The 72,089-nt window shown below is 44.6% G+C and overlaps 1 protein-coding gene across 3 annotated transcripts; it reads right to left on the bottom strand.

The window, feature by feature from the left end:
* Nucleotides 1-28,358: 28,358 nt before the first annotated feature.
* Nucleotides 28,359-64,182, bottom strand: znf281b (zinc finger protein 281b). Of its 3 annotated transcripts, none has more exons than XM_038778425.1 (7): nucleotides 64,050-64,182; nucleotides 55,028-55,426; nucleotides 41,416-41,541; nucleotides 39,761-39,881; nucleotides 39,469-39,552; nucleotides 39,183-39,301; nucleotides 28,359-37,798 (listed from the first exon to the last, which is right to left on the bottom strand). In XM_038778425.1, the coding sequence occupies exons 2-7, from the start codon at nucleotides 55,379-55,381 to the stop codon at nucleotides 36,254-36,256; spliced, it is 2,349 nt and encodes a 782-aa protein (XP_038634353.1). In that variant the 5' UTR covers nucleotides 55,382-55,426; nucleotides 64,050-64,182; the 3' UTR covers nucleotides 28,359-36,253. The 3 variants fall into 3 exon arrangements, with proteins under 3 accessions (XP_038634353.1, XP_038634352.1, XP_038634354.1); XM_038778424.1 differs by lacking the exon at nucleotides 64,050-64,182 and adding an exon at nucleotides 56,065-56,199; XM_038778426.1 differs by lacking the exon at nucleotides 64,050-64,182 and adding an exon at nucleotides 55,639-55,726.
* Between the last annotated feature and the right edge of the window lie 7,907 nt (nucleotides 64,183-72,089).

Genomic DNA, 72,089 nt, shown 5'->3' with positions numbered 1-72,089 from the left:
CCATTGGGGCCCAGATAATTGCCGGGGAGGGCGCTGCCAACGGCCTCCGACCAGCGTGGCGGGGCGGGATTCACGCCACCCCCCCCGGGGATTCTCCGACCCGGTGGGGTGGGGTGGGGGGCGGGGGGCCGGGGGGGGGGGGGGGGGGGGGGGGCTGTTCGGAGAATCCAGCCCATTGAAGTTTTTTGGAAATCAGAAAAATATTTTTTTTACTGTGAAACATGATCATGAACCTAACTCTGGACCACAAAATGCTGCACAAAATCTCTGGGAAATGCTTGACTAAAGCAGAACAAACAAAATACTAATAGATTTACTATTTTTAATAGGACAAATGATATGCAAGCCATGTGCCAATTCCCTGACAGAAACCAACATAATTTAGAGAACATGGTCAGCACTGTGGCGCAGTTTGTTCGCCCTGTTGCCTCACGGCGCTGAGGTCCCAGGTTCGATCCCGGCTCTGGGTCACTGTCCGTGTGGAGTTTGCATGTTCTCCCCGTGTTTGTGTGGGTTTCGCCCCCACAACCCAAAGATGTGCAGATAGGTGGGTTGGCCATGCTAAATTGCCCCTTAATTGGAAAAAATGCATTGGGCACTCTAAATTTATAAAAAAAAATTTAGAAAACACCCTCAGTTAACAGAAAACAACACATTTGTTGCAAGCTTAGAAACAGTTACGGGAAACTGATACATTACTGGATTTAGTTTCCTTGGTGTAACTTTAAAAGGAAATAAATCCAATGCATAAAGCCTATTCTGGCTCCAACCACAAATCAGTTTGCAGTTTTCACCTTTGCTGGACAATGTTTAATGATGGAGTGCTTTGTAGATTAGTATAAAACAAAGAGTCACAGGTGTTCTTTATACCAGCAATTTACTTCAAACTGATAAGGGATCTCTATTTTATTTTGACCCGTTACCAGAGGCCCATGAAGGTCAAATTCACTTTATTGTCAATGTCTCATTTTCAATGTATTGAAGTCAAGGTTCAGCTGTATCAAAATGTAACATCTTCAGTTGAGAACTACATCAATTTACAACATTTTTTGCTTAAAGGTTTATGAACGATCGGCACGATAGCACAGTGGTTAGCACTGTTACTTCACAGCACCAGGGTCCCAGTTTCGATTCCTGGCTAGGGTCACTGTCTGTGCGGAGTCTGCACGTTCTCCCCATGTCTGCGTGGGTTTCTTCCGGCTGCTCCGGTTTCCTCCCACAGTCCCGGAAAATGTGCTTGTTAGGTAATTTGGACGTTCTGAACTCTCCCTCCGTGTACCCGAACAAGCGCCAGAGTGTGGCGACTAGGGACTTTTCACAGTAACTTCATTGCAGTGTTAATGTAAGCCTACTTGTGACACTAATAAAGATTATTAAAAAGAAAATGACATTTAATCAAATCTAGTCTTACCCAAAAGTGTTTACCAATGGTAGTTGATATTCTCTAGACTGATCCCAATCAGGCAGTAATAAGACACATTGAACACCAAGATATGATTCTTCAAATATTACATTACTTATAGTCTAATTCAGATACAAAGTCATTCAAAATGGATCGAGCACATTTCAAGAAGTTCTTGTGTCTAAATACAGTTTAATTCACACCAAATGCAGCTTAATTGCAACAAATGCAAAGCAAACCCTGCCTAAGTGGTTCTTAGATATTTGTAAAATCTTGTTTCTAATCTTCTGAATCTTAGCAAAAATGTCATTCTCATTATTTTTTTAAAAAATAATTTTTATTCAAATTTTCACAAAATATCAATACCAAAATACAAAAAGAAGAGAAAACAAACCCCCCCCCCCCCTCCCATATATACAAAAAGAAATAAATTAACACCCGTCATCAACATTGAACAAATATACACACCCCTTCAAAATAAAACAAAGAGACGAACCTCCCCCCTCCCCCCCCCCCCCCCCCCCCCCCCCCCCCCCCCGGGTTGCTGCTGCTGTTGGCCTTTTCCTACCGTTTTGCCAGGAAATCTAGGAATGGTTGCCACCTCCTGAAGAACCCCTGCACTGATCCCCTTAGAGCAAATTTCACCCTCTCCAATTTTATAAACCCCGCCATGTCATTGATCCAGGCCTCCACACTTGGGGGCCTCGCATCCTTCCACTGAAGAAGAATCCTACGCCGGCTACCAGGGACGCAAAGGCCAGAATACCGGCCTCTTCCGCCTCCTGCTCTCCCGGCTCCTCTGCAACCCCAAATATTGCGAGCTCCCAGCCCGGCCTGACCCTGGATCCCACCACCCTCGACACCGTCCTGACTACGCCCTTCCTAAAGTCCTCCAATGCTGGGCATGCCCAGAATATATGGGTGTGATTTGCTGGGCTCCCTGAGCATCTAACACACCTGTCCTCACTCCCAAAAAACCGGCTCATCCTTGTCCCAGTCATGTGAGCCCTATGCACATTAAATTGTATGAGGCTGAGCCTCGCACAAGAAGAGGAGTTCACCCTTCCTAGGGCGTCCACCCACGTCCCCTCCTCGATCTCCTCACCCAGCTCCTCCTCCCACTTACCCTTCAGCTCCTCCACCGAGGCCTCGTCCTCCTCCTGCATCACCTGGTACGTTGCCGAGATCCTTCCCTCTCCAACCCACATCCCCGAGAGCACCCTGTCCTGGACCTCGCGTGTCGGCAACAGTGGGACCTCCGCCACTTGCCTCCTGACAAACGCCCTTACCTGCATATACCTGAAGGTGTTCCCCGGGGGGGGGAGCCCGAACATCTCCTCCAGCTCACCCAGGCTCGTGAACTTCCCATCCACAAACTGATCCCCCATCCTCCTGATACCTGCCCTGTGCCAACTCAGGAATCCGCCGTCAATTCTCCCCGGGACAAACCGGTGGTTCCCCCGTATCGGGGACCCCACCGAGGCCCCCACCTTCCCCCCTGTGCCGTCTCCATTGCCCACAAATTTTGAGGGTAGCCGCCACCACCGGGCTCGTGGTATACCTCGTTGGAGGGAGCGGCAGCGGCGCCGTCACCAGTGCCTCCAGGCTCGTGCCCACACAGGACGCCATCTCCATCCTCTTCCATGCTGCCCCTCCCCCTCCATCACCCACTTGCGCACCATTGCAGCGTTGGCAGTCCAGTAATACCCACAGAGGTTGGGAAGCGCCAGCCCCCCCCCCCCCCCCCATCCCTACTTCGCTCCAGGAACACCCTTCTCAGCCTTGGGGTCCCCTGCGCCCACACAAACCCCGTAATGCTCCTATTAACCCACCTGAAGAAGGCCTTTGGGATAAGGATGGGGAGGCACTGGAACAGGAACAGAAATCTTGGGAGCACTGCCATCTTGACTGACTGCACCCTACTCGCCAAAGACAGCGGCAGCATGTCCCATCTCTTAAACACTTCCTCCATTTGCTCCACCAACCTCATGAGGTTAAGCTTGTGCAAAGCCCCCACAGCTCCTGGCCACCTGGACCCCCAAGTACCTGAAGCTCCTCTCCGCCCTTTTTAGTGGGAGCTCACCAATCCCTCCCTCCTGGTCCCCTGGGTGAACAATGAACAGCTCGCTCTTCCTCATGTTGAGCTTGTACCCTGAGAAATCCCCAAACTCCCTGAGAATCCTCATCACCTCCGGCATCCCCCCCACCGGGTCCGCCACATACAACAAGTCATCCGCATAGAGCAACACTCGGTGTTCCTCCCCACCTCGCACCAGCCCCCTGGAGTTCCTCGACTCCCTCAACGCCATGGCCAGGGTTTCAATCGCCAGTGTAAAGAGCAGGGGGGACAGGGGACACCCCTGCCTCGTCCCTCGGTATAGCCGAAAATACTCCGACCTCCTCTTATTCATGGCCACACTCGCCATCGGGGCCTCATATAGCAGCCTCACCCACCTGACAAACCCCTCCCCGAACCCGAACCTTTTCAGCACCTCCCACAAGTACCCCCACTCTACCCTATCGAAGGCCTTCTCCGCGTCTAATGCTACCACTATCTCCGCCTCCCCTTCTACCGCCGGCATCATTATAACATTCAAGAGCCTCTGTATATTAGTATTCAACTGCCTCCCTTTAACGAACCCAGTCTGATCCTCGTGAATAACCTGCGGCACACAGTCCTCTATCCTCGTGACTAAAATCTTCGCCAACAACTTGGCGTCTACATTTAAGAGTGAGATCGGCCTGTATGACCCACACTGCAGGGGATCCTTGTCCCACTTAAGGATCAAAGAAATCAGCGCCCAAGACATCGTCGGAGGCAAAGCCCCTCGTTCCCTTGCCTCGTTGAAGGTCCTAACCAACAGGGGACCCAGTAGGTCTGCATACGTCTTATAGAATTCAACCGGGAACCTATCCGGCCCGGGTGCCTTCCCCGGCTGCATGCTCCCTATCCCTTTGACCAACTTCTCCAACCCAACCGGTGCCCCCAATCCCACCACCTGCCCCTCCTCCACCCTCGGGAATCTCAGTCGGTCAGAAAATGCCCCATCCCTCCCTCCTCCAGTGGGGGTTCGGACCGATGCAGTTCCTCGTAGAAGTCCCTGAAGACCCCATTGATGCCTACCCCACTTCGCACCACGTTCCCTCCCCTATCCTTAACTCCACCGATCTCCCTGGCTGCATCTCGCTTCCGAAGCTGGTGCGCCAGCATCCGGCTCGGCTTTTCCATATTCATTCACCGCCCCCTGTGCCTTCCTCCACTGCACCTCCGCCTTCCTGGTGGTCAACAGGTCAAATTCGGACTGGAGGCTACGCCGCTCCCTAAGCAATCCCTCCTCCGGAACCTCCGTGTACCTCCTGTCCACCCTCACCATCTCCCCCACCAACCTCTCCCTCTCTCTCAGTTCTCTCCTCTCCCTGTGGGCCCGAATGGAGATCAACTCTCCCCTAACCACCGCCTTCAGCACCTCCCAGACCATCCCCACTCGGACCTCCCCATTGTCATTGGCCTCCAGGTACCTCTCAATACATCCTCGGACCCGCCCGCTCACCTCCTCGTCCGCCAGCAACCGGGATCCGGCACAACATGCGCCGCATGAAACCTGCATCGTCTCAATTCGGGTCATATACATTGACCAGCACCACTCGCTCCCCCTACAGCTTGCCACTTACCATCACATACCTACCGCCACTGTCTGTCACAATGTTCGATGCCTCGAACGACACGCTCCTTCCCACCAAGATCACCACCCCCCCCCCCCCCCCCCCGATTTTTTTGCATCCAGCCCCGAATGAAACACCTGGCCTACCCATCCCTTCCTCAATCTTACCTGATCCGCCACCTTCAGGTGCATCTCCTGAAGCATGACCACATCCGCCTTCAGCCCCTTCAGGTGCGCAAACACGCAGGCCCGTTTGACCGGCCCATTCAGTCCCCTTACATTCCAGGTTATCAGCCGGATCAGGGGGCTACCCGCCCCCCCTCCCCCGCCGACTAGCCATAACCCTTCCTCAGCCAGCCACGTGCCCGTGCCCCACGCTCGGCCCGTTCCCCACGGTGGCAGACCCCCATCCCGACCCTATTCCACCTGCTCCAGCTCCCTCTTGGCCATTACAGCAGCAACCCGGTACCCCCCGCCCCCACCCCCACTCCCCCAGCTAGGACCCCACTAGCTGCTTTGTTCCCCGGATTGCACTCCCGTAAGTCAACCGACTCCTGCTGACCCCGGCCACTCCCGCCACTCCTTCGACCCCTCCCAGTGTGGGGCTTCCCCTCCTCCACATTGCCCACCACCAGGCTCTCCTCCTCCCCCTACCGCTCTCAGCGTGGGAAAAAGCCCATACTTCCCGGCTCCGGCCCCGCCCCCTTCAGCCCTCAGCGCGGGAAGAAGCCGCGCTTTTCACCCGCCCGACCCCGCCTCCACTGACGCAGCTCCCTTTACAGGCCCGGTCCCCTCACCCACAATGCAGGCCTCTCCCCTCCCGCTGCGGGGCCCCATCCCCCCTCCACGCCATCAGCCCCCCACACCGCAGGCCTGCCCCACTCCCCAAGCCCATCCGACAGACCCAAGCAAAAACAGTGCCCAACCCGCCCTCAAAGCAACAAAGAACCAAAAATAAACAGAGAACCCCCCCCATCAAAATGTGACACAGCTATCCCTGACCACCCCAACACGCAAACCCCCGTACCCAACCCTCAGTTTGAGTCCAATTTTTCGGCACGCCTCCTCCGGGGACTCAAAGTAGTAGTGTCGGTCCTTGTAGGTGACCCACAGACGCGCCGGCTGCAGCATGCTGAACTTCACTCCCCTCCTGTGTAGCACCGCCTTCGTCCGGTTGTACCCGGCCCTCTTCTTCGCCACCTCCGCGCTCCAGTCCTGGTAGATCCAAACCTCCGCGTTCTCCCACCTGCTGCTCCGCTCCTTCTTGGCCCACCTGAGCACACACTCCCAGTCAGCAAACCGGTGGAACCGCACCAGCACCGCCCGTGGTGTCTCATTAGGCTTGGGCATCCTCGCCAATACTCTGTGGGCCCCCTCCAGCTCCAGGGGCCCCTGAAAGGACCCAGCTCCCATCAGCGAATTTAACATGGTGACCACGTAGGCCCCCACGTCCGACTCCTCCAGCCCCTCTGGGAGGCCCAGGATTCGCAGATTTTTCCGCAACGAGCGGTTCTCCATCTCCTCGAACCTCTCCTGCCATTTTTTATGGAGCGCCTCGTGCGCCTCCACCTTCACCGCGAGGCCCAAGATCTCGTCCTCGTTTTCGTAGACCTTTTGACAGACCTCTCGGATCGCCACCCCCTGGGCCGTCTGTGTCTCCAGCAGCTTATCAATTGAAGCCTTCATCGGCTCCAGCAGGTCCACTTTAAGCTCCCTGAAGCAGCGCTAAAGAGCCTCCTGCTGCTCCTGTGCCCATTGCATCCATGCTGCCTGGTCTCCGCCCGCCGCCATCTTGTGCTTCTTCCCTCGCACCTTCTTTGGCTTCGCTACCACTTTTTTACTCGCCCCACTCCTGGTCCAAGCCATACACTGCTGAGGAAATGTTGCTGACTCCTTCCCACACCGGGAAACGTCGAAAAAGTACCGTTGGGGGCCCTAAAAAGAGCCCAAAAGTCCATTCCTAGCGGGGGCTGCCGAACGTGCGACTTAGCTCCGCATAGCCGCAACCGGAAGTCCTGTCATTCTCATTATTTTTGGTAATGATTAAAACTTTTAAAAATACTTTCCAATTAAGGAGCAACTTAACGTTCCCAATCCACTTAACCGGCACATCTTTGGGTTGTGGGGGTGAAACCCACGCAAACACGGGGAGAATGTGCAAACTCCACACGGACAGTGACCCAGGGCCGGGATCGAGCCCAGGTCCTCGGTGCCGTGAGGCAGAAGGGCTAACCACTGCAACACCATGTGGTGATTCTGCATCAGTGTAGATGCAATACAAGCACTAGAGGGAGCATGGGAGAGCTATAAAGACAGAGGGACAGGAAGTGAGGACACTCTTCACAGAACGGAGCAAGACACACAGGCAGGCAGCATTTGAGGTAGCTATAAGTTAAGCTCTGAAGACAGAACGAATTCACAATAAAGCATCTTCTCCACCTTTGAGACTACGAGCTTTATTAAGATACAAGGAACAACACACACCATGCCGCCTGTAGTCATGATTAAAATTAAATGGCTTTCAGACTCCTGCGAGTGACATCACATCCAGTCTTAATACAATGACAGGGGACCTTTGCAATCTTAATGAACAATTCTTAAACTAGTATAACGATCAACTCAAAACACATCCAGGGTGTGGTTCCACCCATTTTTAAAATAAATTATTTTTTTCAATTAAGGGGCAATTTAGTGTGGCCAATCCACTTAACCTGCACATCTTTGGGTTGTGGGGGCGAAACCCACGCAGACACGGGGAAAACGTGCAAACTCCACACGGGCAGTGGCCCAGAGTCTGGATCGAACTAGGACCTCCACGCCGTGAGGCCACAGTGCTAACCACTGCGCCACCGTGCGGCCCCTGATTTAGCAGCTTTTAATCGAGTTTAATTTCATGTATATCCACTGTGTTAGAATTTTAACAGATGATGCTGGATCTGCCAAGTTTATCCAGCAACCTCTGTGTTCTTGGCTTCGGAGTCCAGTATTTTGCGTATTTTAATATAATTTTGCTAGCCGCAATCACAAAATCCTGGAACCTGAAATTATAAACCTGTAACAAAGCTGGAAATACTGGTACGCTGGCACCTGAGAAATATTCTGATGATAGGCTTAACCATGCTTCTTTCTCTCTCCAGCAATTTCTGAATTGATTTTCTCTGGTCAGTAATGAAGGTGCACTCTCCATGTGAAAAACAAAATTACAGTTTAGTAAGTACTGACGTAACAATCAAAGTAAATGTTCATCAGCCACAAAATGGAAAACTCGGTTTGGTTGGGGCATATACTTCTACTGTTGGGAAGAGTTGGTGGTGTAATGATATTATTATTGGATTAGTAATCCAGAGGCCCTGCCGAATGCTCTGGGTTTAAATTCCACCATGTCAGCTGGTGGAATTATACAGTAAATCTCAATAATTTTAGGTCCATCCCAATTCATATTATCCAATTAAGGGGCAATTTAGCATGGCCAATCCACCTACGCAGCACATCTTTGGGTCGTGGGGGCGAAACCCACGCAAACACGGGGGGAATGTGCAAACTCCACATGGACAGCTAACCACTGTGCCACTGTGCTGCCCTAGTAAATCTCAATAATGGCGACTATTAAACTATCTTCGATTGTCATGAAACCCGTGAGGGAAGGAAATCTGCCATCTTTACCTGGCCTGGCCTACGTGTGATCCCAGACCCACAGCAAGGTGCTAGACTCGTAACAGCCACTCTGAAATAGCCTGGCAAGCTGCTCAGTTCAAGGGCAATCAGGAATGGGCAACAAATACTGGCCTTGGCAGCGACGTCCAAAATCCATGAAAAAAAAATCACACCTCGGGAGTGGCATGATGATATCCATGGAAAACATCTCCCAAAGGTAATTCAGAGGAAAAAGGAGAAAGAAAACCTAAACAACTAAACCTAACACACAAAAGAGAGAAGGTCAGCAGGATTCTCTGTTCCTGAGACTTAGGGCAGGATTTTACGTTCACGTTTGCGCCCGGTGACCGGAGAACCCACCCGAGGTCATGGGATTTTTTTCCATTCTATGTGTCTCGCCTGTGGCGATCTGGTGGCGGGCGGGAGAATCCAGCTCTAAGTGTTGATGCCGGGGCAGGATTTGTGGACTTCCACTACAGCAAAACTGGCACCAATTCAGTGACCGTTAAGGGGCTAACACTGGCGCCAATTAGAAATGGTGCGGGATTCGCCAGGTCTGTGATTGACACATGGGAGGCTGACAAGTTGCAGCCGCATATACACACTTCACACCCCACACACAGCAACCCAGTCAACAAGGTGACACTGGTTGTGCTGGAGCGCGCCCATCCAGCTGATGGGTTGACTGGAGCCAAAGGGCACCTAGTGTGGTGGCCTGGAGGGACACCCATAAGACCTGTGGCACTAAGTCCACAGTGGGCTGTCAGTGGCATGCACAGCTGCATGGCTGCCTTGTGCAAATGGTGTTCTGTGCCCGTCCACGCCGACTCCACAGCCCTCCTCCTAGCCACTTCCCGCTACTCCCCCCGGCCCTGGCAGAAGTCCCCCAGCCAGCGGCACTACTAGCAGCAAACTATGGCGATGTTGGACACATTCTGTACCCTCTCTCTCTCCTTCAGCAGCAATGGCGCCTATTTCACGACTTTTAAAAGCACAAGTGAACCTCGCTGTTGGGAATTTGCCCCAGTGGAGGTGGAGAATCACGGAGGCTCCGGAGAATATCGCGTCAGGCCTGCTAATGATATGCCAAGAGTGCTTACTCTGCGTGCAGAGTGGAATGCATTGACGCCACTGTCGAGGCACCGGAGAATTGTGATTTTGCGTGAAGCTGGTGCTCGCCACGATTTCGGCGTCAAAACCCATTCTCCGGCCAATCGCGTTTCCCGATTCCGGCATCAGTCGACGGAGTATCCTGCGCACTGTGTTTGGGTGTCATGCTACGATATGACCATAAATTAATATAAAGTGCACAATGCCATAGCATTGTACACATATTAGGCCAAAGGTCCCTGAATAATGATAAATTAACGTGACTTGTGAAATAAAGGAAGCGCTTACGAAATTATTATTTCAACCAGCGAGGAGAGGGGATCGCCAAGTGGATCAGTCAGTTTGGCAACTGCAACTCATGAGGCAGACTTGCTGGGCTTCTCTTTTCTGGTCTTCGTAAGAATGTTTTAAATTTAAATTTAGAAAGGCACAGAAAGATTATCACAAGATGCTTGGCGACTTTGCTAAATAACTGAGACACAGTCAATAGGGAAATATTCTGCCAGCCCACACATAGTAAATGGAATGTTTCCTGCATTGGATCACCCATGACTATTGAAACAGATGTGAACGATGTGGTGTCCTAGCATTCTACAGCACTCCCATCCCATAGGTTTTTAGATTCATGACTGCAAGTCCTCCCATAATAAATTACTGTACTCGGCCGTTTAGCAACACCTCATTGAAAGAGAGGAGGAAATGGGGGCAGGCATTCAGAACATGGGACTTAGTCAAATCTTCCATTCCTTGCAGTGGGACTGGAATATCCCACTGCTTGAACAGGAAGAGAATCCAGCCCCAAATCATCTCATATCCTTCTAAGCTCCACTGGCTCAACCTTCCTTCATAAGTTCCTTATCTTAGCAATGAGACCTTCTCTTGACTGCTTCCAATATAATTATATCCTTTTTTCAAATAAGGTGACCAAATCTGTACACAGTATTCCAGATGTGATCTCACCAAGGCCCTGTACAGCTGTAATAAAACCTCCCTATCTTTACATTCCATTCCCCTTACAATAAATGCCAACAATCCATTTACCTGCCTAATCCTTTGCTTTTTGTGATTGATGCCACCCGGACAGCGGGTCCCTCGTACCACCGAGTCTTGCAATCTCTCTCCATTTAAATGCTGTGCTGCTTTGCTATTCTCCCTGACAAAGTGGACAAGTTTATATTTACCCCCATGTTATACTCCCTCTGCCAAATTTTTGCCCACTTATTGACCTGTCTACATCATAGATTATCATAGAATTTACAATGCAGAAGGAGGCCATTCAGCCCATCGAGTCTGCACCGGCTCTTGGATAGAGCACCCTACCCAAGGTCAACACCTCCACCCTATCCCCATATCCCAGTAACCCCATCCAACACTACGGGCAATTTTGGACACTAAGGGCAATTTATCATGGCCAATCCACCTAACCTGCACATTTTTGGACTGTGGGAGGAAACCGGAGCACCCGGAGGAAACCCACGAACACACGGGGAGGATGTGCAGACTCCGCACAGACAGTGACCCAAGCCGGAATCGAACCTGGGACCCTGGAGCTGTGAAGCGATTGTGCTATCCACAATGCTACCGTGCTGCCCTACATCACTTTGTGGATTCTGTACCTCTTCTTGACAACTTGCTTTCTTATCTATCGTGGGGTCATGGGCAAGTTTATCTACCATACATTTGGTTCCTTCATCCAACCCATTGATGTAGATTTTATATAGTTGGGGTCCCAGCACAGATCTCTGTGGTACGCCACGAGTTAGAGCCTGCCAATTTGAAAAAGGCCCATTTATCCCTACTCTCTGGTTCCTGTTCGCGATCTAATCCTTTATTTGTGCTAATGTGTTACCCCCTACACGATGTAATATTACGTTGTGTGGTAACGTTTAATGAGGCATCTTGTCAAATGCCTTTTGGAAATCCAAATACACCACGGGCACCATCTAACGGCTGTGTTGCGCCATGCGTGAATCAGAGCGAGCTGGTTAAATCGCGGGAGTGTGGGAAATCAGGAACTGTGCCAGGCGCCAATTGTGTCAGATCTAATCATCCACTCCCGTTGGCGAGATCCGGATCATGCCTCGATGTGGCGAGAAACCAAAAATAACCAATTAAAGCCACTTTCCATCCATTAATGGGGAGGACCCCCTTTCTAACAGCCTGCCATGATCTAACCGGCTCCCCAGTGAGCGGTCGTGCACACACCCTTTAGCACACTTATTTAAAAACATGAAGTTAGCGCAATAGCTGCTGTGGGGATCAGAGGAGGCATGTAGCCATCTTGGAAACTGTGCAATCAACCCGGGGACACTGGGGCTGCTGCCCCACTGCTTGGGGAGATGGGGAAACCCGGGGAGGGTGGTCGGCCATCATCGATGAAGGGTTGCCCCTGGGCTGGGGTGTGAGGGGCTCAGTACCCCCATGTCAGATATGCCACCCCCGGATCGTATATACCCATAACAGTGGCACTCCAGCTGCTGCCTGTCCCCACCACCAAACACTTCCAGGACAGATCCCCGTCCGAGAGAATATGGTGAAGGTCACTTTCACCCCAACTGACTTTGGCGGCCTCTGGCCGCACGGTTGAAGGCCTTTGCTAATAGGGAATTAGCAATGTTGGTAATGTGAGCACTTCACAGCCCCCAAGTGAATTTCTCTGGGTAGACATGCCATTTCATAAGAGGGTGTTACTGCCTAGCACCCCAATCAGACTGTGAAGCCTCGACACTTTGCCTTAACAGTGGAGGCTTTAGCACCACAGAGGCAACAACCAACAATCAAACACACAAAAGATGGACTTCAGCACTGGGGTTATCCCCGTGACCAGGGGGTGGGTGTGTGGATAAGAGAGGGAGCCTGCACCCGGTCCAAGTAATGTTCCTGACAGGGGTCCAGGGTCTGGTGCCCAGGGGCCCTTGCTGTGGATGGGTGTGTGTGTGTGTGTGTGTGCAGGGCGTGGTCCCCCAGCACAACTGGCTTGTTGGATGGCACCTGAGAGATGGCGGAGACATAAGGATGGGGAGGCTTGGGGGACCCGATGGTACCAGGGTATCAGCCATAACTGATTGTCTGTTTCTCACCCACTCCAATTCCTTACAGATACCACATTGTGGATGTGTATTGTTAACTCCACAGCCGCTGCCCTCACAGTGGCACTGGCAGTCCAGACAGCCAGATGCTGGAGAAGCGGCAGTAGCGTTGACAGAGGCTCAAAGCAGCAGCCCACATGCAGGGACCCGCCCACACCCTGAGGACCATCAGTCCAGGGAAGGACCCAGAGGGGGAATGCAGTGATGTCCCAAGGTGTACAGTTGTCACTGGTTGTTTTGTTAATAATCTTTCTAATCACAAGTAGGCTTACATTAACACTGCAATGTTACTGTGAAAATCTCCTAGTCGCCAAATTCCGAAGCCTGTTCGGGGACACTGAGGGAGAATTCAGAATGTCCAATTCACCTAACAAGCCCATCTTTCGGGACTTGTGGGTGGAAACCGGAGCACCCGGAGGAAACACACGCAGACACGGAGAGAACGTGCAGAAGAACGTGCAGACTCCGCACAGACAGTGACCCAAGCTGGGAATTGAACATGGGATCCTGGCGCTCCAAAACAACGGTGCTAACCACTGTGCTGCTCTGCAAATCAAAGGGATGTCGGACAGCATGTGCCGCAGGAGGCTCTGCCTCAACAAAGAGATGGTGTGGCATAGACTTGTGATTACGCGTAGGAGGATGATACCGCTACCAGTGGCTGTCAAGGTCACTGCAGCCCTGACTATTTTACGCCTTGGGTTCATTCCAGGGCTCGAGCGGGGACATGTGTGGCATTTCCCAACCAACAGCCCACAAGTGCATCTGTGACTTCACAGATGCCCTGTTTGCCCGGTCCGCTGACGAGAGAACTTTGATCTGGACCAAGCCCATCAAATGCCTGGGCAGCAGGATTCTCCGCCATCGCCGGGATGTCTTAGGTCCAGAAGGTAATGGATGGCACGCAGATCTAGGATTACCATGCCCGAGGGATTGGGGCCGGGGAAGGGCAGAGAGCAACCGGGAAGAGTGGTGGATGCAGGCTGGCCCGCAGTGTGGAATAATGTGACAGAGGCTTCCCATGTCTCTGGTGTAATGTGTTTTAATGGTGAACAATCGTGACTCGAACTGTCCCTAGCTACTGATGGTACCGCCCCCTAACCCCATGCTCTCTCAGTGATCCTGTCTCTGCTTAGCTCTCCTTACTCTGCCACTACGTCTAGGTGTGTTCCCAGGATACTCATCTGACGTGGAGCAGCCTGCTGCTTTCCGCCCCCTAAGACCTTTGAAGCCCCTGACGGGCGTCCTCTGGAAGTCTTGGGGCAGGAGGGCCTTGGCCGACTTTCTGATGTCACATGCTTTGCTGTGCCATTCTGTTCCGCCTGCTGACACCAAGATGCGGCGTTGTCAGGAGGAGGGACTTGGGGAGCTAGTGGCCACCATCGTCTCCCTGTAGGGAAGTTCCGGGTTGGCCTCCGCTGCTCCTCCTCGCGGTCAGTGCCCGTAGGGTTCTGGGGGTCAGCTTGGAATGAAGGGGGCAGCTTGATTGAGCTCCAGAGGCCCCTGCGTCATCTGGCTCTGCCAGCCCTGGCAGCTCCCTATTGTCTGCATCATGGTGCCAATGCCCTCTGCGATGCCCCTGGGTCCAGTGCCTCACTAATGTCCCCCTGCATCCAGGACATGGTCCTCAATGACTGGGACATTTTCTGGAGCGCCTCAGCATGGCCCACCTGAGACTGGGATATGCTTCACAGCGCCCGGCATAGTCCACCTGAGACGGGGACTTTTCCGTTAGATCGCGCCCCAGATCTGCAGTTTAACCTTTATCCACATTGTTTGTTACTTCTTCATCAAACTCTAATACATGACTAGTGTCTCCCTTGTGGGCAATTATCAGGAAGCACTGACCGAGCCTGACAGCAGGTCACTTGATCTTTTGCCCTCTCTACTGGGTATGGCAAAGAGGGATCGAGGGGAGTATATGACTTTAAGATTTTGTTTTTGCCACAACACATCATGGCATTAATATCAAGTGACTGGTAAAAATCCAGCAATAGTGTTTTGGCTCCTCAAGAGTTTTTTAACAAAGAATTTTCTTTGTTCAAGTGCAGGTAAGAATGCATGTATAAGTTTCAATTCTTCTCACGCTCGATTACATTCTTTCAAGGAAAGAAAATTAAAAATGTCAAATCAATTTACCGACACTGTTATATTACAAACCATGAAGCTGTTTCTATTAGCAAGTTGTAACAGGTTACCTGGACATCATCTCATTGCTATTTGTGTGCCGATTGGCATCCATATTTACAATGTAATAGTTCCACTTCAAAAGTGCCTAATTAGCTAGAAAGTATTTTGAGACATCGTTAAGTTCTCAAAGTGCTTTGTAAGTCCAAGTTCTTTCATTTCATGTTTTATAGCTGGGTGCAATATTCAGTCCAGTCAAGTCAAATCCTCAGCTTCATTACAGTAGCAAACTAGACCTCGTCAAAATAAAAAGCCCACTTTCTGGCAGATTCTGGACACTAAACAACATTTGCTTCAAGTCTTACGGTAATTATGTTTTTACGTAAATAATCATCTTTATTGATTTTCGCTTACAGTAGGTCTTCCATTATTCGAGAAACTCAAAACCTTGAAATCCCATGCAAAGCGACTGAGATTGTCAAAGGTTAGCTTTCAATTAAACTGAAATGAAAGACTTGGCCAGAAATTATTAATTAAACTGGGATGAATTGTTTTGACATTCCCATTTGACACTGATCACGTTATGCTTGCTTAATCCCACAAAATATTTGAAGGTATCTGTTACAATTGTAAAATGCCTTCAATTTACCAATGGATCTGCTATTTGATAAAAAGGTAACCTTTTCTCTATCGACTTTTTCAAAGAGATTGTATTAGGTGGGATTGGGGTTGGGGTGGGGGGGGGGGGGGAGTCAAGGGCAGGGGGAATGATGGTTTAAGGAAGAACCAGGGCCTGGATTCTCTGTTTTTGGGACTATGTCCTCATGCCATCGTAATAACTGTGGCCTTTCACTGCCAGCTTTTGCTGCAGCTACAGGCCCCCGCACTTCTGTGTTGGAGGCTGCGCATGCGCACGGCAGCGGCCACGCCATGCTCCACGGTGGACTCAGGAGCTGGACCCTCCAAATAGTGCCCCCGATCGGCCACACGCCTGACCCGGTCCGCCCGACCAAAATTAGCGCGCTGCTGTATAAGGCCCCCCCTGCCCTCCGATCTGCTCGCCCCGACCATGGTTGCCGTGGACTAAGCCCGCAGCTGCCACGCGAGTATCCCGACTGGCAGGACCATGTTACTCCCCGAGTGCACCGCTTTTCGGGGCCCGGAGAATCAGGGAACCTGTGCCGGTCCCGATTCCATGCGGGAAACTGGATTCTCTGCCCTGGCACCGGCCACAATTTCGGCGTCGGGGTGCGGTCAATCCAACCCCAGTTTTTGTTCAGTTCCCCCATTCTCTGTCAAACCTCTGCTGTTAACACCTCACATTAACATTGATATCCCTTCTCAGTCCAAGTGATCTGGGCTGTGACAGTGTCTCCAGAACTATTACCAAAGATGCTCTTTACGGGTAATAATTGCACAACCAATTTCCTTTCCAGACCATAGTTTGATCGACCCAATGCACACTATGTGAAACTCCCCCACAACAAAAACATCTGCATGAGTCATGAGAGGCTCAGCTTTCCAAATTCATTCCAATCCTCAAACATTTTAATTACCCTTGGTTTTGTTTCAAAACTGTCGTGTTGCGTGATGGGCTAGTCCAGCAAGTAGCTGACTCAGGCAAGGATGGGTAATAAATACTGGCCTAGCCAGCGACGTCAACATCCTGTGGAAGAAGAAAATGAATTCTGGTGCTGAGTCAGCCAAGACTGAAGTAGAGATGACACAGTTGGCCTCAGTATCCTTGTATTAGGATATGGAAAACTAGCCATAGTTTATGTTCCTGGTCACTATCCATTAACCCCCCCCCCCCCCCCCCCACCACCACCACCCCGGCCACCTCAATTCCGTAGAGAACGAGAATTTAATTCCACTGTAATAGCATTACTGGTGACCTGATGGAAAGTCATCAACTCAAAACGTTAACTCTGATTCTCTTCCTACAGGTGTGTGCCTCCAGCATTTTCTGCTTTTATTTCAATTTCCAAAGTCTGCAATATTTTTGTTTTGCTTGGCATAACCATGATCCTCTGTGTCAAATAGTAAACCAACATGTGGAGATGCCAGCGTTGGACTGGGGTGAGCACAGTGAGAAGTCTTACAACACCAGGTTAAAGTCCAACATGTTTGTTTCAAACACTAGCTTTCGGAGCACTGCTCCTTCCTCAGGTGAATTCACCCGAGGAAGGAGCAGTGCTCCGAAAGCTAGTATTTGAAAAAAAACATGTTGGACTTTAACCTGGTGTTGTAAGACTTCTTACAGTAAACCAACAGGTACTGTTGGGGTCCCACATGAATAGTGAAATATCATTGGGCCTCTAGAATCGGTGGAACATGGAGACTTTGGACAAAGAAAAGATGTAAAAATTAAGATGGGGGGAGGGGGGGGGGGAAAATCTAAAACGGTTGAGACTCATGATGCGGCTACAGCTAACAGAAACAAATTCTACCTTGACGACATTTTAATGTTTCAAAACAAGCAGGTGGAAGGGACACAATGTGCCTGAACTGAGCCACACTGTACATACAGTATACTGTGGGCTTTGTTCAACTTTTAATGTCACTTCCAATTCAAACAGCTGAGTGAATTTCCAAATAGACCAGAAAAGTGAACATCAATACATTTTTGAAATGTTTTCAAGAAACAAATGACAATAGTGTACCAATAGCGTACATTTAGATATTCATGGAAGCCCAGTATTAATGGTATCATTGTAGTAGTTCCTGGTAGTCAGGGAGCAACCAATTAAGTTTGCGCTGCCTGTATTGGAAAGGTTGCATGTTTTTTCTGATGATGGAAAAGACAATACTAAACCATAGTTTACAAGATGCTATAATGCTTCTGTGTTATTGAGCCAAATACTGTTTATGGTTTGAATACACTTGTGTTTACAAAGTATATTTTCATGTTGAAGTGCTGGTCAGTGACATCTGGAAATGTGGTAGCATGCGTACCAATAATCTACCATCTACCACACACACACACACGCACACAGCCGAGTGGTGGAATAAACTTGATTTCTGGGATTATCTTGGACAAGGCAAGGAACCACCTGCTCCTTTACAGGCAATTGCAGTGAGGTCTCTGATTGAATGCTCAACAGAACAGGCTGACATGACCTCAGTTTCAAAGCAAGCATTTCCATCAAACTGGGCTGGACAGTATGCCTCCATGCTTTAATGTGGGACGGAAAAAGAAGTTGCACTCTGTCGCGCCTTGCATGATCTCGGGGCTGTCACGTTCTGTCGACTGGCCGAAGTGAATGATGAATGACAGAACATTTAGTTTAAATGATTTATTGTGGAACAACAGCATGGTAAGATAATTAGGATAAATGAAAAAAATAAACTAACACTAATTAACTATTATGGAACTACTGCAAAATGCGTCCATCCTCCAGCACGACCTACTCCGAACTCCCTGACCACAGGGTCATATGATGGGTTTACACTGTCACCTAGTGGTCAGAGGACATGCATATCATTATGTACAAACTTGCCGAATGCATATCATCACAGGGGTCTTTAGTGAAAAGCAATTTACAACCAATGAAGTACTTTTGAAGATACTGCCCAATGTTCTAATGTAGACAACGCTGCAGTCAACTAGCACACAGCAAATTCCCACACAACAGTGTGAAAGCGACCAGGTAATCTACTTTAGTAATATAGATTGAGGGATCAATACGCACTGGGGCTAAATCCCCTGCTCTTCTTTGATAAAATGCATGGGATCTTTTAACTCCACTGAGAGGGTAGATGGGGCCTCAGTTAAATGTCTCATCTGAAAGACTCAGTTTAAATTACTATAGACTTGAACCAACGACCTTCTGATTCAGAGGCATGAGTGTACTCCTCTGAGCCACAGATGACACCTAACAGAATAACCACGATTTGACTCAGTGGTAAAAATGCAACCCAAACTTACATCCTGTGACAATTGTTCAAGTAAACTAATTTTATTGGGTGTGAGGGAACAATGCTGACTATTCCCTCCCACTCCTTTAAAAAAAGAGATGAGCTATTTACTTAGTCTACTGCCAACATTTCTAGCTCCATAGCAGCACCCAGTGGTTGGTATTGAACAAAGCAAGGAAATAACCGATCAACAAACCCTTCTGACAGATCATCAGCGTGCTACCATTTTAATCCCATTAGGAAATTAATCTTTCGAACTTCAATCTGTATCAAAAAAGCAAATGTTTACAAGTCAGGGTTGAAGGTGTTAGTTATAGATTGTGCAGATTCAGTTAAATGCACATTTCACAAGGGCCAGAGTAAGTCGACATAAACCTCTCTTGCCCCACTGATGTACATTACCTGTCTACATCGCAGCCCCAGCTGAGAGATGGCAAGGATGTGTCTCCAATTTAACTCAATTGGGGTTGGGGGATGGTGGGGGTGTCTGGGAGGGTAAGGTCCCAAACATTTCAGAATTGCCATGGCTCATTGTCCGGTGCAATGAATGGATGGCACGACTGGGGAGAAAGATTTGCGCATACTCAACAGCAAAATGATTTTATCTTTTGAAACATTAAAAATGTCATTGAGGAAGGACAGCACGTGGCGCAGTGGTTAGCACTGTGACTACGGCGCTGAGGACCCGGGTTCAAATCCCGACCCTGAGTCACCGTGTGGAGTTTGCACATTCTCCCCGTGTCTGTGTGGGTTTTAACGCCACAACCCAAAGATGTGCAGGTTAGGCGGATTGGCCATGCTACATTGCTCCTTAGTTGGAAAAAATAAATTGGGTACTCTAAATTTTTTTTGAAATGTCATAGAGGAAAAAAACTAACCTGCGCCTCTTTCAGTGGTGGTATTGAAGACTAGCATAATGGGCAGTTATAATCTGATTAATTATTTTTGTTAGCTTGGGGCTGTTATGGATTTCTAAGCAGACCCTATTGTGAATCACAGTGTCTGTCTACATGTGCGTCATAGAGGAAGAGGCCAACGCAGCTCTGAACCTAAAGCAAGATTGAAGCAGAATTTGCTGGACTGACATCAAGAAGAAGACAGATTGTTTATGAGACAAGACCGGGTTCTTTGCCATGTCAGCAATGGAGGCAGCAGCTTCAATTTGGGTGAAAAACAAATTATATATGATAACCCCATTCATTGATTAAGGTCTCCATCATCTGTTGCATCAGGTGATTGACGTTCCAGCAGATCTTTGAACTTGATTGAAAATTGATAAATACTTGAATCCTCATGGCTGCATCTTAACTTGGATCGAGAGAGATTGACCTATGAAACGTGCTGCCCATGTCATTGGTACAAATGACTGTGAGGGCCACAGCTGATCCCCAATCAACATTTTCTGAAGAGCCTATCTAATCGCGAGTGTATTATTTTGTTGTTTCAAGTATTTGTACAATCAGTATCAGACTACAGAGAGTCATGAATACAGCCAGTCCATCACGCGAACCCGCCTCCCATCCATTGATTCTACATCACCCCCTGCCTTGTGAAAGGGGGCAGCATAATCAAAGACTCCTCCCACCCGGATTATTCTCTCTTCAATCAGGCAGGAACTACTAAAAAATTTGAGAACTCGCACTAACAGATTAAAAAACAGCTTCTTCCCTGCTGTTACCAGACTCCTGAAAGTCCCTCTTATGGACTGAACTGATCTCTCCACGCATCTTCTCTACTGAGTAGCAGGACACTCCATAAGCTACACTCAATATCTATGAATTTACATTGTGTACTAATCGTTTGTTATATCTTTCTCAGGTATGGAACGATCTGCCTGGTCTGTATGCAGAACAATAATTTTCACTATACCTTGATACTTGACAATAAATCAAAATTTACTACCTCAAACAAATCTGACCTGGAGGGCGATGCAGAAGTATGCAGGGAGAAGCCCTTTTTTTTGCCCTTTACTTCCCTTTTCCCTCATAGCTGCCAACTCCCCCCCCCTCCTCGCCCAAAAAAAGGCAATGCCACAATTGACTAATCTCAGTTGTGTGCACATAATGGGGCTCAACCGTGGCTTCAGACTTGACTTTAAATGGGTGACACTATATGGTAGTTGGACATTTGCATCTGAAGAAAGGTTAAAGGACTGGCAAACATGTGAAAGCAAATCGAAGTGAAGGCCATGTTTCTCACTGAAAGATTCTTAATGGGGTGATCCATACAAAGAAAAGATCCCCAAGACAAGAGAGATGTCATTATCTTTTTCCCTCCTTGGAAAGTTGTTTAATTTTTCCAAGTCTTTGAGGAATTTTTGTTGTTGTTGCAAAGATAGCTACAACCGAATCTCATCCCAGTTTGGGCGTGTATGTGGTCATGAGTCCATTAAGATGCTGTAGGCCAATGTTGAAGCTCAGGGTGTTTACCTCTGTTCATATGTTAGCTACAGAATGAATGGACCAGAAGAAGCACCTGGAGTAGTTAAGGAAGCTAAGCCATTAAAACAACAGGCAAGCTTTGTACGTACAAGCTCCACAGGGACACAGTACAAACACTGATTTTCTTCCCCTCTCTCAACTGTTATGGCCTGACATCCTGTCAAGACAAAGGAAGACAAATCTAAATATAATACTCAATGATAAGCCATGGAGCACAGAAAGATAATTTATCCCACTTGTTAGTAGAACACATACAAAGTGGTATTTTGAAGAGCTATGCAATTAAAATACTAAATGGCTCATCAGTTTACAGATGTTGACTTATTTGCTGGAAATGTTCCGCACAAATCATGTCTCTGTCTTATTTGATACCCCTCACTTAAGTCACAGATTTGATGGCTTAAAGAGGCTATTCTTAATTTGTAATTCTGCAAAAAAGTGCACATTCCTTATATCAAATCAGCACACATTGTCTTTACTATGCAGAAAATGTGCAATATATAAGATCTGGAGTGACGCAACAACTACTAATAACATTGCTCTATTAAAACTGAATTTATAATAGTTGATTGACAGTACAGAACTTGAGAATTGCTGAAAAATGAGGCATGTTAAAGCTTTTCCCCTTGCACTCATCAGGACACTTCTCAAGAATATCAGTATAAGAGGAAAACAACAAACATACTGTTTGAAAAGATAATGCTGATTGGTATGGAGAATGCACCAGTTGGTGGTGAATGACAGATAACTGCCAATAATTGTTTGAAATTTAAACCAGGCAGCTGATGGTCAAGGCATTGCCATGGGAAGTGAATCACTAAATGGCTGTTAGCTATTTTGTTTAGCTGAAACAGGCACAATGTGTGTACATTATTTGTGTCTGCCAAGAACAGGGCCTTATGTATGAATGCACATAGCTTCCAGTACATGCAAATGTGCTACACGGTGGGCCCTACTGACAATCTCAAATTGGTGGTCAGCATAATTCTTGATGTGGAGATGCCGGCGTTGGACTGGGGTGAGCACAGTAAGAAGTCTTACAACACCAGGTTAAAGTCCAACAGGTTTGTTTCAAACACGAGCTTTCGGAGCACGGCTCCTTCTTCAGGTGAATGGAAAGGCTTGTTCCAGAAATGTTTATATAGACACAGTCAGAGATGCCCCGGAATGCGAGCACCTGCAGGCAATCAAATCATCAAAGATGCAGAGAGAGAGGTAACTCCAGGTTAAAGAGGTGTGAATTGTCCCAAGCCAGTTCAGTCGGTAGGCCTCTGCAGGTCCAGGCTTGTTGGTGGGGGCCGCATTACATTCGGCCCCCACCAACAAGCCTGGACCTGCAGAGGCCTACCGACTGAACTGGCTTGGGACAATTCACACCTCTTTAACCTGGAGTTACCTCTCTCTCTGCATCTTTGATGATTTGATTGCCTGCAGGTGCTCGCATTCCGGGGCATCTCTGACTGTGTCTATATAAACATTTCTGGAACAAGCCTTTCCATTCACCTGAAGAAGGAGCCGTGCTCCGAAAGCTCGTGTTTGAAACAAACCTGTTGGACTTTAACCTGGTGTTGTAAGACTTCTTACTGAGCATAATTCTTAGCGCACACAGAGGATTATTTAGCAAATGTTGTCCAATGGCGGAATCACATCTAATGTGTGTGTTTTTAGTTTTGCAACCACGATGAGTATGATCTGTACCTTGCCCCTTGCGAATAGTGACATGGTGTTTGATATACATACCTAGCATCACACTTGCACTGAAATTCATGTGCCACATTACTCGTGTGCGATAGGCAGAACATCTTTTTGGCTCGAAGACAGCATCCTGTTAGTTGTAATTACCACTTTTATTGCTACAGTATTGCACAGTGGTAAAATGAGACAGCTAGCTTGAAAAATGAAAATGAAAATCGCTTGTCACGAGTAGGCTTCAATGAAGTTACTGTGAAAAGCCCCTAGTCGCCACATTCCGGCGCCTGTCCGGGGAGGCTGGTACGGGAATCGAACCGTGCTGCTGGCCTGCTTTAAAAGCCAGCGATTTAGCCCAGTGAGCTAAACCAGCCCCTTCAACTGTTCAAGCTGTTTTTGAGACACTTGCCCTCCAGGGTACTCTTATCTATAACTGGATATGCAGTATGAAGGGGACAAATGGTTGGGTGAATTGTTGCAACCAGTTTTGAGCAAGTTTCCCCACATACGCTGAAGGATTCGTTCACATTTGCAAAGACCATAAAGGACTTGCACATCGACGGCAATGCTGTGTCCGTGTGCTCATTTGACATCGCTAACCTATTCACCAAAGTTGCACTGAAGGAAGCCATAGATATTTGCACTGCAGCAAGCCATAGATATTTGCACTGCAGCACTATATCATGGCCATCCAGAACTGCCACCATTGCATGCTTCAGTATTCATATGAACTCGGCAACTTGCGCAGTTGAGCTCAGTTTTAAGAGCACGTACATCCAAATTGATGGTGTTGCTATTGAAGTCCCTCCAGGTCCCAATCGTGCAAACAACTACCACTTGCATATTTCTGATATGGGGATATGTTTGCTATATTTAAATTCGCAGCTGCGTATTTTAATTCCCTTACCTGTCTTAATGGGCTACAGTCTGTGCTCAAATTTGAAATGGAGCAATCAAATAAAAGCTCCTTTTCCTCGACGTACCAGTTGAGAAATTTACCAGAGGGATCTCTACCATGGTTAACCTCAAGCCTACTGTCATTGGCCAATATATGTATTGGGATTCCAGTTCCATCTGCTAGAGGTTTGACCTCATTGACAACCTTTTAAGTAGATCCTGAGTTATTTATTTACCATGCAAAATAGATGCTGAAATAGGGCACATAATAATAATCTTTATTGCCACAAGTAGGCTTACATTAACACTGCAATAAAGTTACTATGAAATACCCCTAGTTGCCACATTCCAGCACCTATTTGGGTACACAGAGGGAGAATTCAGAATGTCCAAATTCCTAACAGCACATCCTTGGGGACTTGTGGGAGGAAACTGGAGAACCCAGAGGAAACCAACACAGGCATAGATAGAATTTACAGTTCAGAAGGGGGCCATTCGGCCTATCGAGTCTGCACCAGCTCTTGGAAAGAGCACCCTATCCCCATAACCCAGTAACCCCATCCAACACTAAGGGCAATTTTGGACACTAAGGGCAATTTATCATGGCCAATCCACCTAACCTGCACATCTTTGGACTGTGGGAGGAAACCGGAGCACCCGGAGGAAACCCACGCACACACACGGAGAGGTTATGCAGACTCCACACAGACAGTGACCCAAGCCGGGAATCGAACTTGGGACCCATAAAAGGAATCCTGTGGGTTAATGACTATCCTGATCAGGTCATCTTGTGCAAACTGATGAGCTGGCTTAAGGCCATCACTTTTGGCCCCAAAAAGTGTCCAAATTAATAAGGTATCTCAAAAGCCTTTGAGCAACAGGTGAAGCTAGCTGTTTCATGTTGCTACTATGCAGTAGCAGTACAAGTGGTATTCACCACTAACAGAATGCTGCTGTCAAGCCAAAAGAGGTTTTGCCGATCACAGAAATGAGCAATGGGATATTTGAATTGCAGTACCAGTGTGATTCTATTTCGGCTGTACATCCCAAAGAATGGCAGATCATATCAAATAGTACGTCCCTGCCGCTGTCTGCAATGGGCAAGGTACAGACTGTATCCAACTAGCCCATGCTTGCACAACTCAAAACACAGTATCCAGCATTCAATGTGATTCTGCAATTGATCATTAGTTAAATAGTCCTCAGTGGGCTAAGAATGATGCTGACAACCAATTTAAGATTGCTAGTTGGGCTCGCAGTGACACATTTGCATGTACTGGACTTTTACATTAGCTTTGTACATTAGTACTCAAGGCCCTGTTCTTTGCAGACACAAGAACATCTACACACATTATGCCTGTTCCAGTTAAAACGGACAGCCATTCGATGATTCATCCCCAGGACAATACCGGGATCTATCACGGTCAAGCTCTCTGGTTTAAATTTCAAATGATGCATGGCAGCTATTGGTCAGTCACCATCAATTGGGGAAATCTTCATGGAAATGTCCCAGCAGAGACCACTTGCCAACCAATCAGCATTCTCTTATCACACAGGATAAATTGTTGCTTTCCCCTTCTACTGGTATTCTCGTGTCCTGATGAGTGCAAGACAAAAAGCTTTTTATATGTCTCTTTCTTTCAAGCAATACTGAATTTATAAGTGTATAAAAAGTTTTAAAATGTTTTATTTGTTTTAAATTTAGAGTGCCCAATTTTTTTTCCAATTAAGGGGAAATTTAATGTGGCCAATCCACCTACCTCGCACATCTTTGGGTTGTGGGGATGAAACCCACACAGACACGGGGAGACCTTAAAAAAAAAAGTTGACAATAAAATGATGCTCATTCACTCACAGGCCACTATTGTAAGACGTATGTGGTGCCTTTATTCGCCAAACACAATTTACACATTAGGTTCAGTTTGCATTGAATCTGTGATGTACCATACATTGGCCTCTCAAAGATGACCAATGGGTCCATTGCCAGTTCTGCCCTTTTTCGGATACAACTATGCAATGTAAAGTTAAAACTTATGGAGCTATGAAGGTTAGATAGAAAAGTAGGATTTGCAGTTGTTTACTTTAAAAAGTGTAGACACGTGGCCTAGTGGTTAGCACAACCGCCTCACGGCACTGAGGTCCCAGGTTCGATCCCGGCTCTGGGTCACTGTCCGTGTGGAGTTTGCACATTCTCCCCGTGTCTGCGTGGGTTTAGCCCCCACAACCCAAAAGAATGTGCAGGGTAGGTGGATTGGCCACACTAAATTGCCCCTTAATTGGAAAAAATAATTGGGTAATCTAAATTTATAAAAAAAAGTGTAGACACAGCAAACTATATTATTTAAAAAAAGTAAATGTTCTGTTTATGAGAAATATGAGAATGACTAGAGCGAGGGTGGGTCCGATCAAGGACAGTAGCGGGAGATTGTGTATTGAGTCTGAAGAGATAGGAGAGGTCTTGAACGAGTACTTTTCTTCAGTATTTACAAACGAGAGGGGCCATATTGTTGGAGAGGACAGTGTGAAACAGACTGGTAAGCTCAAGGAGATACTTGTTAGGAAGGAAGATGTGTTGGGCATTTTGAAAAACTTGAGGATAGACAAGTCTCCTGGGCCTGACGGGGTATATCCAAGGATTCTATGGGAAGCAATAAATGAAATTGCAGAGCCGTTGGCAATGATCTTTTCGTCCTCACTGTCAACAGGGGTGGTACCAGGGGATTGGAGAGTGGCGAATGTTGTGCCCCAGTTCGAAAAATGGAGTAGGGATAACCCTGGGAATCACAGGCCAGTTAGTCTGACTTCGGTGGTAGGCAAAGTAATGGAAAGGGTACTGAAGGATAGGATTTCTGAGCATTTGGAAAGACACTGCTTGATTAGGGATAGTCAGCACGGATTTGTGAGGGGTAGGTCTTGCCTTACAAGTCTTATTGACTTCTTTGAGGAGGTGACCAAGCATGTGGATGAAGGTAAAACAGTGGATGTAGTGTACATGGATTTTAGTAAGGCATTTGATAAGGTTCCCCATGGTAGGCTGATGCAGAAAGTAAAGAGGCATGGGATAATGGGAAATTTGGCCAGTTGGATAACGAACTGGCTAACCGATAGAAGTCAGAGTGGTGGTGGATGGCAAATATTCAGCCTGGAGCCCAGTTACCAGTGGCGTACCGCAGGGATCAGTTCTGGGTCATCTGCTGTTTGTGATTTTCATTAATGACTTGGATGAGGGAGTTGAAGGGTGGGTCAGTAAATTTGCTGATGATACAAAGATTGGTGGAGTTGTGGATAGTGAGGAGGGCTGTTGTCGGCTGCAAAGAGACATAGATAGGATGCAGAACTGGGCTGAGAAGTGGCAGATGGAGTTTAACCCTGACAAGTGTGAGGTTGTCCATTTTGGAAGGACAAATATGAATGCGGAATACAGGGTTAACGGTAGGGTTCTTGGCAATGTAGAGGAGCAGAGAGATCTTGGGGTCTATGTTCATAGATCTTTGAAAGTTGCCACTCAAGTGGATAGAGCTGTGAAGAAGGCCTATGGTGTGCTAGTGTTCATTAGCAGAGGGATTGAATTTAAGAGCCGTGAGGTGATGATGCAGCTGTACAAAACCTTGGTAAGGCCACATTTGGAGTACTGTGTGCAGTTCTGGTCGCCTCATTTTAGGAAGGATGTGGAAGCTTTGGAAAAGGTGCAAAGGAGATTTACCAGGATGTTGCCTGGAATGGAGAGTAGGTCTTATGAGGAAAGGTTGAGGCCTTTTTTCATTAGAACGGAGAAGGATGAGGGGCGACTTGATAGAGGTTTATAAGATGATCAGGGAAATAGATAGACAGTCACAGACTTTTTCCCTGGGTGGAACAAACCATTACAAGGGGACATAAATTTAAGGTAAATGGTGGAAGATATAGGGGGGGATGTCAGAGGTAGGTTCTTTACCCAGAGAGTAGTGGGGGCATGGAATGCACTGCCTGTGGAAGTACTTGAGTCGGAAACGTTAGGGAACTTCAAACGGCTTTTGGGTAGGTACATGGATTATGGTAGAATAATAAGTGTAGATTAATTTGTTCTTAAGGGCAGCATTGTTGATAGCACAATCCACAGCTCCAGGGTCACAGGTTCGATTTCGGCTTGGGTCACTGTCTGTGTGGAGTCTGCACATCCTCCCAGTGTGTACGTGGGTTTCCTCCCACAGTCCAAAGATGTGCAGGTTGGGTGGATTAGCCATAATAAATTGCCCTTAGTGTCCAAAATTCTACTATCAATGATTAACCTAGGACAAAAGTTCGGCACATCGTGGGCCGAAGGGCCTGTTCTGTGCTGTATTTCTCTATGTTCTGTGTAATGAACTTCAAAATAGAATAAAACCAAGTGTTAGGTTGGCAGGAACATTTTATTGATGTCAGAAATGGTGCACCACACACACTAAGTTGACCATTAATAAAGTTCACATGAAATATTTCATGATCTATACAAAAGAAAAAAAATTAAGGTAAAAATCATAATCCATTACATAATTTGGATCAAGTGTGAAGCAAATAAGGATACACTGCTCAATTATAACAGAAGGGTCCTTACATAATACAAATATATTTCACATAATGAATGGAAGTAAACAGTTTCCTTAAAAACTTGTAAAAAAAACGCACAATTAAACACTTTTCTACAAAAACTGCTATTGTGAGGTAAATGTGGTATGTTAATATATAAGGCTAACGGTTTAAATAGAGTGATAACAGACTTTCCTAGTTCACAGAATATTGCATTTGTTTTTGGTGCTTTAATAGTAGCTGCAAGTGTTGTTTTAAGTCTCCACTGCATGACATACATGCTTTCTAACTACAGCATTATCGCAGAACCCTATTTCTGCCCCCTTCACTCATGTTCATTATGCAATCCCAAATTTAATTTCTACACAGGTTCAGAACTAGTCATGTGCAAAAAACCAAAGAAAAACAGTAGACTCCCTTTAACTGCATTACATAGGAAAGATCATGAGTTCTTCTGAAAATCTAAATTTTACACATACACATTTATCGTGCCTTTTTTGTAATTAACAGATTTGATGTAGCATATTTAAATATCCTTGCGTTGGTGTATCAAATGAACAGACGTCAGCCTGTTCACACTTCATGAGAATAGCAGGATAAGTAGTCAATAAATTTGATAATTGAGGTTTATAAAGACATGAAAAATGACCTCTGAACGTTCACATATTTGAATTCTGGTGAAAATATTATTTAAATATTATAGATGTATAATATTTACAAGGCATACACTGTAATGGCTTTTCATGATAATGGAACATCTGCAGCTCTACAAGAGAGCAGAATAGTTCAAGGTTTTTCAATATATTCAAGTTGCTTAAAGATCGACCAAGGTCCTGTTAATGCAGAATTAAGAGTTGCAAGTTGAGAAACTATGTTCAGCAGGAAGGAAGCTCTATTATATTCATAAAGTAACATTTGCATAGATCAGCACCTGGATTAATTATCTCAATATCCTGTACTGCTGTTTTCATATTGCCAAGGGTGAGGAGCACTACTGAATTAGCCTTCAGAGCATCAAGATTGAGATGTGGGTTAGGATTGCCAACCCTCCAGGTTTTTCCTGGAGCCTCCAGGAATTATAAAGATTAATCTCTTGCTAGAGAAACCTGGAAGAAAAATCATAGGAATATCTTTCATTTTACTTATTAGTTATGAAACTATTGAAGATGGGCAAAATAGCTGTTGGACTGGGTGGAATGGCTGGAGGCAAGAGATAACATGATGAAACCTCCAGGAATAAGCTCAGAATTGGCAACCTTGGATTTGATGCAAATAAAATTTTTCTGACTCCAGTCTGTAATTGGTACTAATGTGGACATGCGACCAAAAGTAATCCAGGGTTTTTCTTACAAGTAGGGTTCTAACACTTTTACTTTTATTGTTCATATCTCTTTTGCTTGTGATTATGAGTGTACACATATGGAGGAGGGAAAAAAGTGGATGACGACCTTTCTCTCTTCCCATCTGCCAAAACGAAATGGTACGACTCCATACAATTGCAGCATGTTTCTTTATTGTAATATTAAAATCTACTAAACTTTCTAGACATAAACGCAAATAGATAAGGAAGTGATTACGGACTACAGTTACTTTTTGAAAATTTAAGAGGTGGAAATCCTGTTAAACTATTCAGTACTACAAACATAACCCATAATTGACGACTTCCACTGTGACGCTTTGGTACAAAGTTACACAGGAAGCGATACACCTGGATTTCTTACTAGAATGTAAACTTGAAATTGTAGGGCTTTTTTTCCTTAGGATAAAAAGATGAAAAAAATACTTTATTCAAAGTTCTGAAAAGATTTACTTGTTCCATATAATGGTTGCAAAAGACTAGAAAGGTGTTAATCAACATAAAAGGCAGGTAACAGAACAGATTACAGCTCAGGTCAAATGACTTTCACTTACATTCAGGGTCCGTTGATCAGCAACAAGCCCCAACTTACTGGGACAGATCATGTAAAATTATTTTTAAAACTTTGAGTCAGTCTTTAATAGCCCCTCCAAAAGGTTTATTCGTCTGTAACCCGTTTTAAGAATTAAAGCGGCCATGTAACCCAGGAGCCTAATCCTGATCAGTGCTTCGTGCAGCACATTCAACTTTCCCTTTTAATTGGCACATAGGGAAAGACATTTAGAAAAGACACCATACCCTGACACTCCATTACACCTTCAATGAAAGGTGCACAGCCTGATTTTGCAATAGTGTATTAATCACTGGTGTTTTGAGATCTCAGACAAGCACACAGTTCACTTTCCTTATAACTCAATTACTTAGAAATCTATTCATGCAGCGTATGTTCTGTGACCTTGGAGTATGTACAATGATGTTATTTGAAGCTACATTGTACCACAGTTCTTCATAATCAGAAATAACCTTCTTGGGAAGAAATCAAAAATGGCAAAAGCATTCTTAACTGAAAAGGTAGTTCACATTGTATTCAACATATTGAGCAAGGTTAGTTAATTAATTGTGCTCAATTGTGATCATTTCTAGGCAACCAGACCAGTATTTCACAAAGAAGCTGAAAATTGAATATTGCGGAAGAAACATATCTATTTGATTGCTTTCTATAAACCCTGCCTTCCAAACTTGGGAGCAGCTTGTGAAAGAGATCAGCACTGAACCAGTGTCATTGGGCTTTATTTTAAAAGTAGCTGTCAGATTTGGCTAGATTGCAAAGTCACAAATGCATTCATATTATTTCTAAAATTTGTTCATAAAGATGCTCAAAATATTACTGAACCACCAAGTAGTATCAAGCTATAAACTTCACGGCAGAAACAAAAAATTTCAATTCTGAAGTCAGTTCCAAGAATCTACGTTTTGATTGCTATTTTCAGATAAATTCAGACAAATTGGTCAAAAGAGGGATAAGTTCTTAGCTAGCAGGATTGGAACATACATTTGAACTTCATTTTAGATTTGGATTAATTTGTTCTTTCTGTTGTACATATTGTTAGGCTCAGCAATACAGTTGTATCTAGAAATATGCCAACACTTGGCAGCTGGCAATCAATAACCAGTTGTAGGAAATGTGATCTCGTAATTCCTCAAGATAGATCTACAGGCTGATCTAAGTTACTAGCAGCAAATAACTTTGTTCTATGTATTTCGATTGAACAAAATTCATAAGGTCTCACCATTAAAAATGCATCAGGGAAGAGTTATCAGGGCAATAGAATTGAAAATAAAACACTGACTAAAATTTTACATCTTTAGCTGAATAAATCCGATTATTCCCACCACTATTATATATAACTAATTTTATTCTACGCTGATCTATGAAAGCAGGAAACAGTAATCCAGTATATAACATTCATTATTGCTCTGAAATCGTAGGAGGCCTTTACTCAGGTTGTTAATCAAACAATGTTAGAACAGCTCCATTTTCTCTTGAAGGTGTAATGATGACCTAACACAATAAAACCAATTCACAGCAAGTGTGCGATGACAATTTGAATGTTCCTGAAATCCAAACTCAATTTTTCTTTTTATCAGTTGAACATTTCACAAAATTTTCAATGGGAAATATTACAGTGACTACAGATCACTATTACCAACACTGTAACACACATACATACACGCAAGAAGTTGTTTTATGGTGTTTAATAACTTGATTGACTGAGGACCAGTTATAGCTGTAAAAATATAATCTATCAAGGTGCATGTGGAAAATTGTATTTCATTGAGCGTGACCTCTGCCAGGAGCATTAAATTGCCAGCAAATTATTACCTCATCTAGTCTACTGAAAGTACGCAATTAGTATAAGAAATATCTCTGAACACAATCCAGACATACTTGACAAGTATTTTACAGCAAATAAGCTGATAAAAAAGGTAGTTATATACAATACCTGATTTTAAAGTCTATAATGTTCTGATAAAAGTAGGTGGATATAGTTGGAGTGTATTAGATTTGAATATTCTAGTCACCTTGTTTTCAGAGATTCATCAGAAGGTACTTCATAGTTGGCCATTCACTATGGCATTGCGGTGAAGCCTACATGTTTGTGAAAACTGGATTCAATACGGACCAGGTCACTAAAATACTTGAAACAAAATTGCTAATTGTTTCCAACCAGACAACAATCAAGAGTGGGGTAAAGTGAAAAAGTACTTGCAACTGGTCTTTATAATTTCAAGGAGAAAATGGAAATCTGATATAACTGCAGACTGAAAATGGAAACTGATGAAGTGTGCAATAATAAAGGCAATAGCTGAAGTCAAAGTAAAATGACTCCTCCATTAAACAATTGTATCAGTATGCAAGATGCAACATACTTTAAACTAGTGCAAAACCCTCTGTCCCCTTGTGGGTAAAAGTTACCAAAAAAACTGTAAAATAAAAAATGGCTTGTAAGCAATTTCCATTTGGTATAAAATTCGAATTGCAACTTATCAATAACCTTAAATGATGATCAACAGTCTAGATTCACAATGGAAACATGAATTGTTCGGCATCTAAAAGTCTTAACCAATTTAATGCATTGTGGCATTGTTGTATTGTGTTTTTTAAAAAAAAGATCAGTAGCCTTCAAACTGGTTGTGAAAAATTGGATGGAACTGGGAGTCACTTGGCGTTTCCCCTTGTGACAAAAAACTATTTAGTACTGAATAATTTATTTTCAATATTATGCCATTGTACCAAGGTGGGAAAGAATAAATTGTAACTAACTGATTTTGTCTTACTAGGTTGTGGCTAAACATCCATGTCTTTTAAATGGCATGATATTACTGCTAAAATGTGAATATATCCTCCAAAAAAATTCTTCTGTCAAGACATCCTCACATGTATAGGCATGCACAACTAGAAAACTAAATTGACGTTTCCTCATTAGGATCACTCACTGTACAACTCCTCCGATAGTATGGCCCTTTCACTACTGCCATTGTGACGCAAGGGCTTCAGTCTCTCCCAGTTTCCTTCACACATAAACCCCACCTCCCCCCCGCTTCCATCATCAATTGACATAACTGCTGCTTCACTCATCAATGACTCCAACCTAGCATGTGAAAAAAAAAACCACATCCATAGGATGGAATTCTGACCAGGCATATAATCCAAGTTTACAACTTGAAGTGAGGTAAAGTCAATCAACGATGAAGCTATATTTTTTGCTCAATTTGGAATTTTTGCTTTCAATGTTTAAAAACTGGAAAAAGCACAAGTATCCCATTAACACAGGAAATATCTTCATTGCAGTCCTTTAATCAAACAGGAGTTTTTGCCAAAAAAAAGGTCAACTGAAAAGCATGGCGAGCATCTAAAGTAATTTGCAGAACATTTTACAGTTATGCAAGTCACAATTTCTACATTTAAGACAGGACAACTTTGTTCATTTGAACAGGGCATTATTTTCCAAAAGCAGGAAAACGATGTTCAATTTCTGCCAATCTTAATAGGCATTAAACATACTTGGATTTTTGCAGAGTTATGGGTTAAATTCAGAATCTAACGGCAATACCATCCGTATTGGGCTCTTTCAATAATTGGGCCTGTTCCCTGTTAGAATTATTTAGTTTTATATAATATAATATTGGCAGTTTTGTTTTCTTATTTTTGTGGACACTAAAATGAAATGACCCAAAGGACAATTAATTTTGTTGGTTTAAAAAAGTATCAAAAGATTGCAAACGACTACAACTCCATGCTGCAACTGTATCTCTCCTCCGTCCCACCCCCTCCTCTCACACACACACGTAAATTGTTCATTTACTTCACTTCAATCACAACCTATGAAGGTCAATTGGGAAGAGGGCCTCCTTCATCTGAACCTATCGGATCACCATGTAAATTACAAGTCCTAAACTTTATCAGTTAAATAAGAATCTCATTTCACTGCACTGGGTTAAAAAAAAAAAGAGTACAGCTCTTTTCCCTCCACTGACCTGTTCCACCGGAGACTGAATCAAAAATGCTAAACTGGCAGCCAATAAAATAGGCAGCGTATTGACTAGCTGGTTATGTAGCCTCAATTAATATCTACTGGTTTTAAAGGCTTGGTTATTTTAATGATTTATTGATGTACAGTTAAGTCCAGGCAGCAATGTGAACACTGCTAGTATCACTTGAAAGCAGCCAACATCAATCTTAATCAAGAAACTCAAAATACAAGGAAGCTTCGGATCATGATTGCTGCTGTTTAGACAATTTCTGATCACTACACTACTAGATGCATTATGGGTTGAAAAACTGTAAGAGACATCCTTGACTCTAGACTTGTAAACTCTCAGCCAGAGTTTACCTAGTATTCCACTTGCTTTTCCCAGATGAGGGAGATTTTCTAACTGATCCTTGAGATAATTCAAGTCAAATACAACTTTTTCCAAACATACAATATAATTGTTAGCAATCTTACAGACATCCTTCTGAAACTACACAAACTATTTATGAATTATAAATAACAAAGCTTATGTACTGTCATCACTTGAGTCCTTGGGCATTCAGGATGGAATACAGAATCAAAGTAAAATTACTTTGAATATATACAACTAGGCCAACCAGGTATGTGTTGGTTTAACTAAATTTGTTACTTTTGACCAATTTGCGTCTTGTTCAACTTTTTAAAACTCAAAAACAAAGCAGCAAATTACCACGCACCTTTAATGGCTATTATGTTAGCAGGTCGTCACCATCAAAATGATGGGTAAATCCGAATTGTAACACTATGCTTTTGCATTTCCTACTATGAAATGTATAATTTTTTTTATCATGTAGCATACTGAACCTTTCAATATACTTCACCGCACCCATCATTTTCACTGTACAGAACTGCGATTTCATCCTTTCACCCTGTACTATGCAGTTTTCCGAAACAAAGATCTTTTTTCTCTCCTGTAAACATTGCTAATGTTAACAATGGAAATTATTACATTTACGCAATGTTGGTTCATGCTACTTGTACTACTGATACTTGCATTGGTACCCGCCTATTCACGGCTTTCAAAATGTAGAATGAGGTAAATAAAGTCTTGCCTACCTACTTATTTTTTTAAGTTTACTTTTTAAACTTTTTTTTTATTACTACACTGAAATGAAATTGGTCATTAGTTCCTCTTGACTCAAATAAGGTTACTGCTTTGCGGTTTCAAAGCTGTTTTCAGGGGCCAAATGCTTCAATGCACAGATGGACCTGGCAAAATTCCCAACATCAAAGTTCTGCTCCCCCTTTCAAGTCAGTGCTTGTGGAATTTGTTTCAATAGAAATATCCCCATACTGCATCAAATGTTTCCTGAGTCATACTATAAACTAGAGCCATAGCTCAATATTAATGATGTCTCTATTTTGAAAATTGAACTTTTTGAGCATTTCCCTGATGCTTTTGAGTTCCTCTTTTTTTTCCATTAATAGTACAGTTGAATTAACAAAAAAACACAAATCCCACGAAAAAAAACATTTAACCCCCATCCAAGTCATGCTATTTTGCTAAAACATTTCCCAGTCCAATTGAGAAAAAAAAATCCAGACTTATTTAATTTTCTGCCTATCCACTGTGTTTAAAATTTATTCCTAATACAAACTGTTCTAACATGATTACAGACTGAATGCACCAAACAAAATGGTAAAATGTTGCATTGGAAGGGCTTCATACATTTTACATTTTTTCTCACAACCAGACATATAAACATTTGGACTGGCAATGTGCTTACGCATGGTTAAAAGCATGGTATCAAGCACTCAAGGCCCTCCAGCCTGGTCATACTTATGACCTTACCTGTAACTTTGGCTGGTTGGAGTCTTGGCTCCTGTACTAATTGGCTCATTAGCATCAGACAACAAATTAGTGTACCCTGAGAATTCAGAAACTGTAGTCCTTATTCTGTGGCCTGCCTCTTCGCCGGTGCCACTGCTGAAAGTCATTGGCACTCTCCCACCTGTCTTAAACTGAGATCCAAAGGCCTGGGCAAAATTCTCAATCTGATAGACCTGATGGTTCAGGCCAGCCTCCAAGTTCTTTTGTTGTTCCAGCTGCCCCACTAACTCTTGCGATGGAGTCAGCCTTTGATGAGCAGCTTCGGTACCAGGAAAGTGAATGCCAGGTTGGGAACCTCCAACCAACAGACCAAAATGGGATTTTGGTGAGGTGGTTGGCAATACTGAGGTAATAGATGGACTGAAACCACACTCAAGTGCAGGTGTGTTATATGCCTGTTTGTCAGGGAATAAATTATGGCTGGGGATACTCGCTGGAAGACTAGTGGGACAAAACTGCATCCCTGGGCTTAGTGAAAAACCGTCACTTTGACTTGTTCTCTCCAAAGCTTGCTGCAGGTACTTAGAATATTCTTGGAGCATTCCTGTTTTGTCACCTCGAGATGCATGTGGTTCTGGGCAAACAGCATTTTCATGTATCTCTGGATTCTCTCCTGAAGAATGCATTGGGATATGTTGCTCAGTCATATCAAAAGGAACATCATGCTGGCCCTCATGTTTGTGAGAATATTGGTCCAGAAGGCTTTGAAGGACCTCATCTGGAATTCCAGACTTTTCATGACAGACTTTCACATCCACATTCATCGGAGAAGAGTCCAGCAGTGTAAGCGAGGCTTCATTATCCATCACACTGGCAACTGCTGCTTGAATTACAGACTGTTGGGATGCCATCTGTCCTATACTTACTGCATAGTCATTGTTACTGGAAGCAGCTTGCAAGTATCTTTTTTTCTTAAAAAACTGCATAGCATCATCATAGTTGCAGTTGCTAGCCTGTTCTGTCTTATTGCCCGTGTTCTGCAGCAAGACAATATTATCCATGCTGGTGCTATTGTTCAATTCCAAAGTTCCTTGTTTATTAGCCATCAGCTTTTGCCTCATCAGCTCTGTGGCAGGTATAACAAGAGGTGTTGTACAGTTCAGACCTGTCCTTTGAGGGCTCTTCCTATTCACCTTTTTGATTACCAATTTAGGTGCTCTTGTCTGCAAATCCTCTTCACTTCCCAATTTCATACTAGAGGGCAACATAGGCATCTCAACAGCATATTCATGCATATTATATACAGACAATTTATCTTTGCAGGTGGTCAAGCTACTTGGAAGTTCAGAGATGGTGGTTTTAATCTTTTTGCGAGCTGCCTTTTCCTTAGTCTCCTGAGATGCAGCTTTTGATTTTGCTTTTTTGCGTGCTCCCTGAGTTGATGTGAAACAACCATTTCCCATTTGATTGGATGGTCCAGGTTCCATTCCATTTTCACTTTTACCAAGGACTTCACCACATGTTCGCCTGTGCTTTAATAACCTGTCTGTTCTGGAAAAATACTGAGAAAAAGAAGAGAAGCAGAATTAAAATGTCTTCTACAATACTAAACATACACTCAATGAAACATATAATATATATATATATTAGATACACAGAAAGAAAGAATTGCAGAATGGTTACAGTAGAGATAAATATAAATGACCACTGAACCAAAAACAGTAGCTTCCATTTCCCAAAATAAACACTAAAAAACTTCATTATACATTTGAAATCAAAGGACAATTATTCCCATTGAAAAAGAGGATATGTAATTTAATTAATTAAATATAAGCCACATAAATGAAGCTTATGAATGGCATGGTGCAGAGAAAATAACAGAATATTTGCTGGGGTCTTGCTAAGTGGCTGGAGTGGCTAACTTTGTTAAATTTTTTTTATTTTTATAATTTTGTTTTTATAAATTTAGATTACCCAATTATTTTTTCCAATTAAGGGGCAATTTAGCATGGCCAATCCACCTACTCGGCACATTTTTGGGTTGTGGGGGCGAAACCCACGCAGACACGGGGAGAATGTGCAAACTCCACACGGACAGTGACCCAGAGCCGGGATCGAACCTGGGACCTCAGCGCCGTGAGGCGGTTGTGCTAACCACTAGGCCACCGTGCTGCCTTGCTAACTTTGTTAATTGTGTGATCATTCAGGACCTCTTCTTGCTGCCAAGTCCGACAGTAAGGATGTAGAGAGAGGTGCACGAGGCAAATCTACATGACATGCAACGAGGGAGCTCAACATTAAGCTTATGCTGTCTGCAATGCTACTGTAGCAAATACCCTGCCAATATTTGTTGTCAAATCTCATGCACTATGCCCCAGCAACTTTCTCACAAAGCCCATCTTTCATCCACTAATACAAAATTTAAAAAAAAAAGAGTAACAATTCATTTAATTTATAGACACATGGATATTTCAGCATAGGTTAACATTTGTCCTACTGTTATATTACATATTTAATTCCCTAAAATCTCTTTCCATGAAAGCCTCAACAGCTGGAAAAAGATTTACCATACATTGTCCCTTCCACCCATTTCAGTCAGGCTAAACAAGTGAGGCTAACATGGGCAGTAGATTGATTCACGTGTTTGATTTGAGAACAGTGAATACATTCTCTGGTAAATCAAATCTGGCCAATAAATTTTGACTAGCTTCAAACACTTCTCTAAAAATAAACAATTTCCCAATACCCTTGCATCCATCATAAAAAACTGTTCTATTAAAGCAACACTATATTATGGTTCAGCAATGGGACTGGGCCATACAGCATATATGTCGCTATTTACCTCACAAAGCTTTTGATTAATCTAACAATTCTGCCTTGTTATCTATATTTTACATCTTTCCCATTCACAAGAAACACTTTCAAAGTCAGTCAGTTCACAGGTACCTGTTGACAAGTGTGGCATTGATAAGGCTTTTCCCCACTGTGTGTCCTTTTGTGTCGCTCCATGTGATATTTCTGGATGAACCTCATATTACACTGATCACAGCAGAATGGCTTCTCTCCTGAGGAACATATATATCAAGCTTCAAAACATGTACAAAGTACCATTGTTTATAGACAACCCCATCACATATGCAATAGGTATATAATTACAAAAAAGTTTTTAAGAAAACTTAAAAAGCACTGAAGTTAGCTGAAATAGGTGCCAATATAATCGCTGTGTGCATACCACTGTGGATCTTCTCATGCCTTTGAAGCAGATACTTCTGAATGAAGCACATGTTGCACTGGCTACACTGGAAAGGTCGTTCACCTATACCAAGAACAATTTTAGAATTATCCCTCCAACATAGGCTTTCAGGTCACACTAAACTGTCTCAAACAGGAACTGTAGCAAGCAGTTCCAAAGTAAAGCAAGAAACGCAATAGCATAACCACAGAAAAATCACAAAAAATTGCAAGGAAAATATTGGAAAAATTCATAGCTTACTTCCAGTGCTATCAATATTTTCATTCCTTACCAGTGTGAATGAGCACGTGGCGACGCAGATGGTAAGAACTACGGAAGGAGGCACAGCAATGCTCACATATATGAACCTTCGGACCATGTAAAAGACCGGTACCATCTCCACCCGTTGAAGACTACGAAGGAAAACAATTCTTTGTTAAAACCCAAGAACCAATTTAATTAAAACATCATCAAGTTTGATATTGTGGTACGGGATTTTGTCCGGAGGCAGGTTCCTATTTCCCTCGCCTTCCCCTGAGGGGGTGACAAGATAAGGTGATGTCAAAAACAGAGGTTGGAGAGGGGTGGGTCTCGGAGATATACAAGGAGTTGATGGAGTGGGAAGGGGCCCCCATCAGGGAGGTGGAGGAAGTGGGAAGAGGAGCTGGGTGGAGAGATAGAATTCGAGCTGAGGGATAAAGCCCCGAAGAAAGTCAATTCGTCCTCGTTGTGTGCAGCTTGATCCAGTTCAAGGTGGTCAACAGGGCCCATGACGGCAGCCCGGATGAGCAGGTTCTTTGAGGAGGTGGAGGACAGATGTGGGTGGTGTGGGGGTAGCCCAGACAACCATGTTCATATGTTTTGGGCATGTCCGAAATGGAGGGTGATTCTGGCAGGGATTTGTTGGGATGGAGGGACTCAGAGGCCCCGAAGTCAGGAGTGTGGGTCAGCGATCTGGCAGGGTTTCTCAGTCTGGAGAAAATTAAATGCGCTTCTGAGATGATCAATTCAAGGGTTCGCCCTGAGATGGCAGCCGTTCATAGACTACTTCAAGGAAAATTGAACGTCAGCAGTAGAGGAGGAGGGGGGGGGGGGGGGGGGGGGGGGGGGGGGGAGGAGAAAGAGAGGAGGAGGAAGACAGGAGGCATGACAATGTTGCAAGAGGACAGATAATAGAGTTTACGGGCAGCTAGGGAATAGAGCGGGGGTGTTGTTCTGTAAGTTGTTGTTTTTTTTACGTGTGTCAGCCCGTGCGGTTGTTTCAGAGATGTGAATGTGTTAAACTGTGAAAATTGCAAATGCTTCAATAAAATATTTTCTAAAAAAAAAGTTTGATATTGTGGGGTCGTTAAAAACCTATTTAGATGAGATGGTGGTAATTTTAAACCTTTGAAACCTTCATAAGTCAAAATTATCTGTGGCATTCAGCAGAGTATATTTGGACCAGTATATGCATTAGTAATTCATTTTCTATTTTGAAGTCCTATGTTCTTTCCTTATTTCTGCGTTTGGATTTTAAATTTCTTTGTCCATATTTATAATAATGGAAACTGCCTATGTAAACATGCCATGCCTTAATTACATCCTTGGTGTGGAGGACATAGGAACTTATCATTGAAATAACTGATGAGAAGTGTACACAACTGTAGGTTTAACACATTTATATATAAATAAATGGAAGCGTCAACAGGTGCAAAAGAATACTTAGGAAATATAATTGTTTGCAAATAAACTTCAAAATCTTATTATACTGATAAGATGGAACGATTCTCCCCACAACCCAAAGATGTGCCGCGTAGGTGGATTGGCCACGCTAAATTTTAAGATTGAATAGCCAGCCAGTTAAGTTCTCAAATGATTAACAAAACCTGCGACTTTAGTAAATAGTTAACTCTCCAAGCTACCTTCCAGTGTAATCAAGGCACTGAGAAAAAAACATGTCCTTACCTTGGACGTTTCACTTCGTTTGCGCTTGGGTTTTGTATCCTGAGATTGGGAGTTCTGTTTCTTTGCCCTCTTAACATTCCCTGGTTTTGGAATAGTGAGGTAATCTTTTTCATATCTGACCTGTGACTGAAGGAAATAAATTAACAAAATGTTAATGTCGGTAGGGATTTGTTACTCTACCCTGGGCCCTAAAATATACATTTTCTTCAATTTTGCAACTTCCTTGAATTCAAAAGTGCACCGCCCCCCAAAAAAAGGCAGTCAACATGGCTGACAAAAGAAGTTATGGATTGTACAAGATTAAAAGAAAAAGCCAGAAGTAGTAAACCTAATTGGGAAGTTTTTAAGAATACAGCAAAGGAAGGCCTAGATACTGATTAAAAAGGGTGAACAGAATTAATGCAATCCGGTGAAAAACAAAAACAGACTGTAAAAGCTTCTCTAGGGGTGTAAAAAGGAAGTATTTGGCTAAGACAAATGTGAGTCCATTACAGACAGAGTCAGGAATTCATAATGGAGAATAGAGAAATGGCAGAGAAGCTAAATGATTACTTTGTCTTTGTTTTCACGAAGGAAGTTACAGGAAATCTCTTTGATGTAGAACTCGAAATGAAAAATGAAATGAAAATCGCTGAATGTCACAATTAGGCATCAAATAAAGTTACTGTAAAAGCCCCCAGTCGCCACATTCCGGCACCTGTTCGGGGAGGCTGGTACGAGAATTGAACCCGCGCTGCTGGTCTGCCTGGGTCTGCTTTAAAAGCCAGCTATTTAGCCCTGTGCTAAACCAGCCCCTGCTGGAAAGGACCAGGGAGAATGCACAGTTCAAGTAAATCAGTATAAGTAAGAAAGTTGTATTGGAGAAATTAATGAGACTGAAAGTTGGTAAGTTCTGGGAACCCAACATTATGCATCCCAGAGTGGTGAAAGTGTTTGCTATGGAGAAACTTTAAAATAAATAAATTTAGAGTACCCAATTAAGGGGCAATTTAATTTGGCCAATCCACCTACTGCACATCTTTGGGTTGTGGGGCTGAGAGCCACGCAGACACAGGAAGAATGTACAAACGGCACATGGACAGTGACCGTGGGCCGGGATCGGACCCGGGTCCTTGGCGCCGGGAGGCAGCAGTGCTAACCACTGTCCCACCCTTAGAAAACAAGAGCCATACCTGTTAGCTTTACAACAGTGGTAGGGAAAATGCTAGAACCGTTATAAAGGATGTGATACATAGACATTTGGACAATTATCTGATTGGGGATAGTCAGCATGGATGTATTTTATTTTTAAATAAATTTAGAGTACCCAATTAATTTTTTCCAATTAAGGAGCAATTTAGCATGGCCAATCCACCTACCCTGCACATCTTTGGGTTGTGGGGACGAAACCCACGCAAACACTGGGAGAATGTGCAAACTCCACACGGACAGTGACCCAGAGCCGGGATCGAACCCGGGACCTCAGCGCTATGAGGCAGCAGGGCTAACCCACTGCCCCACCGTGCTGCCCTGTCAGCATGGATTTATGAATGGGAAATCACATTTGATGAATTTGTTGGCGTTTTTTTTTGAAGGTGTTACGAACAAAATTGATAAAGGAGTTGATGGACACAGTATATTTGGACTTCCAGAAAGCTTTTGGTAAAGTCCCACAGGGGGATAATTAGCAAAACAGAAGCACATGGGAAACGAGGCAACATACTGTCATGGACAGAGGATTGGCTAAAAGGCAGAAAACAGAGTAGAAATAAATGGGTTATTCCAGTGTTGAGTGGCTAGTCTGGTACCGCAAGGATCAATACTTGGGCCCCAGCTGTTCAGAATATACATCAATAATTCAGATGTGGGTACCAAATGTGGTATTTCCAAGTTCACGGTTGATACAAAGGTAGATGTGAATGTTTGTAAGGACGATGTAAAGTGGCTTTTGGAGAATTTGGACAATCTTAGTGAGTGTGCAAGAACATGGTAGATGGAATAAAATGTGGAGAAATGTGAGGTAATCAGTTTTGGTACAATCATAGAATCCCTGCAGTGCAGGAGGCCCATCAAGTCTGCACCGATCCTCCGAAAGAGCACCCTAACCCAGGCCCAATCCCCGCCCTATCCCCATGACCCCACCTAACCTTCAGACACTAAGGGGCAATTTATCAAGGCAAATCGACCCATCTGCATATTGTTGGACACTAAGGGGCCAATTGTGAATGTTTAAAGCAGAGATTGATAGATTTATGATCAACAATAACGTAAAGGGTTATGGGGATTGTAGGCGGAAAACGCATTGAAGTCTCTGATCAGCCATGATTGTCCAATACCAGCACTCCGGCAAATTTACTCTGTAGACAGCAGTTAACTGGTGGACGAGAGTGACAACCAGATGATGACCATACTTATCAGATTGGATAAATAAAGGTGTCTGGCATCTTGAGAATTCAGTCTATGATATCCCTAGAGAAGTGAGAATGCACTGCAGGGGAAAACTGCAGACATGAACCTGAATTCTACATATCTGCGATGAGCTACATCAATAAGCTAGGGCAGCTGCTATCAAAGCATTATCCTTCTAGAACAGTTTTGTTACATTGGCATACTGTAGCTTACTAGGCAACAAAATATAATATTCAAGCAATAAATGGCTGTACTGATATTTATGACAAAAATGTTGCCAACATTGATAATAACAAAAAAAAAGCACATTTGCATTCACAAATATTTTCACAGATATGATTCTACCAAGTAACAAGTTACTCAAAATGTGAAGTTGATGAAAGTTCTAACTTAAATAAAAACACATTGTACTATATGCATGTGCTATAACTTTAATAGTGTGCAACAGGCCATTCTGGCCCCAAAATATTATCAAAGCACTGAAAGACAGCAAAGAACAAATATATTCAGCAGATAAATCTTTTAATTAGCTGAACCACTCCTTTGTTGTTAACGAACTGTGGCCGAAAGGCCATCTAAAATGGAGTCCTGCAAAGGAGGCTGGGAAATTTAGCCAAGTAAAGGACAAGCAGGCTGCAGTTTAAATAAACATTGATGAGCAAGCTGCAGCCTAGACATCGCAATACACAGGAAAAGGCCATCTCCAGGGACAATAGAAACACACTTGTCAAACACGAATGTCTACCAGATTCCATATTTGGAAGGGCCTACATGCCCCTAACACCTACAAACATGGTCGGTGAGTGCACACCCCAAAACTGATGTGGCAGTCCCTGGTTGGACTTGATCGATCAGCGTGATCAAACCCTGATCAATTGATTGGTAATGACCTGGGGACTTTCCAAAAGGGCACAAAATCCAAGAAGGTCAAAAGGTGCCACACCACCTTAGAACCTCTTTTTGCAGCAGCCAGCAACAGTAACGGAACAACGGTGATCATCACCAGCCACCGTAAGGAGGACCATCATGTAACCAACAGAAGGAAAACCAGAACCAGAGCATCAGACAGACCGAGGACCAAGCATCGAGGACTACAGGACTTAGCACAGAGATCAAGGCCAATATCTGCCTGGGTAATTGCTAGTCACTCAAAAATAAAGTTACAGTCTAGTATGAACTTTTAGTACTCTGTAGAATAACTTGTGTTGATGGAGTAATTGATTTACTGTAGCATTGTGAGAGTGTGAATAAAGACTATTGATTTAAAATGAAGTTGACTTGCAGTCATTTGTCCACCGCATATGGGTTAAAGACACACTGTGATAGCAACAAAGCACTAAATTTTTGATTCAAATAGTGCAGGCACTGATAAATATGGAGTCTAAAGGTTTCAAAGGAGCTTTCAGGTAGCAAGAGGAGAACTACAAAAACAGACTTTGACTCACAATGTTGTGAATAATTTGAGTGGCAAGCTTTGAGTATAAGTGGAAATTATTATTCATTAATAATCGGATCCAGAGAATTAAGATAAAACCCAATTTGAATGTGTTTCACTTGCCACTGGCAAAGCCCAACTTGCCAGGGTTCCAACCCCTGGTTGTTATTCAATGACCACTGCTGGAAACTGTACAAACAGGGTCAACTGGAGACAGGATCTCCAGTCTGGCTGTGATACCTTAATATGTTGCCCGGGTTCATACATTAAGAATGACATTTAGACAAGACAGAAGAATTGCCACTTGCTGTGGAAGTAACTTCAACACAAACAAAGACCTTAGGGGCATTTCAGGAAGTGAAAGCGGGAAAATAAGACAACAAACGGAACACACCTTATAGCAATTATCACCATATCAGTAATTCCAACGTGGGAGGATTGTCACATTAATTGCAGTACAGTGAAAAGTATTGTTCTGCGCACAGCCCAGACAGTTCGTTCCATACATGAAATAATATAGCACATACGATATGTACACAATGTAAATACATAGACACTGACATCGGGATACGCATACGGAGCATTGTACTACTCAGCAGAGAACATGCCTGGAAAGATCAGTTCAGTTCATAAGAGGGTCATTCCAGAGTCTGGTAACAGCGGGGAAGAAGCTATTTTTGAATCTGTTAGTGCGTGTTATCAGACATTTGTATCTCCTGTCCGATGGAAGAGGCTGGAAGAGAGAATAACCCGGGTTTGATTTTGTTGCCCGCTTTCCCAAGACAGCGGGAGACAAAGTCAATGGATGGGAGGCAGGGTCGCATGATGGACTGGGCTGTGTTCACGACTTTGGCCGAGCAGTTACCATACCAAGCTGTGATGCAGCCAGATAAGATGCTTTCTTTGGTGCATCTTGTCCTCCAGAACTTGCCGCACCATAGCTGTTCTATCCGGCAAAATGGAAAATTGCCCAAGTGTGTCTGCACACAAGGAAGAGGGCAAATCCAACCCAGCCAATTAACGCCCTATCAGTCTATTCTCCTGTAACTCACCTCCTGACCGCCCCCCCCTCCCCCAAGCCTGACCACCATCGAGCAGTTGCCATACCAAGCTGTGTTGCAGCCAGATAGGATGTTTTCTTTCTTTTCCCACTTGAAGGGTATTAGCATGGCCAATCCACCAACCTTGCACATCTTTGGGTTGTGGGGGTGAGACCAAGGTAGATACGGGGCCGGGATTGAACCCAGGTCCTCAGCACAGTGCCACTGTAATAGGATGCTTTCTATGGTGCATCTGTAAAAATTGGTATGAGGCAATTTGGACACAATGAATTTGCTTAGTTTCCTAAGAAAATATAGCTGCTATTGTGCATTCTTGGTCTGAGCGGCAAATGTGGGTGGACCAGGACAGATTGCTGGTGATGTTTACACCTAGGAATTCGAAGCCATCAACCATCAACACCTTGGCACCATGGACACAGACAGGAGTATGAACGACACTTCCTGAACTCGATGACCAGCTCCTTAGTTTTGCTGACATTGAGGGCGAGATTGTTTTCATTGCACCATTCCACTTCCTGTACTCTGACTCATCATAGTTTGCGATCCAACCTACTACGGTCGTGTCATCAGCAAACTTGTAGATGGAGTTGGAGCCGAATTTTGCCACACGGTCGTGTGTGTGTATAGAGAGAGTATAGTATGGGGCTAAGCATGCAGCCTTGTGGGGCCCTGGTATTGAGGAATATCGCGGAGGTGTGTCGTTTATCCTTACAACTTATAGTTTGTTGGTCAGGAAGTCAAGGATCCAGTTGCAGAGGGAGGAGCCAAGTTCTAAGTTTTGGAGTTTGGAGACAAGCTTGACTGGGATTATGGTGTTGAAAGCGTAGCTGTAGTCAATGAACAGGAATCTGACGTAGGAGCCCTTGGTGTCTAGATGCCCCAGATACGAGTGTAAGACCAGGGAGGTGGCATCTACTGTGGATCGCTTGTGGCGGTATGCGAATTGCAGTGGCTCAAGGCAATCTGGAAGTATGTAATTGATGTGTCTCCCAGCTGACCCCTCGAAGCACTTCATAATGATAGTTGTCAGGGCCACCGGTCTGTAGTCATTGAGGCACATTGCCTGGTTCTTTGGCACCAGCATGACTGTGTCATCTTGAATCAGGTCTGAAGAGAGTAGGGAGAGATTGAAGATGTCTGTGAACATACCCTCCAGTTGGTCCGTGGAGTACCCGAGTGCATGACCAGGGACTCTGTCAGGACTCATTGCTTTCCTCGGGTCATTTTCGAGAAGGTTGATCTAACTTCTGAGGCTGTGACAATAGGATTGGATGTGGTTGTTGGGGTAGTTGACAATGGTTCGTTGGCTTCCTGTTCAAAACGAGCATTGAATTCATTCAGTTCATCTGGGAGGGATTCTACTTGGCTTTGCTTTGTAGCCCGTTCTATTGTTTAAGCCTTGTCACAACCGCTGAGATTTGTGTTGTTAGTCTGGGACTCTAGCTTAGTCTGGTATGGTCTCTTGGTGTCCCTGATGGCTTTGCGTAGGTTGTACCTAGATTTCTTGGCTAGGTCAGGGACACCAGTCATGAACGCCTCAGATATGGACTTCAGTCGGGGAGTAGATCTCCCGGTTAAACCGCGGTGTCTGGTTGCAGAAGGCACGTACCACCTTCTTTGGCACACAATCTCCGACACACTTACTGATGAGGTCTGTGACAGTAGTGGCATTCTCTTCCAGGTTGGCCGCTGAGCTTTTGAATATGGACCAGTTCACAGACTTCAAGCAGTTTGCATAGGAGCTCTTCTGTTGCCTCAGACCAGCATTGCTTGACCTTCTTAACCAGATCCTCCCGCCCAAGTTCTGCTCATATGCCAGGAGAAGGAGCACCCACTGTGGTCGATTTTCCGAAATGTGGTCTTGGGATGGCGCGGTAGGCACCCTTGATGGGTGTGTAGCAGTGGTTAAGGATGTTAGGGCCCCTGGTGGGATGGGAGAGGTGTTGGTGGAATTTTGGGACTACACTCTTGAGGTTGGCCTGGATGAAGTCCCCGGCCATGAGGAACAAGGCCTCCGGTAATCCTTTCCACGGTTGTTTATAGCGGTGGAGAATTCATCAAGCACTTTCTTTACTTCCACCTGGGGTGGGATGTAGACTGCAGTGATGATGGCAGAAGTGAACTCATTTACTTAATTGCCATTTGTGGGACATTGCTGTGCACAAACTGGCTGTATTACCCTACATTAAAACAGTGACTACCTCGAGTACTTCATCAGCTATTATTCACTTTGGACCTTCAGGAGGTCGTGGGGGTGCCTTATACAAACAAGGTTCTTCGTGTATCAAATAGAAGCCAATGTGATTTCAAAGATCATGGAACTCCTTCCATAACAGCACTGTACCAACACCACATGGACGGCAGAGCGATGTCCACATCTCATGAACAAATAAATAAAAGAATAAGTGTCCACCATGAGATTAGAGTTAACATATTTAGTGGACCCCAATCACAACATTGTTTCAATTTGGAGTTTAAGATTATCTGTGGATGGTACCTGGAGGCCAACGATAATGGGGAGGTCCGAGTGGGGACGGTCTGGGAGGCGCTGATTCGGGGGGAGTTGCTCTCCATTCGGGCCCACAGGGAGAGAGGGGAGCAGAGGGAAAGGGAGAGATTGGTGGGGGAGATGATGAGGGTGGACAGGAGGTACGCGGAGGCACCGGAGGAGGGATTGCTGAGGGAGTGGCGCAGCCTTCGGGCTGAGTTCGACTTGTTGACCACCAGAAAGGCGGAGGCTCAATGGAGAAAGGCTCAGGGTGCGGTGTACGAGTATGGGGAGAAGGCAAGTAGGATGCTGGCACACCAGCTCCGTAAGCGGGATGCGGCTAGGGAGATTGGTGGAGATAAGGACCAGGGAGGAAATGTGGTGCGGAGGGGGGTCTTCAGGGACTTTTATGAGAGATTATATCGGTCCGAACCTCCGGCAAAGAAGGGGGGGCTGGGGCGCTTTTCGGACCGGCTGAGATTCCCGAGGGTGGAGGAGGGACGGGTGGAGGGTCTGGGGGCGCTAGTTGAGCTTGAGGAGCTGGTTAAAGGGATAGGGAACATGCAGTCAGGGAAGGCACCGGTGCCGGATGGGTTCCCGGTTGAATTATACAAGGCGTATGCAGACCTGCTGGGCCCCCTGTTGGTTAGGATTTTCAACGAGGCGAGGGATGGGGGGGGCTTTGCCCCTGACGATGTCTCGGGCGCTGATCTCCTTGATCCTTAAGCGAGACAAGGATCCCCTGCAGTGTGGGTCATACAGGCCGATCTCACTCCTGAATGTGGACGGCAAGTTGTTGGCAAAGATTTTAGCCACGAGGATAGAAGATTGCGTGCCGCAGGTTATCCACGAGGGTCAAACGGGGTTTGTGAAGGGGAGGCAGCTGAACGCTAATATACGGAGGCTTTTAAACGTCATTATGATGCCGGTGGTGGAAGGGGAGGCTGAGATAGTGGTGGCGCTAGATGCGGAGAAGGCCTTTGATAGGGTCGAGTGGGGGTACTTGTGGGAGGTGCTGGAAAGGTTCGGATTTGGGGAGGGGTTTGTCAGTTGGGTGAGGCTGTTGTATGAGGCCCCGATGGCCAGTGTGGCCACGAATAAGAGGTCGGAGTATTTTCAGGTGTCCCCTGTCCCCCCTACTTTTTGCGCTGGCAATTGAACCTGGCTATGGCGCTGAGGGAGTCAGGGGATTGGAGGGGGCTGGTCCGGGGTGGGGAGGAGCACAGAGTGTCGCTCTATGCGGACGACCTAATGTTGTATGTGGCGGACGCGGTGGGGGGAATGCCGGTGATGATGGGGATTCTCCAGGAATTTCTCAGGGTATAAGCTTAACTTTGGGAAAAGCGAGCTGTTTGTGGTACACCCGGGGGACCAGGAGAGGGGGGGGGGGGGGGGGGGGGGGGGGGGGGGGGGGCTTGGGAGGCTCCCACTGAAAAGGGCGGAGGGGAGCTTCAGGTACTTGGGGGTTCAGGTGGCCAGGAGCTGGGGGGCCTTGCATAAGCTAAACCTCAAGGCTGGTGGAGCAAATGGAGGAGGAGTTTAAGAGATGGGACATGCTGCCGCTGTCTTTGGCAGGTAGGGTGCAGTTAGTCAAGACGACGGTGCTCCCGAGGTTTCTGTTCCAGTGCCTCCCCATCCTTATCCCAAAGGTCTTTTTCAGGCGGGTTAACAGGAGCATTACGGGGTTTGTGTGGGCACACGGGACTCCAAGGGTGAGACGGGTGTTCTTGGAGCGGGGCAGGGATTGGGGGGGGGGGGGGGGGGAGGGAGGGGGGGGGGGGGCTGGCGTTGCCCAACCTCTGTGGGTATTATTGGGCTGCCAACACAGCGATGGTGCGTAAGTGGGTAATGGGCGGGGAGGGGGCAGCATGGAAGAGGATGGAGATGGCATCCTGTGTGGGCACGAGCCTGGAAGCGCTGGTAACGGCGCCGCTGCCGTTCCCTCCAACGAGGTATACTACGAGCCCGGTGGTGGCAGCTACCCTCAAGATTTGGGGGCAATGGAGGCGGCACAGGGGGGAGGTGGGGGCCTCGATGGGGTCCCCGATACGGGGGAACCACCGGTTTGTTCCGGGGAGAATTGATGGCGGGTTCCTGAGTTGGCACAGGGCAGGTGTCAGGAGGCTGGGGGACTTGTTCATAGACGGGAAGTTTGCGAGCCTGAGTGAGCTGGAGGGGAAGTTTGGGCTCCTCCCGGGGAGCACCTTTAGGTACATGCAAGTAAGGGCATTTGTCAAGCAGCAGGTGGCGGGGTTCCCTCTGCTGCCGCCGCTTGGGGTTCAGGACAGGGTGCTCTCGGGGGTATGGGTTGGAGGGGGGAGGATCTCTGAAGTGTACCAGGTGATGCAGGAGGTAGACGAGGCCTTGGTGGAGGAGCTGAAAGATAAATGGGAGGAGCTGGGTGAGGAGGGGACATGGGCGGATGCCCTAGAAAGGGTGAACTCCTCCTCTTCGTGTGCGAGGTTTAGCCTCAATACAGTTTAAGGTGCTGCATAGGGCTCATATGACCGGGACAAGGATGAGCCGGTTTTTTGGGACCGAGGACAGGTGTATTAGGTGCTCAGGGAGCCCAGCAAACCATGTCCACATGTTCTGGGCATGCCCAGCGCTGGGGGAATTTTGGAAGGGTGTAGCAAGGACGGTATCGAGGGTGGTGGGATCCAGGGTCAATCCAGGCTGGGGACTCGCAATATTTGGGGTTGCTGTGGAGCCGGGAGTGCAGGAGGCGAAAGAGGCCGGTGTTCTGGCCTTTGCGTCCCTAGTAGCCCGGCATGGAGGCCTGGGTCAACGATATGGGGGAGCTTATTAAATTGGAGAAGGCGAAATTTGCCCTAAGGGAGTCAGTGCAGGGGTTTTTCAGGAGATGGCAACCATTCCTAGATCTCCTGGCAGAACGGCAACAACCCGGGGGGGGTTCTGTTCTTTTTGTTCTTATAATTTTCTGTTATTGTTTTCTTTTTTGTGAAAATGTGAAAATTTGAATAAAAATTATTAAAAAGAAAAAGATTATCTGTGGATGCTCAACAAAAACCAATCAAGACATCTGCAACTAGGAACAAGGGGAGCATGATCTAATCTTTCCATTATCAGAACAATAAGTGAAATTACTCAATTTCTGGATCGAATATTTGACTTTCAAGGGCCCTCCTGAGGGATAGTGGTATATTGCTCAAAAACTGCTGTTTGCACGGCCAAAGTAAAAAGATTGTGATGCACCTTCAATCTCAAGCATGAGAATTGGAACAAATGGAGGAACACATATGTAAATATATTTCTTACACAGAGTGATGGTGATCTAGAATATACCTACAGGATGGTGTAAGTGCATTCAATTGTAACTTTCATAACATAATTGGCCATATAATTGAAAAGGATGGGCGGCATGGTGGCACAGCAGTCAGCACTGCTGCCTCACTGCGCTGAGGACACTGGATCAATCCCAGTTCCGGGTCACTGACCATGAGAAGTTTGCACATTTTCCCCATATCCGAGGGGATATGCCTGAAGATATGCAGGGTAGGTGGATTGGCCACACAAAATTGCCCATTAATTGGAAAAAAAATTGGATTGGGTTTATAAATTTATTTAAAGAAGAAAAAATGTAAAAAAATAATTGAAGAGGAAATATTTGCAAGGCTACATGGAAAGGAGGAAAGGAATAGGATCAATTAGATTGCCACTTTAAAGAGCTGCTACAATAAGCTTAACGGCTTCCTTCTGATTTGTTTGATTCTATGATGCTTGCTACGATCCCTAGAGACAGATAACTTTCCCCAATGGCAAACCTAAAAGGAATTGCAACTCAAAAGTTTCAAGTTTTAAGATTTGACTGTAACAAACAAAAGCAACATTGACTAATCACTTTTTAGTGGGATACTTATACTCTGAACTACAGAGAAATTCCCTTATTAATGCTTTACCATGACTGAAAATCTCCCTCCGTGATTATACGCTGTCCCTTAAGTAGACACTCTATTCTCCTGGAATTATTCCAAATTCATTCCTAGTTCCCAAGGGCTTCTTTCCCTTCTTTTTCTTTTCTATCTGGGTAACTTTATTCTTCTAACAGGCTTTTAAGGGAGTGGCCATCCTGGAGATCCCTTCTTCTCGCCAAAGCTAGATCAATCTTCCAGTCTCATTTATATCTTACAAATTTGGTCTAGTCAATCCAAGTGCAAGCTCCCCCTGCATCTTGGCTTCTGAACCATATCACTGCCTCTATCAATCAGCGCTCTCTCAGATTAAGACAGACTGACACTGTCCGTGATAATCAGTGATACTGTTAAGAAAACATCCTCTAAGCCGATCTTACAATGGCTTCCTATGAATTTTGCCCCACTCAAAGCCCATCTCCATAGCAATATGAATCACAAAGGTCTTGTATTCAGCTAGTAATTCTAATTAGTTATCCTTTATTTTATTTTGAAACTAAAAAGACAGTATGAAGTATAATAATTTACAAAACCGGATATTACAGTCCAAAGACGTGCAGGTTGGGTGGATTGGCCATGATAAATTGCCCTTAGTGACCAAAAAGGGTGGGAGGGGTTATTGGGTTACAGGGATAGGGTAGAAGTGAGGGCTTAAATGGATCGCAGACTCGATGGGCCGAATGGCCTCCTTCTGCACTGTATGTTCTATTTTCTAACATGTTCCTGGAACTTGAGACAAACAGCCTATCCACTGCCAGCACAGGTGCTTCGGTACTTGTTTACACCTTCCTGGTAAAACAACCCAGGCCCCTCCTTTTACCTTCAACACCCAAGCTTGCTTTCAGCAGAGGTCAGAACAGGTCACATGGCACCCTTCATCTCTCCATTTTACCCTAAATTAAAGACACAGCCCCAAAATAATCTTATAAAATTTTGCATTTGTAGCAAACCACAATCAAATTAGAACACTTACAGAATATTTGATATATCTTGCTACTGTATGAGCAGTTCTAACTTTTTAGTGACAAGAGATCAGGCACAAGGGCAAAGAACCATACAATGTGTCATTTTAGAATGCAAGAGTAGACCAGGTGGATCACTGAACATCATAGAACTGTATTCTCATCATATGATCCCTCTTGGAATCTATTAAGATATGCGAGATAGTTCTCCTGTAGGCTTTCTTCATGCGCATTTATCCTTGGGATGTGGGTGACTGGCAAAGCAGCATACATTATCCATCCCCAGCTGTCCCTACCCACACTACATGATTGACCCATAGCTCTCAGGTAAGCTAGGGACGGAGAATAAATGTTAGCTTGCCAATACTGCCCATATCAGGAACAAATAAATAAAAAGAAATACAGGACCAGCTGAAACCACAGTTCAGTGCTTGAGTTGTGTGGTGCAAATAAACACTGTTCCCTCAAAGACATCAGGAAACTTTAAGTTTCACAACAAACTATGCTAGGATTTGAACTCCTTCATTGTTGGCACAGTACCATAATATGAGAATTAGTGGCGATGCTTAATCCCTCTCAACAGTCCAAAGATGTGCGGGTTAGGTGGATTGGCCATGCTAAATTGCCCGTAGTGTCCTAATAAAAGTAAGGTTAAGGGGGGGTTGTTGGGTTACGGGTATAGGGTGGATACGTGGGTTTGAGTAGGGTGATCATGGCTCGGCACAACATTGAGGGCCGAAGGGCCTGTTCTGTTCTGTTCTATGTTCTAGGGCATAGATCATTTCCTCCTGTCTTGAGTAAGATTGATCATTCCCCATTCTTCCACTTGTAAGAAACGTCAAATTTAATACTGGCCTGGGTGAAGATAGTTCTTCAGAGATTGGGATGGAATATTGTTGAGTGAGCTAAATAACCTCTCGTATGGAAAGAGTGCAACATTTGAAATGAAATTAAAATCGCTTATTGTCACAAGTAGGCTTCAAATGAAGTTACTGTGAAAAGCCGCTCGTCGCCACATTCCGGCACCTGTTCGGGGAGGCTGGTACGGGAATTGAACCATGCTGCTGGCTTGCCTTGGTCTGCTTTAAAAGTCAGCGATTTAGCCCAGTGTGCTAAACCAGCCCCATGTCTTTTGAGTGCAGATGGAGAGCGATTGCTCAAGTTCAAGGGTGACTTTGAAAACAAATTCAGGTAACTTCCCCAAAGACTAAATTGCAGCAATAAAATTTCAGTCCGCAACTAGTCCTATCTGGACCAACAATAGAAATTTGTTCCTTGATATAATGGTTAAGAAAAAACTATACCGCTGAGCAATGCAAGAGTTGGAATTGCAATGCAATACTTACTACACTGGTGTGATTCAGGCTGTGAGTCAACATACTCTGTCCCCTGCCCATCTCCTCTTCCTCGAGTAGTTTATTCTTAAAAAACACAAATCCATCATGCGCGGAGAATTTTTTCTCTTTAACATCAGAGGTGGGTTGCATATACTCTGAAGGATATTTTTCTGCTGGAGCATCGGGATCCTTTTTAAGGATTAAATCCTGAGGTACAGCTGGTGTGACAGAATGGGCAGCGAGGCTGGAAAAATTTGTGATTGGTGGGAGGTGACTGAACATAATCATACTAGAAGAGAAGTTTGGTTCCATCCCACCGTTCCTGAGGAATTCGTTCGCCAACTTGTCGTGAACAATACTCATGATGGAAAATCTAAAATTATTCAAAGCCAGATCGACAGCACACTCCTGAAGTAGAGAGGAGAAAAACATTAGACGCTTTGAAATGGCAAAGTGCACAAAAGTTAAACATTATATCATGCACACAGTTGGTTACAAATCTACAATGGGGTTTACTAGTCACAACTCCTAACATGTATGTTGCACTGATTGCACTCTAATACATAGGTGCAAGAGGATGCCTATGTTGAAGTCAGTAACTGGATATTAGAACTTTTTACCCGTAAAAGCAAATTACAAAGACACAACTTAGGTGGGGAGGTATAGTTGTGGGATCAAGTTCCGCTTATAAGCCACTCAAGCTTTGCTCTTGATGGTTATGACATCATAATCACTCAGTTATGCTGTTGCCTAGTAACAGATTCTTATCCATTGTTTTACTGAAGGCACAAAAAAGTTGGTAGGGCTAAACTTTGATGGCTAGTTTTTGGAACTATACTCTCACAACTTCAAATTACTCGGTCACATAACAGAAAAAGTACCTCTTCAATTGAGAAACAGCGCGCTCTGGACAAACTACTGAAGTAAAAGGAATTATACATAAACCTAGACATTATTTTAAAAATTAAACAAAATAGATTACAGTGATAGCTAACAGGAATTTTTAAAAAACTTTCTTCATTCAATTTCAGCACAAGCCAACCTGCCTTTGCCATCCCCCACGTTACTTGTTTGCTTATAAGGTATGTTCAGACAGCTAATTTTCTGTTATGGCAAGCCCATTGCTTCCTCTTTCAGCTGGACAGCACGTTGTGGGCTTCAGTCTTCACCACTGCTCCTCTTCAATGGTGAAGCAATAGATATAGAACACTGATTACATCACCAGACACACCATGCAAGGCCAAAAGACTCAACATTGCAAAATATGTTGCAAAGTTAACTTCCGGTTCAAAGGTGTGATGGTTTATTACAATATAAATCAAAAAGCGTCAACCACATACTTGGATAGTTCATTTACTTATTTACTTATAATTTTAGAATTTAGTTTAAATGATTAGGGTCATCTTAACAGCATGAATTCCCTCAAAGGAAGCTCAGTTTCAGTACAATATTGGCTTACTATTATTTCTTATCCCCATGCAATCTCCTGGGTTACACAGCATTAGCGTCTGCTGGCAGGATGGGTTAGACAGTCACCAACAACTTTATAATGATGCTTAGCAATCAAGGAATGAGTGAGACTGAAGGGTATCAAGTTGGAAGCCAATGTTTTTTCTTCCCTCCTCACTTACATCTATGCGCAACATGTCAGTAGAGGCTAGGATTCGGACACAGGTCTTGCAATTTTCTAACCGTTCTGCAGAGTATAGACGGAACAGCTTCCCCAATGGCTGAGTTTATCCAGTCAGTAATCGAGCTATTAAAACTAGGAAAGTTGCAGTTTCAATCCCTGCAGTGGCTGAAATCAGCTGGACCATGGACTAGATGATACATTTGTGCTTGAAAGTCCCTAAGTTAGGGTGAGGAAAAGGGGCCACAGTTCCATTTGTAATCAACACCTGCAGCACCTTAAAGGTAAAATACTGCAGATGCTGGAAATCTGAAACAGAAAACATGTGATATTATGCCTTTAGGAGAGGAGACAACTGGCAGGCAAAAAGACAACCAATTACAATAATTTATTTTAAATGAGCAGGAACTTGGTTTCAAGGTGGATACTCACTGCTTTCTCACCTTTAGGCTCAAAACAAATCAATCACCTGCCTGTTGGACATATATTTCCAGTTTAGTTCTCAGTAAGTGGCGGGCAACTTGCAGCCCGAGGAGGATTGGCATATTCCACATAATTCCGTTCATGTAGCTTCCCCCCCCACTCTCCACGCCCCCTACCAATATGACTGAAATTATGCACATGAAAAACAAGCCCAAATGAAGTGAGATGCCTGCTGATTTCACACAATAGTGACCGTAAGAGCCATGTACACCCTCTGCACCCAAGAAGTTTAAATATTTCTCTTGTTTTTACCATTTGAAGTTGATATTGCTATTAAAATATAAATGATTACGCATTTTCTATAACTTATGAAATATTTGGTGTGAAATGTATTTAATCTTTTTCATGGGGGTCATGGTTGGTGAACAAGCCCAATTTCAATCTTGTGGCTCACTGAGAGAAGAACGGCCACTCATGTGGTCCACCCACTGGCCTAGGTTATCCATCACTGTCTTGGTCGGTATGAGCATGCAACATAAAGAGAACACAAGAGCCAGCAACATAAAGAGAACATAACATAGAAGGCTGAGAGGGGATTTGAGTGAGGTATTATGAGGGGCAAGGACAAGGTGGATAGAAAGCAGCTGTACCCCTTTGTTGAAGGGCCAATAACAAAGGGCATAATTTTAAAGTGAAAGGCAGGAGGTTTAGAGGGAATTAGAGGAAAAATGTTTGTTTTCACGCAGAGGGTGGAGGGAATCTGAAATGCACGGCCTGGAAGGGCGTTGAGGCAGGAAATCTCACAATCTTTAAAAAGTACTTGGATGAGCAGTTGAAATGTCATACATTGAGGGCTATGGGCCAAGTGCTGGGAACTGAGATTCGTGTAGATTAAGAGTTTTTTTATTGTTGGTGCAGGCTTGATGGGCTGAAGGGCCTCTTCTGTAGTAATCTATGATTGAGGCATAACAGTTGCTCTTGTGGCAAGGGCTGAAGCACATTGCTGGGCCAGAATAAAGGAAATACTTCTAAAATGAGGTAAAAGCAAATTACTGCGGATGTTGGAATCTGAAACAAAAGAGAAAATGCTGGAAAATCTCAGCAGGTCTGGCAGCATCTGTAGGGAGAGAAAAAAAGAGCTAACGTTTCAAGTCCGATGACTCTTTGTCAAGGAGTAATCGGACTCGAAACGTTAGCTCTTTTCTCTCCCTATTGATGCTGCCAGACCTGCTGAGATTTTCCAGCATTTTCTCTTTAGTCTAAAATGAGGTACTTTACAACATTGCAAAAAAATAGAAATTAAAACACTTCTTTTCCAAAAACAGCCATTTGAAAAATTACAAATTTACTTGAACACCAAAATGTAAATGCAGTTTTGTCAGTACAAAAATACAAACAGATGTTTCACAATTTCCTTTCAAATCTTTCTGGTGCTGCCCTGAAGACTCCCAGATTTAAAAAATAGGTCACATTTTTCTCTCTTTCAATTGTTTAATTACATTTACCTACATATTTATTTAATTGCAAGATTTGGCCTGTTCCAGAAAGCCTTCTTCCAACATCATGAACTTGTGTTGGGTTGACTCGGAGATGTTAATATTTCTAGTAAGATTGAGCACAATAGGGCAGCACGGTGGCACAGTGGGTAGCACTGCTGCCTCACGGTGCCGAGGTCCCAGCTTCTATCCCGGCTCTGGGGCACTGTCTGTGTGTAGTCTGCACATTCTCCCAGTGTTTGCGTGAGTTTCGCCCACACAACCCAAAGATGTGCAGGGCAGGTAGATTGACCACGCTAAATTGCTCCTTAATTGAAAAATTAATTGGGTACTCTAAATTTATAAAAAAAAGATTGAGCACAATAGTCATGAGGTCAGTCTGAAAAGTCAGGATATGTGTCATCTTTAGTGCAATATTAAAGATTTATATTTCATGCCATTATTTAGAAGGAGCTCATATTAACATAAAACTGCCCAGCACAATCTTATATTTTAAACTTTTAAACTCCCAGAGAGTATAGACCCTAAGCTGCTCAACATTTCTTCATAAGACAAAGCCCTCATCCCAGTGCTAGAGAGGTGGTTTGGTAGTGATGAAGACTTCACTGCAGCTTAGTTCATTTACACTTGAATGGATAATCGCTAACTTTTCTGACTAGTTTAATTAGAAGCATAGAAGGGGCAGCGCAGTGGTTAGCATTGCTGCCTACAACGCTGAGGACCTGGTTTTGATCCCAGCCCTGGGTCACTATCTGTGTGGATTTTGCACATTCTCCCCATGTCTATGTGGGTTTCAGCCCAAAGATGTGCATGTTAGGTGGATTGGCATTGTGAAATTTCCCCTTAATTGTTCAAAACTCAAGTCACTTTTGCTGTGCTATATAACACTTAAGGCTGGTGCCAAGACTATCTGAATTTGAGCACTAAGGGGATTAGCAACTTGATAATTCTGTTCATTGTATAAAACAAATGACCTAGATTTTGCAGTAAAAATAATGCTGAACCCATCCATTTTAAAAACTAATGAAGAGTAAACAGAAAGCAACATCCTGTGACATGTAAATGTAGAAATAAGGAGGTTGTCCTGCTCCACTACTGTACCTCACTGAAATACTGAGCTTTGAAATACACGGAAGGGCGTGACTTTGGGCTAACTACATGATAGGTACCAAGAAGGGCAGCAGGAAGGGCGAACAGTGGTTCGCACTGCTGTCTCACAATGCTCGGAACCAGGGCTCAATTCTGGCCTTGGGTGACTGTGTGGAGTTTGCACTTCCTCCACGTGTCTGCGTGGGTTTGCTCCAGGTGCTCCGATTTCCTCCCACAGACAAAGATCTGCAGATTAGGTGGGGTTATGGGGATAAGGCGGGAGAGTGGGCTTAGGTAGGATGTTCTTTCAGTGGGTCGGTGCAGACTTGATGGGCCTAATGGCCTCCTTCTGAACTGTAGGAATACTATGGTTCTAATTAAAATAAATTTAAAGTACCCAATTATTTTTTTCTAATTAAGGGGAAATTTCACAAGGCCAATCCACCTAACATGCACATCTTTGGGCTGAAACCCACATAGACACGGGAGAATGTGCAAAATCCACACAGATAAGTGACCCAGGGCTGGGATCAAAACCAGGTCCTCAGCGTTGTAGACAGCAATGCTAACCACTGCACTGCCCCTTCTATGCTTCTAATTAAACTAGTCAGAAAAGTTAGCAATTATCCATTCAAGTGTAAATGAACTAAGCTGCAGTGAAGTCTTCATCACTACCAAACCACCTCTCTAGCACTGGGATGAGGGCTTTGTCTTATGAAGAAATGTTGAGCAGCTTAGGGTCTATACTCTCTGGGGGTTTAAAAGAATGATAAATTATCTTATTGAAATATAAGATTCTGAGAGGACTTGACAGGGTAGATGCTCAGAAGCTGTTTCCACTTGTGGGGCAATCCAGAACACGAGGAGGATTAAAAATAAGGTGTCACCCATTTAAGATGGAGATGAGCAGCAATTTCTTCTCTTAGATGATCATCAGTTTTTGGAATTTCCTTCCAAGTGAGCAGTGGAGGCTGGGTTATTGAATATATTCAAGTCGACTTAGACAGATTTTGGATCGACAGGAGAGTCAAGGGTTATGGGGATCAGACTAGAAAGTGGAGTTAAGGCTACAATCAATTCATCCCTGATTCTATTGAATTGCGGAGCAGGCTCAAAGTGCCGAATGGCCTATTCCTGCCTTTTTCTTGTGTTTTACATGACCCAAAAATAATTTTACAGTTTGCTTGATTAAAGAGATACAGTTGCGTGCCCTATTCCAACAGCTAAACCTGTTGCATAGTTTTGAATTTCAAATCACAGCAAGGTTCAGTGCAAAAGCGCATTGAATGTCTGTCGGAAAGTGGAAGTCCAATGAATGGGTAGTGTCATTTACTTGCTGCTGACTGCAAGCCCCAGATTTTTCACAAATAACTGATTTGCATACTGTAAAACTGTAGGCTATACTTTTAAATTCATTTGTTTGTATTTTCAAATAAATAGGAACATTGACATCATATGCCACTATATTTGCACTTCACCTAGGATCAATTTACTTAGATGGAGATTCTCTAACAGTGAATTCATGAACTCTAAATTTAATTGCAACTAAGACACCTAATTATTCCAGCCATTATGTAATTTAAAAACCAAGACAATAACATAAAAATGGTGAATTATGCTTTGTGGGACGTTTTATATTAAAGGCATTACATAAATGCAAGCGGTGGTTTTATTCCCCAAAATGTTCATCTTGTAGCTTCACATTCTTTATTGTATGGACTACTTGAGCTATCTGGTGTTTGCAATGAAAAACTAAGTTTCCTGAAATCTATCATATCACCACATCACAGAGACGACAAAAATAATTAGGGATAAGGCGCATTTCCTGCTGTAACAGAGCAGAAGAGTGTGAAAATTGAAGATACCTGAAGACTGTTAAAGGTGCTCGAGGTAAAAAGCAAATCATTTGACTTGGACTGCATGTTTCCTACATGGTATACTTTATTAAAATTACTAACCTAAATGTTTAGTAGGAAATGATTGAGCTGTCACCTATTATTTAGTTTGTCCTTGGTCCTGCACTTTATGCTTTCAAAATGTTGGTGGAAGAAAGCTTGCCATCACAGGTTTGATGCACAATTCCCTTCAATGATGATGTATTTAAAGAGGAAGAAATTTATGCAGGTGAAGAGGAGCACACTCAATACAAAATTATATTTTTCATGAAATAAATTAATACCTGCATATTCTCCTTCTCGCTGGCAGTAATTATTGGGAGTACCCTCGATCGTCTTCATTATTCAGACCATTTAGTACTCAAAATTGCCCAAAGGCCCATCTGTAGCAGTTCACAACCGGTAAGCCTCTTATTGGCTAGGATTGCAAAATTGGCAATCTTATCTAGATGTTCAGGAATTTGGCAGTCCTCCGTACAAAACACAGGAAGAATGCAGGACTAAGAAACACCGGTAAGTGTCCATATGATATAGTAATGTGACAATTTTTGTCACATCCATGATCATGTAGCCTAACTTGATAAAAAAACTAATTGAACATTTGGATATAATGCAACATGCAGTTTCTAACCAAGTACAACTGATATGTGAATTTCAGAAAAGGTATAATGACGAGATAGACCATATTGCAGTGCACAAAATTAGGTTTTAGACAGCTGATTTGCAACTGCAAGTTTACTTTTTAAGTTTATGGCTTTTTTGAAATGTACTGTCAAGAGAAAATAATCAGAAGTCCACACAAAAATATGGGGGGTAGTGCTTTTATACTTTGAAATATTCTCCCATTTTAAAGGAAAAATGTTAAACTCCAGAGAAATTTACAGAAACTTTAAAATTTGTTCTCACCAAAGATAGCTTTAGACTAATTTAATTAAGAGACCTTCTTTCTTGCTCGGCAATTTCAGTGTCATAGTGAACAGAAAGCTCTCCTATGTCCCTGAAAAATACCATGAGAAACAGCTGGCACAACTGCAATCGAGTACCAATCTGAAGCCACCAACTCTAATAGCGGCACTCAAGAGTGATCCATGTTGCTTCCTATGATGCTAGTGGTGTGACACGGTAGTACTGTGGTTAGGACTGTTGTCCCAGGTTTGATTCCCAGCTTGGATCACTGTGCAGAGTCTGCACGTTCTCACCATGCCTGCGTGGGTTTTCTCCGGGTGCTCGTTTCCTTCTACAAGTCCCCAAAGATGTGCTGTTAGAATATAGAATTTACAGTGCTGAAGGAGGCCATTCGGCCCATCGAGTCTGCACCGGCTCTTGGAAAGAGCACCCTACCCAAGCCCACACCATCCCCATAACCCCACACAACACTAAAGGCAATTTTGGACTAAGGGCAATTTAGCATGGACAATCCACCTAACCTGCACATCTTTGGACTGTGGGAGGAAACCGGAGCACCCGGAGGAAACACACGAGGAGAACATGCAGACTCCGCACAGACAGTAACCCAAGCTGGGAATCGAACCTGGGACCCTGGAGCTGTGAAGCAATTGTGCTAACCACTATGCTACCGTGCTGCCCCTAATCAAGGTGAATTGGACATTCTGAATTCTCCCTCCCTATACCCGAACAGACGTCAGAGTGTGACGACTAGGGATTTTCACAGTAACTTAATTGCATTGTGAATGTAAGCCTACTTGTAACAGTAATAAAGATTATTATTAGTGGGGGGGTGATCTTTATAAGTGATGTCATCATAACTAGTGGGCCTATCATCCACGTTGAAAAAAAAAAATCAAATATTCTTGATGTTACCACTTATGTTTAAAGAAAATGGGGGACCATTTCCAATAGAGGCAACTTTCCTTCCCTTTTAGATGTCTGGGGTCTGAACAGTAACTGAAGTGTATCAATGAATCACTTCTGTTCGGCTTTCAGGCAAGCAAAGGCTGAACATTTCGAAGTTACTTGGAATCTGAATTAAATGTAATTTCAAAAGTTCTGGATTCGGTGAGGTTTTGCACAGTTCGGAGATACCGCTGGAAAATCGTGAAACGAGGAAAAAGGGCAGTGGCACACATCCCCCCCCCCCCTCCCTTTTTAAACGTACCACAACTTCCAAGATATTAGCCTCATTTAAGTTAAGCCAATTGGAGTGAAGGAGGGCGTCCTTGGCTTTTGTCTGCAAACCGGCAGAGTGAGCCGTGCACTCACTCGGCTGGTTTGCTCTTATCAATTCTCTTCCGCCGAGTTGTTTTTTTTTGTTTTTCACCAATTCACTAATTGAAGCGGGGTTTTTTTTTCGGGGGAAGACAGGCTCGGTGGTCCGGCTTTGCGTCGCTTTTGTCCCCGTTCCCCCAGCCGAGACCCGGGCTCTCCATGCCCCACGGCCGGAGCCTCTGGAGACAGTGACTCGGCGCCTAAGTCGCCGCCGACCCCTCCTCCTCCCCAGTATTTCGGCTCCGGGGCCTCCCAGCCGCCCTCCCTCTTACCTCGCATCGCCGCTCCGCGAATTCAAGGCCCGATCCCGTCTCTAGTTTGTCAACACCTTTCAGCCTCTCGGCTCCGCCATCTTGGTTTTTTTTTTCCCCGCCAGCTGCACGCCGGGTAATACGGGCTCCCGGACGGGGACAATTCCGAGAGGAGCCGAGCGCGACCGAACACTCGCGCAGGCGCAGCACCGCGCTGGCCCATCCCTGGGCTCCCGGACGGGGACCGTCCCCAGAGGAGCCGAGCGCGACCGAACCCTTGCGCAGACGCAGTGCCGCGCTGTTCGATCCCTGGGCTCCCGGACGGGGACAATTCCGAGAGGAGCCGAGCGCGACCGAACCGTTGCGCAGGCGCAGTACCGCACTAGCCGATCCCGGGGCTGGTCTCAAGCTGCACGTGCTGATGGGCATTTGCAACATTTGCTGTTCCTCTTTTAGGTGCGCGGGGCTTCGGTGTTTGAGAAAAAAATTAATTAAAAAATCCCGACGTGAATAACATTTTAAACTAAATGAATGTTCATTGGATGGGAAAACCATTTTGAGTAGAATCATAGAATTCCTCCAGCGCAGAAGGAGGCCATTTGGCCCATCGTGTCTGCACCTAGCCTCAGAAAGAGCACCCTATCCAGTCCCGCTCGACTCCTCCATGCCTGTAACCCCATCAAATCTTTGGACATGTAAAGGGCAATTTAACATGGTCAATCCACTTAACCTGCATCTCTTTGGACTGAGGGAGGAAACCAGAGCATCCGGAGGAAACTCATGCAGACACAGGGAGAACGTGCAAACTCCGCACAGTCACCCGAGGCCAGAAATTAAACCGGGTCCCTGGAGTTGTGAGGCAGCAGTAGTAATCATTGAGCCGCCAATGTCTCTGTTCATCCTTCTAAAGAGAAAATCTAACAATCCCACCGTTTTGATCAAGCTTTTGGTCACCTGCCTGATTACCTCTAGGTGGCGTTCTGTCAAAAAGGTGGGATTGTTAGATTTTCTCTTTTAAAATGCCCCTTGAAATACCTTGGGATGTTTTATTACATTAAAGGTATTGTGTAAATATAATTTATTATTGTTGTTTCTTCATTGACTCTAGATTCTTTGATATTATAGTTAATGCGGCTGATGATGCATATTATTTTATTTAATCAGTGTGGGAAATGCACCAGTGTTACATAGTTGATCAAAGATTTTTTGGAATGGAAACTCCTCCAGCAAAGAAGGGAAGAAAAATAGACTGACCATGTTCTATAAAATATGGAATGGACTGGTGAGAATTGACCAAACCAGTGCCCTCCAGCAATGACAAGCCATTGGCACAAACCACAAAGACTATTTGTTTCCAAGACAGTGTAGCAACAATCTTTCTTCCCAAGGCCAATCTCACTATGGGACAAACTGCCAAAGGAATTAGTCACAGCCCGATCACTTGTAATAGCCAAGACCGAATTTTGGATTATTTCTATTTAAAAGTTTTCATTATCAAGGCTACCATCTCAGCAGATCATGCCTGGTAGTTAGCACTACCCACATAAATGTTGGCGGAATACAGATATTAGCCCGTGATACCAACACAATAGAAGCAGAAGGGAAATATGGAAGTCATATCGCTCACAGCTAAGTCTCACGAAAAAACAATGAGACGAATTACCAGTTAATATGCTTTAATTAGAGAGGTAGGAATGTTGGCCAGGACACTCTTTCTGCGTTTCGTCTCTCTGCAAAGGCAGACATGGTTTTGACTTAATGTCTCAACTGACAATGAGATGGTAGTTCTGATAACGAAAAGAATCTAAGGATGGGCTATTGGCACATTGTCTTAGAAACAAATAGGCCAGAAATAATTTTATGCCCCCCCCCCCATACCCCGTGGATTCTGAGGCAGGGGGCAGTGGGGGAGCATAAAATTGCATGGACAGGATTCTCTCTGGGATCCCACCTGCCTCTGCCCAGATGCAGCCCCAGTTTAGCAGCTAAGTCCTTTAGGACCGGGCCAGCTCAGTCTGTGGTGATACTACTGAGCCATTCTTGGTGGTGGAAATTGAAGTTCTCCACCCAGAGCATATTCTGCACCCTTGACACCCTCAGTGGTTCCTCCCAGTGCTGTTCAACATGGAGGAGCACTGATTCATTAGCTGATGGTGGCCGGTGCAAGGTAATCAGCAGGAGGTTTCCTTTCCCATGTTTAACCTGAAGCCATGAGACTTTGTGGGTTCCAGAGTGGGGTGAAGCGAGGGAGAAACTACAATGTGCATTTTGCGTAGCGGGTGAGCTGGGCAGATGTATGCAGAGCATAAGAGTTGGAGGGGATTGACGCAATTACGGGAGCAAATTTGGGAACAAAGACCCGTACCAGCCCTCCCGGACAGGCGCCGGAATGTGGCGACTAGGGGCTTTTCACAGTAACTTCATTGAAGCCTACTCGTGACAATAAGCGATTTTCATTTTCATTTTTTTCATTTCAAGAGATCCAGGAACCTCTTGCAACTGGAATTAGGCACAAGAAGGAGGGCAAGGAAGGAAATTTACATAGGTTTAATACAGGTTTTATGTATTAGGTCCAGGTTGTTTACAGGGTTGTTCACACATTGATATCTTACAGGCAATCATTTTGGTTGAACACATATATTGCATTAATAATTTGTAGCATGTATCCAAAATTTTTGTTTGTGCAATGGAAAAGGAATTTACATTAAACAACCACACGCTGTGAAACCCAAGATAAGCAAACTGCAGCCAAGGACAAAGTACATTAACAAGAAGATCATGTACTCTTGTTTCTGGATGTATGATGTAATACACATTAGTGATACCGACTAACAGCACTATATTTTAAAATGCATTAGCTGCAGTACTACCCATTCAAGGCACTTTAATCTTCTGTCAAATTAATTTAACCTTGACTAGAGGAGCAAAAACTAAAGATGATCAAGAATATTCATGCAAATGGAAACAGGTTAAATTAGTTATGATACAATGGTTTGCGGATGTTTGTCAGAGTATATGTGGGGATGGGGTGAGGGGGGGAAGGGGCTACCAATAGCATTTAATGCATCTGATACTGGATTACTGTCAGTTGATATGCCAAGAGATTGATTGGATGGATTAAGGCAATGGGCATTGGAGTCTGCAAAAATTCTGTAGTAAAACTGAAATGTATTGAACTACAAAAGCATGGCTTACAAAGTGTTGAACTGTTATAAAAGAGACTGAAAAAGAGGAAGGTTAATATTATGATTAAGCAAAGATTATGCTGTTGCCTCTGAGATAGTGGGAATGGCTGAAGATCTGAAAGGCAGTACAGGCTAAATGCATACAATCTGCGTGAATGAGAGAAGCAACGATAATTACCAGTTTACACAGCTTTGCAACACAGCTAATATTAAAGTTAACGCTCAGTGGGACCTCTAGTGTGATTGTGTGCTGACATTTACCATTAACGAGAAATGGCTGCCGGCAGCAAATTAAGTCGAAAATCTTCTCCTCTACAAGGTTTTCATGCACCAATGATAATTTGAGGATGTTCAGTCTTGAAACAATATTCTGCTTACTTGTCTCTTCTGCTGAATGGCTTGGTGAAACAATACATAAAACATATTTAGTTAAAACACTAAATTTGTGATTATTTTCTCAAGGAGCATTGCACTGGATTTGAACTCATGAGGGAATAGGGGATGTCTTGAGGTTGGTAAATCCATGATAACAGACTTCTCTCCAGTTCTGCCGAAATTAAATTCGGGGCCTGGATTAGCAATTTTTACCTCTGTTTCCCAACTACAACAATGGAGATCGAGAGGCTGGCTGGCTGTTGGGTGGGTAGACCTTAGGCACCAGAGAGACAGCCAGAGAGCAAAGAAGAGGGAGAGGGAATGGAGTTTGTGGTTGGGTGTGTTATAATACGATGTTGTAATGTATATATCACTCTTTTTATCTAGCCAAGTTGTTGAAATATAGCTGTTATCTTCCAGTGATAATAAAGTAATTTAATGAGTAATATAAAATAATCTCATGAGTTCCTTTTACTTAGTACTGAACTAGTAAAACAAACAAACAACTGTGGAATAAACTATTAAATAAGATGATACAATACGCTGATAACTAATAACTTCTTCTCTCTAGCTTTCTCACTCTGTTCTCTCTGCTATCCTAACACACACTCCTGTAGGAAAGAGCGGGAAAGCATTCATATAGGTCCTAATAGTGTGGCCATCTAGTGTTCAATTGCCTGTACTTGCTTCGCATAATCTGATCATGTATAACTACATTCAGAGATCACTACAGGGGGAAGAAGCAACAATCAGAGACTAGAAGGAAGATTCGTCCAATGTGGTGGGCGGGGGGGGGGGGGGGGGGGGGGGGGGGGGGCAGGGGAGGGGGGGGGCAGGGGAGGGGGGGGGGACGATTATTTGAGACTAGAAGATAGATTTAGGCTTTAGGTAGGAGATTAGAAAGGTCAGAAGAGAAAAACAGAAGAATTGTGGGGGAAGATGGAAAACATCAGGTGAGGTGAGGCGGGGTGGGGAGTTTGTGGATAAGCAGGAAATTGAAAGATACTTGCCTCTTGAATCCAGCAATCCTTGCATCCCTTTAGCTGCCTGGTTTCCCGAGGCCAGTGTTAAATTTAAAATAGTGATTCAATATGAGGCATGTCATCTCATTATTATACTAAAGTTATCAAACTACTTTCTGGGACTAGGCTGGTTGCCTGTCCCCACTTCTGCCTCTGTTAAAGCTTGACGTGGGTATATTGGAAGAGGGTTAGGGTTGTGGATGGGTTGAGTTCCTGAGCATTTTAACCCACCCAACCAAAACCAGCCAGCCTTGGAAGGTTAACGCTACCCTCAATGAGTTTATTAGATCTTAAGCTGCTTGCGACAAAATGTAGCAGTTCAGTCACCCACATGTGGAAAAATGGAATGCTGAAATATAACTTCCGGGTTTTCTAGAAATCTAGAGATCTGCTCAGCGACACTGTTAGGATAAAGCTTATTATGACCAGAGCCAGGAATTATCCAATTAGAAGAAATCACAAATATGAATTTGTCTATACCAGCACTGCATGTTATAAAGGTTGGTAAATTGGCAACACTCGGGGTGGCATTTTGCATCCCCCCCCCAACCCCGTGTGTGTTTTCCAGTGGTGGAGGCAGCTTGTCATTGGCCACCGGAGGAATGTTCCAGTCCCATCGAGGTCTGTACAATTTTGCGTGGCTTGCCCGTCCCGCCGCCGAAGAACCCGCTGTGGGGGGACCAGAAGATCCCGCTAGAGGGAACGGCACAAAGTCCCGCCCCATGTGTTGCCCTTACAATTGTTTAAATCAAAAGAGCCCCCTACCCAGGCCCACTCCCCACCCTATCCCCGCAACCCCGTAACCCCACCTAACCTACACATCTTTGGACACGAAGGGGCAATTTAGCATAGCCAATCCACCTAAACCTGCATGTCTTTGGACTGTTAATTGTTTATCCTTGATTTATTCGCAGTGGAGGTTTGCCATCACCTTCCACTCTCAGGGACAGTGTGAGGAGGTAGGTCTTATGGTCTACCTCAGCTGGAAAGGGAATCAAATCCACCCTATTGGTGTCATTCTGAATCATATGCTAACCACTTAGCCAACTGAGTTAATCGGTCCCCATATTTTCCTGTAAATCACTTGCTAAATGAATCTTTATGCTCTGTTTTTTCAGCAGGAATGACCCAATGGGTGGGATTATCCAGCCCCTCCCACCGGCGGACTCTACCGGTACTGCCAAAGTCGACCCCGCCGCAGGTTCCCCGGCAGTGGGTGAGCCACCCAAATTGCCGTTGATTTTGGCAGAACAAGAAAATCCCACTGGCTGCCAGTGGCGAGCTGCCTCGGTCACTAGAATATCCGGCGGGGGGGGGGGGGGGGGGGGGGGGGGGGGGGGGAATGGAGCAGGCTGGAACATTTTGGCCATTGGCTTTTTTGAACGAGTAAAAAGCTACTCAATTGTTTTGTAATGCAATCGCTAAACCAGTTAAAAACTGAAGCCACTCTTAAAAATCAAATCAAAGGCTTAACTTCAACTGCCAGGAATAGATGGTTAGTTACTTAAAATCAGGATCACAATTTCTCTGATCGAGCCTGCTCTGCCATTCAATACGTTCATGGCTAACTGAACACTTTAACACCAGCTATCCCTGGAACCCTTTAGGTTATTGCTAATCAGAAAATGATCAATCTCTGCTTTAAACATTTACTGAGCTTCCACTGCCCTCTGGGAGAGAGAATTCCAAAGATTTACAACCTTCTGTGTAAAAAGATTTTTCCTCATCTTGGTCCTAAGTGGCATATCCCTTATTTTAAAATTGTGCCCCCTGCTTCTAGACTCCCCATCGATAGGGATTCTATGATGCTTACCATTCATGAAATACTCTGCACATCTGTTCCTTCTACCAAAATGGATTACCTTACATTCCTTAACCACTATTATATTTTGGAGATTTCCATTATGGTAACCCTCATGCTCCATCTGAGCTGATCAATGTGAACGCTGTTGTATACCAAGGTGCCTAACATCAAGGCGGATGGTACAGCAATTTGCCTTCACCTGACTCATGCCTCCTCCATGTTTCACCCCATCCCAGTTAATTAGAGATTATGGGTAGGATTTTCCCGTGGGCTTCTGGACCCTGATGTCTGGACTAAAAGGGTCTTGCCAGGAGCCAGACCGACGGTTTTCTTTTCCCGGAACCAGCCTCTTAATTTACTGCGTCCGTGCTTGAAATCCTATTAAGATCAGTGGCTGGGGACCCGATACTGTGGGCCGAATCACAGATTTGGCAATTCTACAGCCATTGTGAGAGGTGGACACTTCTGACGAAGGTAGGAGAACTCAAGGATGCCTCAAAATGGAAGTCCTCGGAAAACTAATTCAATTTGCTAGATGGGAGAACCTGGCAGATCCTTTTGAATGGAGGGAAAATCCCTCTGGGGGATTGTTATAGTCGCAGGGTAGATCTCGGCAGCCCTGTTAATTGGATATGGAGCCTCCTGTTCCAGTGGACCCTAGTCTGCTGCAGGATGGCCACCTCCTTTGTTGATGCAGCAGGGTTGGTTTGGAGCGGGAGTAGGGCACTATGCCGCTGGAAGGCCACCTGAATCACCCCTAAGTTAGGCCCCAATTATTTAAATTAGCTGGCCGGCACAGGCGGCATGTTGGCACAGCGGTTAGCACTGCTGCTCACAACGCCAAGGACTCTGGGTTCAATTCCTAACTTGGGTGACTGTCTGTGGCGCTAACAGTTGCACACAAAGACTCGAGACATGTACAATTCAGGCTTTATTGCTGTGTGATGCTATTCCTCCGGCGGCAGCTGTAGAATAGGATCTCAGTGACTCACACGCATATTTATACACCAGCTCCCCGTGGGCGGAGCTAGCCGGCAGGGGCTTACCGGAGGAACCTGTATTACAGGTACAGCCATACATCCCCCTACTGCAAGTACACATATCTACAATGGTTATATCACCACACTGTCCGTTTGGAGTTTGCACTTTCTCCCCATGTCTGTATGGGTTTCTTCTGGTTGCTCCAGTTTCCTCCCAAAGTCCAAAGATGTGCAGGTTAAATGGGGTTCCAGGGATAGGGCAAGAGAGTGGGCCTAGGTAGGGTTCTCTTTCAGAGGGTCGATGCAGACACGATGGCTGAATTCTATGTTTCTATGGCTCTGTACAGCATGCATCGCAGCCCACTTCTGTGCCAGAGCTCCCCCCCACCCCTCCCCACTGCCCCTCTACACTCTAGACTGGGAAACATTTGTTCCGTGCAGGCAATGACCATGAGATGCTTGTGAACTTGATTGTCCCATCTTCCAGCTTTCATGAGGAATGAGCATTACCTGTATGGAAGTTTTGTATTCTTAACATGCTAAGATCATTACATACAATTTACAAATATAAATACATTATTTGAATCCCACCATTTTGAAAGCCTGGCATACAGCCACTGCTTCTTGTGAACAATTCTCAAACTGTAGGTGGCATTGTTGCACCTTCTAAATGAATAGAATGAATTGAATATTGC

This window comes from Scyliorhinus canicula, chromosome 19 (assembly GCF_902713615.1).
Source record: "Scyliorhinus canicula chromosome 19, sScyCan1.1, whole genome shotgun sequence".
In the NCBI taxonomy this organism is placed as follows: domain Eukaryota; kingdom Metazoa; phylum Chordata; class Chondrichthyes; order Carcharhiniformes; family Scyliorhinidae; genus Scyliorhinus; species Scyliorhinus canicula.
Note: the sequence above shows the minus strand (reverse complement) of the source record. Positions and strands in the feature narration are given on the sequence as shown.

What these genes read in the sequence shown, in the direction of transcription:
- znf281b (XM_038778424.1), bottom strand. An exon ending in GCCTGAATCACACCAGTGTA is followed by an intron (nt 41,542 to 55,027) that starts GTAAGTATTGCA and finishes TATTTCCTTCAG; the next exon opens with TCACAGGTCAGATATGAAAA. An exon ending in CCACGTGCTCATTCACACTG is followed by an intron (nt 39,553 to 39,760) that starts GTAAGGAATGAA and finishes TTCTTGGTATAG; the next exon opens with GTGAACGACCTTTCCAGTGT.